Source organism: Rhea pennata, chromosome 2 (assembly GCF_028389875.1).
Source record: "Rhea pennata isolate bPtePen1 chromosome 2, bPtePen1.pri, whole genome shotgun sequence".
NCBI lineage: Eukaryota > Metazoa > Chordata > Aves > Rheiformes > Rheidae > Rhea > Rhea pennata.
The window spans coordinates 46,770,533-46,842,345 of NC_084664.1; the positions used below are offsets into that span (position 1 = coordinate 46,770,533).

Consider the following 71,813-nt stretch of genomic DNA (forward strand, 5'->3'; position numbering starts at 1 on the left):
GAGGGTGGCCCTGCACCTCAGCCACCTCCCCGGAGAGTAAAGGGGCAGCACGGGGCCATCCCGCTCTCCCTGGAGGGATGCTCTTTGAAAGCTGCCAAAGTACACAGCAAGCCAGCCAAACCAAACACGTGCATGCTCTGACACTAGAGTGGGAAAAAGCAAGACATCCCGGAGGATAGCATTTCAAAGGCACAAACAGGAACCAGGCTCCCAGTGCTCACTGACTGCCCGTGGGAGCTCAATGCCTGCCTTCCCTTTGGGTCTTGGCAAATTTCTCCTTAGATGATTAAAAAGCTGCAGGGAGTTCACAAAATAGCATTACTATTTTGAATACACTCCTTGATTTTACACTGTAGACCTCTGCACGACCAGAAAACCTCACACCAGGCTGGTGAAATAGCTAAGGGCTTTGCACCCCTCTTGAATCCGGGAAGTTTGGGGTGTAACCACCACATGGATTTAGTTCAAGCATGACACGGTGTTTCTCATGCCCCTTCAGTGGACAAATAGGGGGCTGCTGTCCTCTGCATCCATCCTCCCAAGTTCAGCACTGAGCAAAAAGAGATGCCTTTGCAGCAAAACAGATGCTCTTCCAACAACGCCAAGCAGTGCTGCAGGGGACCGCAGGGCTTCTGCATCACATTGCGAATGCAAAACGTAGCCTGGATCACTTGGAGGGTCAGAGGGAGCAACAACCACTAGCCACCGCCCCAGGCTTTCCTGAATATTTCACTCATACTTTTCTCTCTCTATATGTGTTTTTTTCCTGTGGGGGGATGAGTCTTTTCCCTTTCCCTCATAACTCTCTCCAACTTTCCTTGGCCATTCATCCCAGCCTGCGCCATCTCCTACTCATGGTTTTGTCCGGTTTTCTACCTCACACTCTTCGTTTCCCACAGCCCACTTTTCCTGAGAAGCAGAAGGAAGTACCTCACTCTCTTGTCTCCCAGGAGCCAGTTTTCCCAAGGGCAGATTTTCAGTGGACCAGCTAACTCTGGGCTAACTCTCCATGGGGATGCGCAGGGTATTGCCCAGGCAGGTTCAGGGAGGAAGAAGCAGGGGCAGCACAAGGAAGCAGGTGCCACCTTCTGCTGCACACAGGAGGGAAGAACAGGGGCCCATGTGCCAGCTGGGGCCGGTCCTTCGATCTGGCTGATGTCAAAAAGCAGGGAGCAGGGAAATGAGCTGCCCCCAGCATACAGGGAAAACCAGGTCTCAGCTAGGATGACTTGCAATTCCCGATGTCAAGATTTCCTGAGCTTGTTCCTTTGCATCCTCTGTTTGCACAAGAGAAAATGCTGTTTCATCTCCCTCTTTGGGATTGTGTAAATAGCTGTACAAGGTACAGGGCGTCACAAAACGGGGCTTTCCCGAGTCTTACCACTGGGCTCCATAGGTATTTTGGCAATTTGCTGGTATCACTGTGCAGATCCAGTTTAGCCAGAAACAAGTACTTCTGGCTAGGAGAGCTGAGACCTTTTCCTGAAGAAAAAGCAGTAGCAGACCAGAGACCAAGGACGATGGAGAGTAAAGTGCAACAAAAGGACGTGGACGCTGCTACAACTGCAACAGCACAAGGACATCTGTGCTCCTAGAAACATGGCCCGTTTCTGGAATAAAACCTACCACCGTTTCGTAGACTGACTTATTTTGCCTCTGGCTTATCCTCACAAGAAATAGCTGTTAAAAAGGAACAGAAGAGAGCAGACTGATTGTCTTCCAGAAATCTCTTTTTTTAATCTTTCTGTCCCGATGCGCCATTATGCATTTTTTCCTTTGGGAGCTGAAGACAGTCAGCAGGGAGGAGACAGATTTCAAAAGAGCCTGCAAGGAACAGAAAGCTGTTCTGTCTCTAAAAAAGTAAAGTTAAAGGGTTTGGGTTTTTTTCTCCCCCATTTAGAAATGTGTGAGGCTCTAATGGGTTTGAGGGACTGTGAATACAGCTGTCTACATATGCCAAGATAATTATAAGCTTGAATGGATTTCTGAGACCCAAACCCTATCCAGATAAATCACTGCCTATCAAGCACTGATTACAAATGAGCTGCTCAAAAAGCCTTTGAATTTTTTTTAGGTTATCTCTTATATCTGTTGGTAATGGGCCTTGACACTTTACTAAGGAATAGGCTTTAAGGCAACCCTGATACTTCAGCAGCTGTGAAAAAAGATGGCAAATTAAGGCTATAAGGATCATCAGGGAAAAAATAGAACAGGAGGACAGGTGGGCTTTGGCTCAAACGTGCGGTTCTGGGTCTAATATCAGGTTTGCATATATTCAGACCTGGAAGATGGACTACTGCCGAGAAGCAAATTCATTGTGAAACTGAGCTCGGGATCTGGTGTCCAATTGTGAAACCATTGCCATGCTCCACTTCTCCAGCCACCAACCTCAAGGTGGACAAGACCTGAGTCCCTAAGGGAAAAAAACAGAAGCAGGATGTGGATGATTTCTTTAAACTTATGTATGGGAATAGTCTCTTCTCTCACAGGTTTTCTTTAATGTTCACATGGAAATGAGTCCGCCGAGGTCACTTACAGAGCACATTGCATTTTCATAAATATATCTGAATGGGACTGTGCAAGTTCTTCAGCAATTAGTGCAAATTAATGCTCCAGGATGCTTTTGTCGTGGTTTGCCTGGCTCAGGACAGAGGGCAGGGGGTCATATCCTGAAGGGAAAGAATTCCTTTATAAACAACATTTAAACTGCCAGGGAAAGCAGTAACATCTGCAGAGAAACCACACGCTCTCTGAATGCGCCTGCTATATGCCTCCCATAAATATCTATTGTATCCTACTTGCTGTCATGACTCAAATGCAAGTATATGGAGAAAGGATCAAAGAGTTAAAAGTCCTTCAGAGGTGCTTACTCATTCCTCTGGCTTATGTTTTCAATAAGTGCTAGAAACTCTGCATTGCTTTTCGGAGGGTAATATTGTTTTTGCAGGATATGAACTGTGATGATTCAAATGAGTTAAATCCCTTTTTGCCAGGGCAGGTTTGGCAGCAGAGCAAGCAGCCAGGCAGGCAGGTGAGCAAAGATCTGTCCCCAGGCCAGGTTACAGCCCTTTATCAATCTGCTTTGCTAACACCTCCATCACTGCAAAGGCTCCCTGTATCTCAATACTCTCCACAAAAAAAAGCAGCAAAACCCGAGATGTATCTGTATCTGTCCTTGGACTACTGAAGCCACAGCAGGGCGAGGGCTCTCCAGCACCTCACCTCGTTCCTCCTCTGTCCCCGTCGAGCACAAGAGGAGCAGCGATGTTGAATCAGGTGCATGAAGAACAAGGCCAAAATTGCAGCTACTGGCAAACACCTCCCCAGGGGTAAAGGAAGCCTTGGGATGACCTTGCCTGGATCTTTTCTGATTTAATGGGTATGGCTTGAATGGATTTCTGAGACCCAAACCCTATCCAGATAAATCACTGCCTATCAAGCACTGATTACAAATGAGTACAGAAGGGTGAAATTCAGGTGTGCTGAAAGCTGCTACCCGCCGTTCATGCACACTTTGAGGACGCCCAGTTCACACCTGCTTCGGCTCGGTGTCGTGGTCCGCTAGATTTTGGGGCTGCCCTTCAGCTGGGCACCCGCTCTCTAGTTTCCTGCAAGCCCTTGTCAAAGGCACTGAAGAGCTTGAGGACCGTTGCACCACGGCAAGATAAGGCAGGGCTGGGGCAGAGGAGCCGTCACCTCCCCGAGGCTCTGCCTGGGGACGCTGCCCGTGGGAGTCCCAAGTCTCTTACCTGTGCTTGTGTTTACAGCTGGGTTTTGTGATAAAGCCTCACCATCTCACCGCTTTCCCATCTGCGGGTACAGACTGAAGGCAGTTGCTTTTCAGACTTCCCAAAGCCGTTCACCATGCACAACGGGAGCAGCTCTTCTCCGCAGCTGAGAGCCTGGAGGTCGCCTCTGTGCCCTCCCACACCCCATCTGTCAGCAGCGGCATTCATCCCTCATAACTCTAGTTATCTATAGGGTAGGGATATCTATAGGGTAGAAACAAATGCATGAACTATTCATGCTCCACTTACAGCCAAGGGAGAAATAAGCCCTTCCAAGGGATGTTTCTACCTTATAGCTCCCTGCATTTGGACAGATGACTCCCACCCCAAGTGCTATATGCACTGATGAAGAGCACCTGCTCATACCTTCCCTGGGGTATACAGAAATTTTTCAGAGAGAGGGTGAAAATGCTAGAATATTAGCTTTGGACTTCACTGGCTGATTTCCAGGCCTAGAGACTTAGGTTTACAGCTTCTGAAGTCAGAAAGGGCCATTCCAATCCTCCTCGACTGTCCTCTTACACAGAGAGCAGCAGCTGCATCTTGAAACAGGTTTAAATCTCCTTCTGATTAGGTATTTTCAGATCTCTGCAGCCAAAAACATCACACAATGATTTTAGCACCAAACAGGTTTTGCTGCATATGCCAGCACTACAATTTTTATTTTGGAACTTAAGCTCAGAAAATGAATTTTTGCTTGTGCCTCATATCTAGGCACCAATGTCCCTTTCAGAGCCCCCTCTCCGAGGGGCTCTAATTCCCTAAATAGTACCTATACCCTTCCTTCCTCATTTTCTCCTTTCTAGATATAAAACCCAGCACACGGATGAATCAGAACACTGTTTTCTTGGATTGTGACCATTTAAATCAAGGGATTCAAATCACTCTAATATTTACTATCCCACTAATCCCACACCATCTGCAAACTTTCCTAGCAAATATTATGTGACTGTGTGTGTACCCTTGACTTGCTCATTGTTTAAAAATATTGGATGATGTTGGATGAAGAACAACCTCCTTCCCCACTCTGGAAAAAGCCCTGATCACTGGTATCTCCCTAGTAACATCCTGAGATCAGTTTTTTAGCCAGTTTCTAATCGAATATGTAAAGCAGTTGCTCTAAATGATACAACTTAAAATCCAAATGACATACGGTACTAAGTCAGTTGCCTTGGAGACATCCAAATGTACACTGCCAACACAGATGCCTTGGTCTTGTCAGAAAGATAACAAATGTCCGACCTGCCCTCTCTTCTATGAAACCGTGTTAATTGGCAATAGTTACACATTTGGCTCCTAATTCCTTCATCCATCCATTCTATCAGGTTCACAAAAGGCGGCTGTGAAAAGCCACACACAAGCCTGGGAAATATTTTTAAAAGGCTCTGAAATTGAACTGGAAACTGTGCATAGCTCCACATTAAAAAAAATATATATATTAACAGTTGAAAATTGCTGCTCAAATTCTTTCGGTTCTACAATTAATATTAGTGGTTCAGAGAGCTCCTCAGCTAATTCCCCTGGATTCTTGAACACGAGTCACGCAAGCTTATCTTATTCACCACATACTTTGGGAGAGGCAATGAGCCAAGGCAGGGCTCTATGGGGAACAGCCAAACGGATCTGCTGCTGCTCTCGCACCCCTCAGGTGAGGCCACTGCTACAGCAGGACTTTTTCATGCACCATCCACGACCGTGTACGATTGCTCTGTTACCAGCTGGCTTAAAACAATTGCAGGCAGATGACTTTTAGGAAGCCAGTGCCTAAAAGAGAGTGCGGATGGTAGCAGCAGCGCGGTGGTGCTTGCGATTCTTGCTCTGGATGGTGGAGGCACAGGGCTGCAGCGCAGGTTTGAATAGGAGGCACGGGGGCTTTCTCGGGCTTTTGTCCCGGTTCTCTCAAAACCTTTTCAGAGATAGAAAACTCACTTCTCACCTGTGCAAAAGGCTAGGCTAGAAGCCGTGAGCAGCGCCTGCCCTCCTGGAGTGCACGGGGATGTGGCGGTCCCCCATGCCCACAGGGCATCCCAGTAAGATACAACTTCCTTCTCATTCAAAACCTCTCAGCAAATCCCCAGCTCTAGTTCATGGGATTAGACAGAATCGAGCAAAGAATGAACATACATTGATGCACAGAACATTTCCTCCCCAAAAAAAAAGAGAGAGAGAAAGGACAAGATAGAAACAATTTGTCTCATCTCCTAGGAGGAAGTTATTGGCATATGTTTGAATTGGGTCCACAAAGATTGTATTTGCTGCTTATATACCTTTGCATTAGGCAAAGTGCTTTGTCACGGTAACAGTATAACAGAAAAAAATGTATGCACTAACACGTGGAGTGATCAGGTACCGCAGCAGTATTGAATCCAAAAACTTTGACTTATGGCTGCTGAAAATAAGGCCTGACCAACAACATATGGGCTCATGAATCTTTCCTGACAGCCCTGCTGTTAGAGAAGCTAGGAGTAGAGCCTGCTGGTTATAAATTGGTCATGAACAAATTCAGGCTAGCAATTAAAAAGTTTCTAATAGCCAAAGGAATCAAGTTCCAAAAACTTCCAAAAAAGGAGAGAGAGTAGCCTGGGAACTCCTACTACACCCTGACAGAGCCGCGTAGCACAGGATGGGGGGGATATCTTGGAGATAAGAGCCAGGTGCTGCAATATGCAGCTCGGGATGTTTGTTTTGTTGGTATCCCCAAGGAAGGGGATGGGAGCAGACTTGGCTGAAGTTTGTCCATAGGACTTCCTGCACCATATTTCTATCAGGTTTGTCCTGCATTGCAGGGCTAGTTGTCACTGAAGTCTAGGGGGAAATAGTCATTCCCCCACCCCAGGAAAAAAAAAAAAAAAAAAAAAGAAAAAGAAAAAAAAAAAGAAAGAAAGAAGAAGAAAGAAAAAGAGAGATGGTCTCTCTTTCCTTAGTCATCAAGAACTTCACTCCTAATGGTAGGAGGCAATAGCCCTGGAACCCAGCTGCTCACAAGCTTGGAGTAGAAACAACCCCAGTCAGTCAGAAAGAAAGGTCAGACTGTCAGGAAATACCGACGATATTTTACCTCCATCTGGAGATCCCCTTCCCCTGGCCATTTTTCACTGAAGTCTCCCACCTGAGCAATGCCCATGACCTCCAGCGCCCTCTTCCAGTTGCACAGTGTTAGGGTTTTCTCACTCCACAATCTGAAGTTTGCTAAAAGTTGCCAGAAAGCATTTTGCACCATGCCATACATGGATGCTCTTCGCTGGAGTAAGGGCCCTATTACACAGTTGCCCACACTTACATTTAATAGCAACTTCAATGGTCCTTCAAAAACCAGGTGAGGACCAGGCACTCTGAACAAGGACTCCTCATTTCTATTTCCCAGTAACTCACCTCTTTTCCATCTAATCAATGTAAGCCTCCATGGACTCCTCTATGAAATAGCATTTTCTCACCATTAGTCATTTCTAAGCTCATTTCTGCCTAGGAAGTGTGCCCACAGTGTGATGGGGCTGATTAGCAGTTTCTGTCTGAAACACCAGGCAATCCTCATAGCAGGAGATTGTTTTAAAACACTAAATAGAGCACTTTCCTACACAACAGGCAGCGAGCTTCCGGAATACGTTACCACAAGATTGTGAAAGCTGGTAATATGAGCAGACTCAAAAGATTAGACACACTCATGGGCTGGAGGTCCAAAGGAGCTACCAAAGGGAACAGACAGTGGTGCATGCTGTAACATCCCTAATCCTGCTATTGCAGGTGCTGGGGAACTGCAAAGAAAGGGACCACAAATAATGATCAAGTTCATATCTTCTCCCTGCAGAACATTCCCCCCGGCCCTGTTAGAGACGCTGGATAGGGTTAGATGGGTTTGACCCAGGAGAGCACTGCTTACGTTAACGGTGCTGCTGCCAGAACCTAGCACAGTTCAGCGGCAATGACAAAAGGGCAGCACAGCCGCAGTCAAGTTGTCATTCCCACCTGTCAAATGATTTGCAACTTCTTTGTCTTCTGAAGAGCAACCTGACACTGCCTGATTAGCACACAGGACTCAGGAGAGCAAGGAGACAGCAAAACCGTGCCACAGCACTGTGAGCAGGAGCATGTCCCACTCAGCAAAGCTCGGGGTTGGAGAACCACGAATCCCCACCGTAATCCCCTGCTTTCTATCCCTTGTTTCCCACTATCTGCCTCCCAGTAGAACAAAACCGTGGCCTTATCAGCACAGGTCAGACAGACCCAGTGAGTGAACATCTTCCAAGGTCATGGTCAGGTGGTTGGGAGCTGAGGCAGCTTGTTCACATTTGGGATGCAGGCTGGATGCATGGCGAAGAGCAGCAGCTTGCCAGCCTCCCCCTGGACCCTGAAAAATGCTTCAAGCAGCCAGAACAAAAGTGATGCCACTTTCAGCTAGTCAGAGTTCATTTACTTCATTATGCCATAAACCCTCTGATTTTTTCCATTATCTACAGACACTTCCTGAGTGAGCTAAGACTCACATGTGCAATGTGAATGAGACAAGCAGGAGATAAAGAAAAAAAAAAGAACAAAGTCCTTTTAAAGCTACTCTGGGGCTCTGGAGAGGAAAAGGTGTGAGGAAAGGGAAAAAACCCTACAAGCCTATTTCCCATTCTTTCTTTAGATCACCTTTATGCAGCATCTGACTACATTAATACAGCTGGCAACAGCTGATTTTGTTTGATGGCTTTTGTAAATAGATGCTCAAATAGTGACTCTAAAAAGTCAACTGTTGAGGTACTTTGAGAAGTATTCAAATATTGTGCTCTCCCCCTAGCTGTCTTTAGGTAAAGCTCCAACTGATCTCAAAAGTAGGGTTCTTTTAAGCTATTTAAATATGAACACTATTACTTTTTCAAAGCATCTGTCATTTTCAAAGCACAGTTTCCTGTTGAGAGCCTGCCACATAAGCCTTTATCAATTGGTGCACCAAAACACCAGCTCTCTGCTTGCACTCTGCAAGCAGCCCAACACAGACAAGTGCTCAGCTCTGCTGAGCACAAGGGCCATGATGAGCAGGCCAGCTTCTCTTCTCACCAAGCGCAAGACCCGATTCTCCCAAATACAGCAACTAACAAAAAGTATTCTGAAAAAATACCTTTGTACCAGAAGGCCACTGGGAAAGTGCTAAATAGCACTTCCTTTACATGAGAACTGAGTCAATGCATCTTACGGAGGAGAAAATGGGTCTGTGTTGGTTCAAAGTCATAATTTTTAGGCTGCTAATCAGCAGAAATAGCTGACTGCAGAGAGAAGGCTTCTCTGATGCACGTAATGACCTGAAAGCTTTGTGGGGCAAGAGGTGTGGGGGGAGGAGTTTGCTACACAGACCTAAGTGGACGCTTGCAAGTTTTATTTGCAGTGCCCAGAACAGCTTATGAATGCCGAAATTCAGTGGGGAAAACGACTAATAGACATTTTTTAGTAGGAAAAAAATAGTATCACAGGAATTGGACGCACAGGATGCAGATTGCACCAAATTCCCACTGATGACACTGACCTGAAGGCTGCAGTAGGTGCAGGGGAAAAAGGGCACAAGTACATTTACAGTATCCACAGTGGTGCTGCTTGCATCAAGGCAGGGATAAGGACTGCAGTTCTTCAGCGTAACTAGGGATGCAGTGCATCATCAGTAGAAGCAGGTCTTTTGGCTTCAGAGAAGCCATTACCACTATAAGCTCTAAATACCTGAGAAAGCGCAACAGCAGCATATGTCAATTCAAGCTGAAAACATGAAAAGCCATCTTTGGAGACAAAAAAAAAAAAAAACAGCAATTTTACAGAGAAAGGAGAATTAAAAGCTGAAGACTGAAACCAGTAGAGCCAAACCACACAGCCATTCCCTTAATTTGTTTCATTTACCATTTCTTGCTCTTAAGCCTTATTTAACTTGCACGCTCAGTGTGCTCAAAATAGGATTTAGCACTTTTTCATCTTAATGAAAGGCAAGTTGAACTTTTAGGGACACCTTATCACTGTGGGCAAGGGGAATGAGAAAAACATGCAAAGCTGGAAGTGGTCAGCAGGCACTACACGTGGAAGCAGACAAAATAAAGGTAGACTGTGTGCTTCATCTGCACAGTAGGAAACTTGAAGGTGCATAAGAGTTGCTGAAACAAGTCAGGCAAGGTGACACCTGTCCCAGGAGTCTTGTTCAGAGCTCTGTATTTCATATTAACTCTTGCATCTTATAGGAAGCTTCACACCATCTAGGTGTTCAGAGGTGTTTTTGGACCTAGGGAATTCAGCTGTAAAATAGAACAGATGTGCCACAAGAGAAGCCCAAAGTCAGCAGCAATGGCACAGGAATAGTTCAGCAAGAGAAGCCACCACCTCCTTTGTGGCTGAGCTGCAATTGCCACATTTGATGTCCAAAGTAACATTACAGTCATCTTTGACTCTTCAAACAATGAGGAAGCAAGTTTTCTCATTCCTCCAGAGCAAACTTCCCATTTACTTAAGGTGACGGCTAGAGTCTTCAACAGGATGACTCCAGCTTCTCCAGACAAAGATAGGAAGCTACAAGGCCAAATGATTTGAAAATGTCATGGTGATCACCCAAGCAAACCTTGACTGAAGGATAATGGCACGCATTACTTTTATTCAGCATAATTTGAATACTAGTATTTGAAAAACAGGAGGTGTAGTAAACTCAGATATTCCTCTTCCAGGTCTACTTCATCTCAAGTAAAACTGAAACATTCAGATACCAAATACAGGAACAATAGAGACATTTAAACAAGAACCAAGAACTTTAAAACAGCTTTTTGTTGAAGACTTGCATCACCAGCAAATCACTCGGTCCCAAACCGTAGCTGGCTCCCATCAACAGCAGACTGACAAGGTTTTACACTCTTCAGCTGCAGAGTGTGTCAGCAGACCCAAACAGAACTGTTCACTTCTGAATGTTGCAGTCCAGGGATTACCAGTGGGTTTGCCTGTTGACGGTATCAGTTTAGGAAGTACTCCCAAGACCAGCAGGTATTGCTGTAAACTGGGATAAGGTCTGCCATCCCCTCCCACTCCAGAAGTGCCCTAGATGTTCTTATGGAATATGGCAAGAAAACACACACTGCCACTCCCCCTTAGAAAGCTGTTTCTAAAGAGCAGTTCTGATTTCTTTCCACTCAGCTCCACACAGTAAATGAGAAGTATTTTCTGACTTTGTCCAACAAAATCTCTCTTAGTCAACTATAAGGACAAAATAAAGATTCATAAAGATATCTGTTCTCAAATATTTGTGTCATTGCCTTTGTTTGACACTGCTACTTTACACAGAAATGCAGTACAGTTGTCTGTCTTGAGTAAATTTTAAGAACTTAAAGAGATAACATTGCCATCATGTGGAAAGCTACAGAAATGAAATTGTTTGTGCTTCTAAATTGATTTCTATATCCCTGCACATTTAGAAAACTAGCGCCTACCGCATCACAAAACCAGGTAGATGAAAAGGAAATAACAGCTTCAGCTGTGATTAACACACAGTTACTCTGAAATCAGGAATCTGTTTCCTTGTTACTGAGTTTATTCTCTACGTCTTCAGCAAGAGCTAATTATAAAATGTTGTTTCCAATCCTTCCAGTACAGACAGCACAACACAGTATTTAAAACAAATGTGGGCAACTGACATGACAAAGCTGCAACAGCTGCAAAAGCTTCAGAGAGGTTTCTTGTGCTGGAAGAAAAGAGCACCAGATGCTACTCATGTGGAGCACACTGTCAAAAAGACAGGCTGCAGTTACCAAAGATACTAAAAACGATTATTTTTGTCTAATGCATGTAAGGCCTTCTTTCCATAAAAGTGCCTTAAACTTTCCTGCCACTATCTCCCAACGCATCTCTTCCCCTAATACAGTGTTAAGACAGAGCCACAGTCAAACTACAGCTACGCAGCTTTCCCTGTGGACATGTTTTGCATTAACTTGCACAAAAACTAAACAAAGTATTTCAGACTACAGCTCCCTCTGCTGAATCATACCGCCTGCTCATGTCTCACCTATTGTCTAGCAGTGAATCAAAGTCTTCGAAAACCTGCAAGATGAATAAGCATGTTATACGCTCATTCATATTCTAGCAAAAAAAAAATCACAAAAAAATTTAGGCCAATATCCTGAATTCAATACATACAAAATTCAGCCTTACATCAAGTATAGCTGTCCCTGAACATATTAAAGCTCCTGTTCAGAACAGTAACAGCTGCTCAGTAAGTTTATAGGTTGTAGAACACGTATCTGGAAAAACATTTCAGAGTACCTCAGCAGCTGCAAGGTGGTATTAGGGGAGGGAAAATACTGAATAAATTGCTGTATTTATAGATAAAATTTTTCTTCAGAATCAAGTATCTTTAAAAATTTACAGACAATACAGATAAAGCATTTGTGAACTTATAATAATCTACTATTATCTATAGGGCACATCTGTTTTCTCTATAGGTGCCATTATCATTTTCCCCCCCGTAACTGAGCTATGAGAACAGTAGTACGTAAAAAACCCCGATCCCCCCCATGCCAAGGGGATTCACCTTAAAGGGTCTTTACCACACCGGTGAAATTAGTAACAGTATTTCAGTTTCAAAGTAGCTGGATTTAGCCATTTTAAAATCCAATTTAAAGCAAGTTCCTGATGCTTGTAATTACATTTTAATCTTAAGTTGCATTACTTCCAAGTTTTTTCCTTTGCTGCTACAGCCATTCATAGCATGGCCTATAGCCATGCACTAAAACTCAATGTCCAAAGGCTTATAAATAGCTCAAGGTAACAGCTAGCATAGTTTAAGCAAACAAATGTCTAATTGGCTGAAGCAGGCAACATTACACACATACCTACTTAGAAACACTGATTTTAAAAATCATTTTAAATCTTAAAAAAATAACTTTAAAATGTTCATTCATGTATTTGATAATATATATTGAAAATATGTATTTGGCAATATACCTGAAGGTCTTAAAACTTTCTCTTTATAGATATGTATCCTCCCTTCTCAATTTTATACTTGGTCATGAAAATTTGCTTCTTGGTTATAAAAGAGATAGAAATCATGCAAGTCTTCAGCCATTATAAAGAAAATATATCCCTGGCAATAAAATACCCAGGAGAAAACATACAGAAGACATGAATGCTTGTATTGAGAGATGTAAATACTATTTTATAATGCAAAGACTAAATGCATCACATCAGTATTTCGATTAATTTTTTTAGGTCAAGCCCCCTTCTACTTAATGGTTTTGATCAAAAAGCAGTAATTATATGCTGCATAGTTTAAAGAACTGATTAGGCTCAGGTCCTGATATAGGCTATTAAATTTCAAATATTCTTAAAAGAAAGCTTGTTTAAATACAAGTTACCAATTTTAATCTTGTTATTGTCATTTGTGACTATAATTACACTTACAGAACAACTGTATGTCATTAGACATCTAGAATACTGAAGCTCTCAAAGTCACTTGTTACGGAAAAACAGAAGTTTAAAAAACAGCTGTTTAGAGTAACTTTGACCAGCAGTGTCAGTCTCTCACAGACATACTCGTATTCTAAATTCAAACTAGAAGTCATGTTTCAGTTGATGCCTGAATTCATACAGAAAAATGAATTTAGCTGACCATTTCTTACATTTCACAAAGACTGCAAGTAACTTTGTTCATCCCACACTTCTATAATAGACTGCTTTAAGATGTCTGAGGATCTGAACTGCTCCTTTTAATCAAGTGGGTATACAAATACTTCCAGGAGTATTGGGGATCAGTACTAAGCATTTGGGCAACTTAACAAAAAGCGAAATAGTGACAAAAACGCATTTGTTTGTGTTCCATAGAAACAACTGGGAACCCAACACTGACATTAATAAATGAAATGGACAACAGTTCTTGGTCAGAAGCAAAATTGAACTTACATTACCCTTGTGGTAACAATTTAAATCAGATATTTACACTTTTTTTTAAAAAAATCACAACACAGGCACAAGAGTGAAACACATAACTAGAAGTTTATTCTACTTCTGTGCCTTCTGCAACTTCTTGCCTTTTTTAGAAGCCTGCTTCTGGAGCTTCTTCATTTCATGCTTGATGATCCTGTTTCTCTGTTAAAAAAATATATTAATCAGAATGAAAACAACTCTTCATAAATATTATTTCTTAACTTCATTTCCAAGCTTTCAGGTTCTGCACTTTTGGGTAATCATCCTTTGATAACCAGATTACATTTTACTAAGTCAGAGATTTACCATATATTTATTACACAAAACCCACCAAATTCTACCTAAAACTGTTCTGATGGTCTACCAGGTCACCAGCATCATACTGGCTGGTAACCTGAGCACATCATATATTACATATAGCTGAGTTTAATACAGAATGACATACTAACAGCAACTCATCAATAAGGTCTGATTTCAGCAGCAGGTAAGTCCCTCCTCAGCTATAACTTGGAAGACTAACACACAAACGTGTTTAACTGATACTTTGATCAACTGCCTAAGAAAAATGGCTGGCCAAAGAATCAAAAATTCAAGGCATTCACACACTTTGGGTCACTCCATAATCCAAGTCAGATATTTTTAAAAAAGGCTTTTAAAATAAGTATTTGACAGTGAAAACTACAGGCGTTAACTACAAACACTTACCATTTTCTTTGCTTTCATGACCTTGTAGCGATCAAAGTCGGTCATTTTGGCTTTCTGTTTGAAAAGAACCAATCATGAAACTCTGATATATACACATACAAGAAGTATTTAAATCTCAAAACATTTCACAAGTAACTCTGAACATCTCCAAATTAAGGCTAGCTATGTATCTGGAACTGCTTTAACTGTTTTAAGGCTTTTCCTGAGAAGCAATGGTGCAGGGAACAAAGTAGGTTATAGAAACTGCTGAACTAAACAAACCTTTGCTGTAAAAGCATAAAAAGGCTGAAAGCTGATAGGTACAACTTAGCACAAAAAAAAGCTAGTAACGGCTTCAAATGTTCTGTGCCTTAATCTACAAAAGAAGCTGCATACTGTTTTAGACTGCACCTGATTTTAATGAGTAGAAGTGGTACTATGGGTATTACTCAGAGTCAAAATTTGTACCTTTTCTCTGGCTTCAATCTTCTTTGCCCATCTTGTGGCTGCCCATTTTTTATTAATATCTTCCTTCTCCCAGGCAACTCGCACATGTTTCTGACGAGCACTGCATTTGAACAGTCAGACAATTATATTCACACTGTCTGCAGAAAAAAGCTTTTCACTGACAGCAGCTCAAAGTTTCATAGAAGAGATGATTATCCTTTCACATCATGTGTAGACTCCTTTAATGGCTGAATTTCACCACATGCTAAGTCAACACCAACTTCTACAGACTAACCTAACATTTTATTGTGTAAATACTTCGCTAGGACTGAAAAGCTGAACAACCTCAAAGGGTTTTCTCACACAATACTGTAAGCATGGTTCTAGAATCAGAAAAGTAAAAATGTTTGGTTCTAAATTACAGAAACTCATACTAAGAAAGCTAAGGAAAAAAGAATGAGTTCAGTTTCCTACAATTCCAGCACAGTTCTATAGGTAGGGAATATATCTAATGTCTGAGGATGATCTAAGCAGTATCTTAAGACTCCACCTACAAAAAAGCAAAGTTACATAGCGTTACTGCTATTGTAAGTTGCCTAGGGCAGTCTGGTGTTCCCTTTCCTTCCACTTTCCTGAACAGTAGTTATCAGTCAATATTCTGAGCGAAAACTTTACTGTATTCTACTGGTAACTTGGTCTGCCAAGTTTTTAGTACACACACATTTACAAACTTAATTAACATTATATGAACTTTCCACATGTAGAAAGCACCAAATCACATAATTCAGGCATCAAGTGACAGCATGCCTTATACAGGCCAAAAAGATGGAGAACCCACCTGTGTGGGAACTTGAGGACAAAGTCAGTGAGCTGCATGCACTTGAAAGGCATAGCTTGTCTTCTGACACCGCTACAGGGGCCATCAACTAGTGCCTGAAACAAAAAAACAAACGTTTACTAAGAGCTATCCCAGTGTGCTTGATTTAGACAGTAGCTACCCAACAATTTCTGAATTTTAACTTGACAACAGTAGTCTGAAATAGAAACAAGTTTTGTGCAGTCAGAACAAGAGATCAGTCTCACATACACACCCCAAGCTTCACAACAAGACTTCTGATGGCCCTTGTCTTTGGAAAAAGAAGCTGAACTACAAAAAGCACAGAGATATGATCATATACTTCACCTTTCTCTTCTTTTTTTTTTTCAAGAATATTAATTGAAAAGAATCTCCTAGCCCAAGTACTCACCTTAAACTTATAAGGGTACCATTCCATCCATAAGTTTCAGACACCAGCTAAATTGTACTTGACCACCACTACTCCCACAAGAGTTCCAAGACCTCACACCTCTAGTTGTAACAGATATGTAAAAAAATAGTGTATTTTATTTCCCAAGAATTCACCACAGCTAGCTTTTAAGGCACTTACAAGAGTAAGAAAACTAAGAGAAGAGATAACAGAGAAGTGATTGTATCGCCTGTCAAGGAAAAAAACTTACTACTTAAGAATTTCAAACAGTAATGCCTGTTAAACTGCTCCTTTCTAAGTATTTCATCGAAAATCTGTTCACGAAGTGTTTTAGTACACAAGCTTCTTAAAAATAGAGGAGGAGGAGGAGCCTGGGCTGCTCACGGCTTACCCTGTTTTGGTCAATGACATCCACAATTGCCACCAGCTTGCCAGCATGCGGCCCGAAGGAAACGAAGGCAACCCTGCCGATCTCGACGAAGCGCTTGAACACCTAGAGCCGACGGGAGGCGACACGGGTCAGGCCGGACCCCACCCCAGGCCGCGGCGACACCCGCAGCGCCCCAGGCCGCTGCCCAAACACTCACGCCCCCTCCCCCCCGCCTGAGCGACGGGCTCGGGGTAGCAGCCCCCGCCCGGCAGAGACTGCGGCCCGGCGCAGACCCTCGGGCACCGCAGGGCCCAACGGCCGCCGGCGCGCGCGGCCAGCCCCGCGCCGGTGAGGCAGCCGGCGGGCTGTCCCCTGCCCTGCCTCCCTCCCAGCCCGCTCCCCGCCACGGGGAGGAAGCCGCCCGGCGCCCCAGGCAGGCGGGCGGCAGGGAGACGCCGCCGCCGGCGGGCCCGGCCGCCGCGGAGGCCCCAGCCACACGCACGTACCATGATGGCCGCCCGCGAGCAGAAAGGGAGGGGCGGCTTCCGCGGCGCCCGGAAACCGCCCCCGGGCCGCCACTGCGCAGGCGCGGGAGGCGGGGCCGGAGTGCCGCCGCCGCAAGCGCGCGTGCGCAGAACACCTCCCCCGGACCACCACGGGGAGTGCGGAACGGAGGCTCCTCTCAGTGCGCATGCGCCCTACGGGAAAAAAAAAGGCGCCCAGGTGGCCGGCCCGCGTTTCTATGCGCACGCGCGCCCTCGGCGGAGGGAAGGTGCGGGCTGGGCGCAGCGGCGTCGCGCGTGCGCGGTGCGGTGCGGTGCGTGGGGCGTCCGCGACCCGCGTGCCCTGGGGGCTTCGCCCGCTCTCACGTTGTAAAGCTTCTGTGCTTAAAAAAAAGCGTTTGCTGGTGCCCGCAGCTGCTCCAGGGTGTCGGCGCAGCTCGGAAGGAGCCTAGGTGGGTCGGGAGGAAAAGCAGCAGCTGCCCCAGGCCGGCGTGGCCGTCTTGGACCAGCAGGCCCGGGAGAAATGCACCGAAATTGTACATGGTGTTTCACATTGCAGCGCGAAACTGAGCCTCGTTTGAAGGAACACCTTAATAACGCACAAAACAGTAGCCTAGGCACTTTGGAACAAATGCAAAATTAACTTGTAAAGCTGGTAGGAATACACATTTAGAACAAACAGAAAAAATATTTCAGCTTGCTAGTTCATGCCACCAGTGCTTTTACGAGGAAAGAAAACATCGCGTTGACTTTATGTTACGCCCACCGAAGTACAGAGCAACAAGCAGAGCTCTGAAGATCTGGTTGGTTTTGTAGGTATTTCTGATGAAACAAAATCTTACAGAGCTTTTCATAGAAAAATTGCCTACTTGGGGATTGCATTAGGAGCTCTTAAGGGTCTACAGTTGTAACGTGGTAAGGAACTTGTATGATCAAAATGTCTGATACCTTTCCAGAAGCCATTTACTCATTTACTCCTCTGACAGGACAGATGTCGAACACCGTGATTTTTCTTGGCTGTGGAAGGCAACAAGTGACCAACTTGTGAAACACAATCTCAGAAATCATCACGATGCTTAAGTGTCCTGCAGAATGTACAGAACTGCAGGAACTCAAAGATTTAGTAGACCAGCCCTGGGAGACAGAGAAGGACCAAATTAGGATGTGAATGTAGCATGTAAAAAGCAAGGGATAAGCTAAATGGATGCACTTAGCAGCTCCAGAACAAAGTACATTGTTATTCTTGGAACTTTAAGCAAAAGAGCTGACTGTGATATGAATGCTGGAAGATTGCTGTATTCTGACACTAAATTTGCATGCTTGGTTGCACCAGTGTGCATTGAACATAGTGTGTCTCATTAAAAAAAAAAAAAAAAAAAAAAAAAAACTTCATGCATACAGGCAACAGGCAACCAGAGACTTAAATCATAATGGCTGATGAAGAAAACTATTTTTTGTATCCTGAGGAGAATGAAGGAGGAGAGTGACATTTTCTTCACTTTATGCTGAAGTCCAATGTTTGGCCTGTGCTGTTAATGCTGAAGAATCACTTCCATCTGTTTATGGCCGAAAAAGGCATCAAAGCAATGCTGGTGTCACGGATGCACAAGCACACTACCAGAAGAACATGTTAATTCTGTTCTTGGACCGTGTTATCTCAGAGCTTCGGAGGCAAGTGTTACACCGCTCTTCTTACTTTATTGCTCAGCACCCGTTGCCACATAAATTACATTTGCCAGACAACAAAGATAGTGAGAGCTATGTACTATGCATACAGAATGGACCATTCCAACCTTGCTGAAGTCAAAGTGGAGCTGACACTCTGCTTTGATGGTGGAGTGGGCAAAGTGAAGAGACATTCAACCAGCCAAGGAGCTGAGCATGGCTTATTACCCTGAGCTCACTGCTGGTCTTATTTTTCTGGCCGCTATGCCAATCACCATTGCTACTAAGGGAATGTGGACCATCAGGACATGGCAAAACAGCTTTGTGGGTGAAAGTCAGCTCACCTGGCTGGCTTTGATGTACATGCATCAAGATACAGACATTGTTGTGGGTCACATTTTTCAGGATTATTACTCGCATAAACATGAGGCAAAACACTTGCTATGAGAAAGAAGAGTTTGTGATAAGCAAAGAAATGTAAGCAAAAAGCATGCAGAGGGCTAGAAAATAGATCTGGCCTTCTTTCCTCTGGGTTTTCTGTCAACACTGGAGTGAAATATCCCAATTTAGCTGTTTAAAACCTCGTGTTTATGACTGTTTATAGGGTTTTGTTTTTATAATAACACAGTGCAAATATAAAATGCACTTAAGCAATTTTAATTGATGTGGATATTTTATGTAAGTCCTCATGGAACTGATCATTAAAACATTAATGAGCACTTAACTCCATAAGGTATTTTTGAAAATCCCTTCCAGAATGCCATTATAATATTTTACTGTGTACTTTAAAATAATTTTATATCAATGCATGTATTTATACAGTTACCTTTAAACAACTGGTTCTAGGCTGTATCTGTAGCAGATGATGAATTTTGAATCTTTCCATTTTGCATTGGTCTGGAAAGATAATACTTTTCATTTTCTTCATTTGATGTAACATAACTCTGTAGTATTTACAGAGAGGAAGGAAAGAGAGAACCTAAAAAATACTGATGTTTTAATGACCTTTCTGTCTTTATGTCAGAGTTACTCAAATATCAACAATAACTACACTACTGTCTTGGTGAATACCTGAGAGCTACATCTATTCTACATAACTGTAACTTATGTATGCATATTACTTCTCTTAATCTCATAAACAACTGGGAGAGGCATCATAAATAAATATGAAACTTCAGCTGTGGCTTAACATTAAACATTGAAAACAGTTCTAGAGCAAAAACAGAGTGGTATAAAAATCACAAAGTACTAAAGCTCCCTCAGAATTGATATGAACATCTGAATATATCACGTTGGACTGTTACCACTAAATGAAAGCAGTGCTTCATGTATATAAAAATGAAGCATAAAAACATTTTCTTCCATGAATGCACTTTAAAAAGATACACCAGACCTAAGTACTATCTTCCTGTTACTACAAACAAGAAAAAAAGTACAAGTGAGCATTACTTGTGTTACAGAAATGTCATATATCATCTTCACTGCCATTCAAGTGAGCATGAACTATTCCTGAAGTAATAAAAAACAAACTGAAAAGCTGAATAAAAATTATTGCTAGGCCACTCTCAATCATCTTTGTAAGGACATGGAAATCAGGATTGGTGCTTGAGGACTAGATGAAAGCTAATGTCATGCCAGTCTTCAAAAAAGGCAAGAAAAGGTCCCAGGGAACTACAGGCTGGTCAGTCTCATCTCAGACCTTGGAAAAGTGATGGAGCTGCTCATCCTGGATACCTAAATTGCTAAGCATTTGAGGATAAAAAAGTGATCAGCAGTTATCAGCATGGATTCACCAAGGGGAGATCATGCTTAGTGAACCTGGAGGTTTTCTACAATGGGGTGACTGGTAGGTGAGGGGAGAGCAGTGGATGTTGCCTACCGTGACTTCAGCAAGGCTTTGGATGCTGTCTCCCAGAACATCCTCATAGGCAAGCTCGGGAGGTGTGGGATAGGTGAGTGGACAGTGAGGTGGATTAAGAACTGGCTGAATAGCAGACCTCAGGGGGTCGTCATCAGTGGTGCAGAGCCTAGTTGGAGGCTGTAGCTAGCAGCATCCCCCAGGGCTCAGTTCTGGATCCAGTCTTGTTCAACTTATTCATCAGTGCCCCAGATGAAGGGACAGTGTGCACCCTCAGCAAGTTGGCTGATGATACAAAACTGAGAGGTGTGGCTGAGACACCAGAGGGCTGTGCTGCCATTCAGAGAGACCTGGACAGGCTGGAGAGTTGGGCAGAGAGGAACCTCATGAGGTTCAACGAAGGGAAGTGCAAAGTCCTTCACCTAGGAAGGAATAATTCCGTTCACCAGTACAGGCTGGGGGCTGACTGGTTGGAAAGCAGCTCTGTGGAGAAGGACCTGGGGTCGTGGTGGACTGCAGGCTGACCATGAGCCAGCAATGTGCCCCTGTGGCCAAGAAGGTCAAGGGTATCCAGCTGGCCAAGAGAGGTGATCTTACACCTCCACTCAGCCCTGGTGAGGCCTCATCTCGAGTACTGCATCCAGTTCTGGGTCCGCAGTACAAGAAAGACACAGAGCTACTGGAGCAAGTCCAGCATAGGGCTACAAAGATGGTTAAGGTACTGGAGTATCTCTGTTATGAGGAAAGGCTGTGAGAGCTGAGCCTGTTCAGCCTGGAGAAGACTAAGGGAGGATCTTACCAATGTGTGTAAGTATCTGAAGGGAAGGTGTCAAGAGGATGAGGCCAGACCCTCCTCAGTGGTGCCCAGCAATAGGACAAGAGGCAACGGGCATGAAGTGAAACAGGAAATTCCATCAGAATGTGAGGAAAAACTTCTTCACTGCGAGTGTAACAGAGCACTGAAACAGGTTGCCCAGAGAGGTTGTGGAGCCTCCTTCTTTGGAGATAATCAAAACCTGCTGAGATGCAATCCTGTGCAACATCTTCTTGGTGACCCTGCTTGAGCAGGGGGTTGGACTAGATGATCTCTGGGGATCCTTTCCATCCTCACCCACTCTGTGATTCTGTGATTCCCCTAATTGGGATATGATTCACTCTAACAGTCAGTATTGTTATATTTTCCTTTTTTTCTCATCTTAATTGATCATTGTCCCCTCTCTCATCCATGTTGAATTATGCTGTGCAGTACTTCTGCTAAGTGTGCAGATTGCTTTATGGGAAGTTTATGTCATCTTCAAAAATGTCCATATGCATTTAATTTCTCATGTTTCTTCTGCTTTTGCTGCTTCTCCATAGCCGAGGTTTTTCTTCCTATTACATAGTCCTGTTCCTATACCCCCTACTCAACAACTCTTTTTCAAACCAATCTGTCTCTCTCTCCTGTACTTGGTGCCTGGAAATTTATTCTCTCTGGCACATAACTACATTATGGTGATGAAACTGAAGGAAACCCTAAAAAGCATCAGAATCTCTGAAAGAAATATTAGCAGTCTTTAAAAGCAGAAGCAGTGTTAAAACTATGAACACTCCCTGACTTTATGTGGATTCTATTATAAAGTAAAATAGAGGCTTGGTTTTAATCACCAGGGTTTCTTCATGGAAAATATGGATTCTGGATGTAATGCGCATTCTCTACTCTGAAATCTCCCAGGATTGGTTTTGCAGTTTGCAGATTTCCACCCCCAAAATAGCATTTCAGAGATTTCTACCCTCTAACAGGAATAACTTGACGACCAGGATGAAAATACCAGTATTGGACAAATGATTAAAAAAAATACACATTTTACACAATTTTTTAAATTTGTTTTCATAAGCAGGCAGTAAAAAGTATAAAAAGATAAATAAGCTACAGCTTATATGTATTCCCAAATCCTCTATCCTTTATTGATTTCCCAACAGAATTGTTCAGTTCTAGACTACAGGACAATATTAGACGTGTTAACGAGGTTCTGACTTACGCTCATAGGAGGACTTAGCTAAGGTGTCTGAAGCAATTAACATCTCCAGTGCCCCACCTCTCCTCCAAAAGTAACCGCAGTACAAGCGAGGACAGTCAAGCAGGCTGCGTGTCTGAGGCATGCTTTTTACCTTAACTCTAAACTGTAATCACAGTGCTGGCTCGGGCAGAAGCAGGAAGCTGAGGTAGTGCAGCTGGCTGGCAGAAGTTGAACAGCTTCAGCTTTCCTGGTTGAAACTGACAGGAGATAAAAGCCTGAGCTCTAAATCAGGATGGGCATCATAGTAATACAGCACAAGGAGATTATAGGAATAGGAAACTAGTGAAAAAGGAAAACAGGAGGTGATGCACAGGAACAAAGCTTTATTTGAACAGATGTTGGCTCTATCCCAACATATTTGTAAGTCCAAATTTTGAACAAATTTACTTGTTCTTTAGCTGCCAACTCAGACAAGTCTAAGAAGGCTGTCTTCGAGGCATAAACTGATTCTTTTATTTTTGTAAAACCACACATCTGAACAGCATTGCCATTTTTCAAACAAAACAAAACAAAGGTTTTGTAGCACAGGTAAATATCCCAGAATATTGTTATCAGCAGATACCGGCAGTTGAAGAAAACATTTTAGTGCTCACATCCACTTCTTCCTATAACTTCGCATTAGCTCTCCTTTTCCTCCTTAACTGCAGTTCCAGATTTAGCACACAACTTTTATTTTATACCAACCTCTAATATCCAGTACACTCTGAACTAATTTTTTTAATCAAAAATATTTTATCAAATATTAAAACTAAATGTTTTATCAGATGTAACCTGGGCGTCACAGAGTACTTCAGCACCTTGTAATACCTTCTGCCTTGCTTTAAGTACTGGTACTCCATTGAGAGTGGCAGGTTGTAGTAGTGTACTGACAGAAGGAACAAAGGCCTCACTGCCAATCCGCTGTAAAGTCCATTTAGTTCCTTTTAAATCATTTAACAGCTTGTGAAAATAAAATGGAAGGAATAACATAACATAGAAAGAAAAGATACAAATTGAAAATATTATTCACAGGTAAAAATAATAGCCTCTCTTCTCCAATCTTAACCTAATCAATATGGGGAATAGGTGAAGCAGAGAGAAAAAACACATATGAAGTATGAATTCATAATCCAAGGTTAGCTTGAATTTTGAGTGTATGCATGAGCAAGTAGATCCCTTAATGCAACAAACCTGTATGGAAACTACTATGCCTGAGGCCTCACAAGCTTTAGGTAGTTGGCAGTATCCTGAATATGGCAATATCCCTTTTAGTTTATACTTTCTCATATTGAAAAGCTCAGTGAAACATCAGAGAGCAGCTCAGAGAGCAATGATGCAAACAAGGGGACTGGCACAGGGAGAGAGGCAAGGATAGAGAGGGAGAAATGTATTTAAGTGATTTCCAGAAGCTGTTTGGAGGAGATTTGGGGAAATACATTGGATGAGAAAGCAGGTTCTACAGATCTGTGTAGGTACTGAATCAGAGCAACAGGAGATGGTAGAAGGTGGTAAGCAAAGCAGGGATACTCATTTCTCCTCTTGCAGGTCTTGAACAATACAATCATCACTTCTTTCTGCTAACTCCAAAGACATGTTCCTTTCACAGCCTTTCAGACTATATCAAGGCAATAGTAAGAGAAATTAATAGAAGCACTGTACACGAGGCAGAGACAGTAGATGACAAGGCAGGAGGCTTTTTCAATGTTTAGTTCAGAAGCTGTACAGAACACGTGCGGGTAAAAGGGGTACCGATCTTGAAGGGCTCCTTAGGCAGCAGGCAAAATTGTAGTCTTATGATTTAAAGAAATAAGAATCAAAGTTTTGGTGCAGAATGCCTAAGCTTTGACAGACACAGCTGTTCGGGGCATAAAAGCAGCAGTACTCTCAAGGAAAGCTTTGGAGTTTGTTCTTGACAGAAGCATCAGCCTGGTAGACCCCAGTAATGCTGAAGGAACGCTGAGGCTGGGGCAGTAGAAAGGCTGGTTGAGGCACTACAGGTTAGGACAGTGTCTGTGATTCTAGTGGATCTGTGTGGTGGATTCCTAAACCCACTACACAGAGCGCTCTGCTGGCCCCACCTCTGTCTGCAGTCTGGCTCCAGATCCTCTTGACCTTGATTGAAGTGCTTAATTTAACTTTTGGGACACTCACGTTAATGCTTCAGAAAGTCCCATGTCCAAGACTCTATGCAGACAGTCAAAATAACATGTACAAGACATCTGTATTGACTGTGACTGTCTTGAGATCAACAAAACATAGGGAATACAGGTCAATGTTTCAGTATGAGAAATTACAAAAAAAAAAGTTTCTGTGAAAGTTAATTTAAAAAAGACACAAAAAATGTTGCATTCTGGAGGTAGCTATGACATCTTTACAATTAGGTTCAGCTACTGAAGCGTGAAAGGATTTTGTTCCAACTTCAAAATAAATCTTAGGTACCATAAACAGAGGCTCTCCAAGATCTCTCGTGTACTAAAAAATTATATCTCAGTTTCGAGATGGACTTGAAGGTCCTGAGGGGTATCAGAAGCTTATTACACCTTTATGTAGTGGGCCTCAATCCATTTGGAACAGCAATAATTCTTTCCCAGCTGTTTCCCATTTCAGTTTTTTTTTTTAGTGTCAGCACTACAAATGGGAACAGCTACCACATTCCTTTCTCCCACAATTCCTACTGATCTTTTCTTTAATTTTATTTTTGAACAACAGCCACCTTTGCCCAAATCCATCACTACTAGATTTGGCTAGTTAACACAGAGTTCATAGACAGAAAACACCTACCTGTCAGGAGAAGAAAAATCATCCTTTATTGAGCAAAGTAGAGTATCTGTCCACATTTTCTCTGCTGAACTTTGGAAAAACTAGTTTTACAGCAACAATAGCCACAATCTTTCAAAAGCACTCCAATTCATCATATCAGAGATGCCTTCATGTCTGTTGTCTCCTGTATTTATATTTCTGGTCCCCAAGTTTTTTTTTTTTCGTCTTTATTTTTGAAACTTGAGGGAGACAAAGTGCTACATAACTTTTAACAGCATTTGAAGATTTTTTTTTTGGTCTTCAAAAAGTTCCTTCATTCTGGAATAAATACTTGTTCGACATGACTGATGGTCTTCTGGTTACATGATACAGTACACAAGTAAACAAGGAAGATGAGACATAACAATGCCATAGTTGTGAAGAAGAGGAGGAGCCCAGTGAACAAAGAAGGTTTCAGAGGTAACTGGATCAGCTTGCTTTCTGCTGGAATCATGTTGGTGAGGCTTAGCATGTAACCAAGTGACCATGCTATACTGCTGTTATCAACCTGAAATACAGATAAAAGTCTCCAACTCCCATGAAGTTTAGAGTCAAAGACAATAGGTTCTAAAAGCCGATCAGCTGACATTGACAACTCTCTTTTAAATAACTGCAGTTCCTGAGGAACTTCTTGTCCCCAAGCAACCAGGTATCCCAAACTCATTTGACTTTCCACCTTTATTATAAGTCATCCCACTCTTCTGATTTCCTAGATCTGGCCCAGATCTTGGCATTTGTTTAAGGTTCTTTTCATAGGTTTGCATTCACTAACTAAAAAGAAATAAATGGCATAGGCCAACAAAGCCCCAAAACAATACAAAAACCTTATATCGATACATATTCTTCAAGGCAATTGTGCTTTTATATCTGGGGTAGCTTAACTGACCAGCTATGTTGGATCTTATTACTTTTAGTTCTTAGAGGCAAATCTAATTACAAAGATGTGGCCTCATCTGTCAGAAGTTTCATTTTATCTCAACGCAAAATTTATGTAATGAACATTTTAATAAGTCTTTTTTATTTTGCTGAATATTTTTGTAGTCTTGGCTAAATACAGAAAAATGTTGCTGTATTTGGCTGCTCCTATCTGCTGGGATTAACACAAGATTTATGTAAAAAACAAGGCAAATCCACTCCCCACTAAATTCAGATTAAGGTCTCAAAGTAAACCATATGCTGATGTTCTAGTTGTTCTTAAACGCGAGCACTGAAGCACTTCCAAACTCTGTATGGAGCTTACAGTCTGTGACAGTGTTTTACAATAAGACTTTGTACAGTAGCAGAGAGGAAAGGATAGCCTCATAGAGCACGGTATGGCATTTTCTAATGTAACAGCCAAGGTCACATACTGGTTGTGCCCTCTGACTTGGAAGCAAAAACTTCTTAGCAACAGTTTTAGAATTGACATATAACCTCATCCCAAAGTACTCCAGTTTTCAGGAGCAAAATCAGAAGAGGAGCAGAGAGAAATGTAGTCATTACACAGAAATATTGTTGTAAGCCTCCTGGGTCTGCCAACTGAAAGGCAGTACCCCACCAGTACAGATTCTTATTCCAGAGTACCAGATTTCAATGCAGATGATATGCTGGCTAAGAATAATACTGCCCCATGTCCTTATCACCACTCTCAAACTACAAACCAACTCTGCTTATTCTCCCAATGCTCCCCCAGGAGACAGAAAAGTGAGAGTTCTTCTGTACCTGTTTATCCTGTCCAGCTCAGCAGAGTTAGCTCAAACTGACCTTGTCTGAAGAGGTGTCCGAGTAGATCACAGCCCAGAGCAAGCCAGTACTTCAATGGACTGGGACAAGGTTTAAAACAGTATTATTTCACCCTTTCTTAAAGTTCCTTAAAAGGATCTATCATCACCAAATATTGGGGCAACCCCTGGTACCAGCCTGGAATTGGTACTGAAACCTGAAAAATGCCTTTGTTTTATGCTAGGTATTTGAAAATCATTTACAAAGGCTTTCTACAACCATTATGTTTTTGTAGGCTGCTGCATCTTCTGTCTCCTTCTACATGTCTTTAGATTAAAGTAATAATAGTAAGAGGAAATAATTATTACTCACCTCTTTTTGGAAATGTATCTGGGGCCAAGTTTCCGCATCAAATTTATAGCCATGTACAAGCAAGTAATAAATGAAGTTTGCTGAAAAACAGTAGGATCTAGCATATGTTTCTTCAGATTTAGGCAGCATAAACTGGAGCTAAAACAAAAGGGTTTTGTAGAACATGTAAATTATGGCAAACAACTCCTTCCTTTTATAAGTAAGAATACTTTGTATTCTAATTAAAATTTATCAGCATTAACACCAAGTAAAATTATAGAAAACTAGACACGAAGATTTACAGTGAAAAGACTCTGACAGTGATATAGTTCCTGTGGTAAAAGCGATAATAAACAAAGCTGCACATAAAATGTAGGAACCATAACATTCCCAACATTTTCTATGTCATCTTTATAGCATAGTTAAAACTGTGGTAGTAAACTGCAGCCACAAATCTCTTTAAGAGGATCACAGAGTCAGCCTTGCAAGTGGCAAAGAGCTATCAAACTCTGATGATGGTAAATTACATTAGGAAACGTACTAGCAATAAATGAATACAACAAGGAACCGGTCTCGTGATCTGAGGTATCTCCCTGCAAATTTAAAATAGGTCTGTCAATTTACTTAAGGTTCACACTAACACAGCTGATATCAGAACGAGGCATGAGGAATATTGCAGAAGTAAAAAAATACAGTGTTAAGAAACGTCCATTAAATAAAGATGCCTGCAAATTACATAGCATATATTACAGTAGAAATTCTTCATAGCCAAGGTTCACTCCCAATTAAGTCAATGAAAATACTGGCATCAAGTCTCCCCCTGAATGGAATCAGGTCACTACTTAGTACAATGAAAAGTCTAAGTACTCCTAGTCTAACTTCAACAAAACCAACATGATTTTTCCAAGACAATCTTTTCCCTTTAAAAGAAGAGTCTCGACCATTAAAGTTGTCTCGCAGGTCTTAAGCAGAACTGTAATGACAATAAGCAGTCCCCTCTCACTACTGCTTTAAATGCACAAGGAACATCCCACACAGTGGCCTAACACAAGCCTCTCATTCTATCCAGTAATTACATGAGACTGGATCCCACCTTAATCTGTGTAACAGCTGCACAAAGCAGATACATACTTTGAACAACACAGACAGCCCTGAAAACAGTCTCTATTCCGAATATAACACATACAGTATTTTAGCAAGTCTTTAAGAGATGGTAGCGATTTCTGATAGTACCAGGAAGCAGTGAGAATTAGAAACCTCCAGCCCTCTGATCATCTTCGTAGCTCTATGCTGGACTCTCTCCAGTAGCTGCATGTTTCTCTTGCACTGGAGAGTACTCAAGATGAGGCCTCACCAGGGCTGAGTAGAGGGGCAGGATCACCTCCCTCCACCTGCTGGCCACACCCTTCCCAACACACCCCAGGATACCTTTGGCTCCCTTGGCCACAAGGACACATTGCTGGCTCTTGGTCAACTTGTCTACCTGCACTCCCAGGTCCTTTTTTTGCAGAGCTTCTTTCCGGCAGGTCAGCCCCCAGCCTGGTATCATCAGCAGACTTGCTGAGGAGGCACTCTGTCCCCTCATCCAGGTCATTGATGAAAATGCTGAACAGGATGGGTCCCAGTACTGAGCCCTGGGGGATGCCACTAGCCACAGGCCTCCAACTGGACTCCACACTGCTGATGATGACCCTCTGAACTCTGCCATTCAGCCAGTTCTCAATCCACCTCACTGTCTACTCATCTATGCCTTTTCCTAACTGTGCCATGTGCTAACTGGGTAAGACCTCTGTCATGGTCTGGAAGCCTCTTCAGCAGCTTGTGTGAACTTGTGAAAACTAGAGCTTGGTACCAGGTGTCTCTTGTGATGTACAGCTTAAATATCAGATAACAGCAAAGACCTTGAACATGCAGGCACTGGTTGAAAACAGAGGAACTGTAAATAACTCACTAGTGCTCACTTACTGGTCCCTGCAGCAGCCTAACCCTGACAGCTGTGAACGGACTGCTCTGGCTTCAAGAAGAAAGCAACCATGAAGCAAGGAAAATACAACAGAGAACCAGGATAAAGCACCTGCTAAGGCCTGTGGAACTACACCCCCACATCTGCAGCAGTGTGTAATACAGAAGGAGACCAAGAGCTGTGAACTGTCTAAAAACACAGCTGTTTTATAAAAGGATGAGATCCCAAATTTTGGGGGTGGGAAAGACGCTCATTTCAGTTCCTGCTTCCCTCCTAGATGATAACATCAGCAACTAAGTTTACTGAGGACCTCAGGCATCAACTACACAGCATCAGCTCCAGGGTACAGTATACTCACAGCTAATACAGGATACAATTGTTAAGTACTAACTCCTTTCAATACATAGTGATAATGTTGATAATGATGACTGATGTGTGTTGTTAATGAATGTCAGTCTAACAAAGTTTGTTTTAAAGTTGGCCTAATTTATCAGTCTTCTAAACACTTCTGTCACAGTAATCTGCTATTCCCCAAGATACATAAATGTACACCTACATATATTCAGTTGCAACACCCCTTAATTCCTCTATGACATTTCAGCTGTACAAAGGTCAGAACCCAAAGGAGGGAAATGCACACACTGCTTGGCCACATTTCACTACAGGCTAGAAACCTGGATTAGTATTGTAGGTAATGTTTTTTCAAACCTAGTCCAAGTGTTAAGTATCCCAGAAATACTGTATGGCTTGAAACATAGTGCAAAAGCAAATGTTAAGGTTGATACAGACCTTCTAAAAATGTTTTGAATACTTCTTCATGTCATGGTCTTTTCATATCTCCCTTTTACAGAGGGGAGGGGAGGGGAAGGGAGGGAAAGCGGGTAGCAAGAGGGAAGAAAAAAGAACTCACCTGGACCCAGCTCTGTGAACAGAAAAACCACATGCTTGAATTGAAGTCGGGTAGGGAAAAGTGCCCAGATAAATTCAAAGCATTAATCGTATAGTAAAATCCTGAGAAAGCCTATAGAAGAGGAGAGGATGAAACTTTCAGAATTACAGAAATCAAAAACAAAAAAGATATGCCCAGAAAGAAATACTGTGTTCACAAACCTACCACAAAATTCCCTTTAACTTTTGGCTGCTGGATTCCATTGAATGGGCACTCCCCTCTGTCTCTGCAAGCAGTGAAGTTAAATAGTAAAGACACCATCTCCTGGCACAGACCTGGGTCTCCTGTTCCATGGAATTTCACAAGCCAGTTTGGGTAATAATTTGCTGGTCTCAGAGACTGTGTGCAAAGGCTGCCACAAAAGTACTTCATTGTGAACGCAGTTTCATAATTCTGGGGGTAACATGGATTATCCACGTGGGAACTGCCTCTTGACTTCTGAGGACAAGTAATAAAGGGTACTTAGAGTTAATCTGACATTTACTACAGGGATTTTTTTAAACCACATATGCATGTATTCTTGTTCTCTGCCATAGTCTATCATTATAACATTGCTGATCACTGTAATTCACAGACACTCCTTTCACAAAAAAATTGCTAGCAAGATCAGCAAAATACTCACAGGGCTAGCTGAACCATTCCATCAAACCACAGAAAACTCAACTAAGACCCCAACATTTTTTTTTTAGCAAAGATGAAGATATTTATTTGAAACCCATGCGTGCTTGTCTACAACTATGCACAACAAAGTTCTCACTGGGTTCTCTGAACTCCACCAAAGGGAAGAGAATACAATCCCAAAAACCTTCTCAGAGAGTTAGTGAACACCTTCAAGAGCAGCATAGAAAAGGTTCTTAAAATTACCTGGAGCAGCAATGCTAATAATCTTTTCTCAGCTTCATCTCTCCCATAACACTGGAAGCTGTGAGTGTAGACATTGTATTTGTAACCATACAACTTCACCTGCAAGGTGCTATTGGAGTTATCCTGAAAGTCCTCTGGAATAAATGAAATTTGAGTGGAAGCTCCTCCAAGATCTAGTGCACCCACGGTCTCTTTTCTGTAAGGACGGACCCATGTCCTCCAAAGGTTTCTCTACATATAAAAGTGAAAAAAAAAAAAAAGACTAAGAAATGTCATCTGCTTGTTCTTCCTTCAAGCTTTCCTACTTTTTACTTAATTTTAAAAATATCTTTTCCCCTCTTTCTCATTCACCCTCTCCAAAAAAATCCTCACTCTGAGGAAAATATGGAGAAGTTTCTTAAGATAAGGTGGATGTATTTTTACAGAGTAAAATGAGCTTGAAAGATGGAGGAAGAAATGCGGCATAGCTTTAAACTCAGAGAAAAAGGACAGCACAGTGATCAAAGCACTGAACTAGCCAGATCAAAATCTGCATTAGAATGCAGGGAACTGAAGTCTAGGTACCTGAGAGATCTTGAACAGATCTTTTATCTTCTCCATCCACAAAATAGAGATAGCAGTCACTTATCCCCTGGGCCAAATTAGTATGAACATTTGCTAGTTTCAAGGCAAGCAGAATTATTAAAGGAATAGAATATTAAGAGATCACACAGGATAAAGAATAAGAAAAGAACTAAAAGTCAAATAAAAGCTCCATCGAAGTCAAAGGCATTCTACCAATTTCTACCAGCAAAAGTCTGTCCAAAGCCTCCATGAAGGGTTTTATATTTGGAAGTAAATGGACAACAATAACCTCAAACCACTTACAGTTCTAATACAGAACAAAGACCACTGTTCTGTACATTTCCTTCACTGAAACCTCAACAGCAATAATCCTGGTCCATTTAGCTAGCATTCTTCCCTATTACCCCAAAACATCCCCAGAAATCTGTATTTGATCTGCATGATCACAGTGTAGAGCATATTTTTTGTATGATTATCCATCTCCATATTCACTGTAACATTATTTACTGAGGATGACAATATGAATATATACATGTGGCAGAAGAAGAGACTTTATGGGCTAGCAAACATACTTGTGAGAAAAACCTGCAAAGGAAGATTCCCAAGAACAGTGGCAAAATTTCTCTCTCAGCCCACTGTCACAAGAATGGTTAAAAGATTCTCTCTCTCTCTTGTAATATTCAATACTCAGTTCTTTATACAATTCTGCATACTAAACTGACTTTACAACATCTTGCAGTCCCTTCAGAAGTCCTTATAAATCCACCAGAGGGAATTTGAGATTTTGATCATTAAAATTCATATGGTAGAAGACTGTTTGACATTGCTTTGAAGTTCACGAATTTGTCTTTGTTGCATGAAATGCATATAATGTGAAAAGCTCTCCCAGACTGTGCAGCCATTTTTCTTAACTTTGTGAGTATCAACAACACATTCACCATGAGCTATCAGATCACCAGCATCTAATTCCTGCTTATAAATTGCCATAATCTAGCAGGAACTGCTCAGCCAGGACAGCTTATTATACTCAACTGTCTGGTGAATTTTCTTTCAACCTAGCAGGACTATCTGGAAGAAATGCAGTAAACACTAAAGGCAGCATACAACTACCATGAATGCAAATGAGTAGTTGCTGATGTCCTATTTTTACTTGCAAATGAAGTTGTACTGAACATGTATGCATAAAAAAGGGATTATTTTTCCAACATATTTTATTCCCTCTACTACGAAGCACTTGTGTGATGCTATTCTGTGTTCATGGAGCAGCATATCTTTATGTTGGTATAGTTTTGTCCACACAAAACTATGTACCCATTAACCAACATCCATTAACCAACATCCTCTCTCAAGTCTAGACAAGACAATAAATATCACAATACACTGCTCATAACCTGCAGTTTTTCCAGCAATACTGGAACAGATTACATGAGTGATTTCTGGTTCAGCTGAGGCACTTTTGGCCACACCAACTCAACCACCTTCACTGTCTGCTTAAGCCAACTTTGTCTAACAGCTTGGAGACCCCTAAGCAATACAGTCCCTTCACCAGTAGGGCTACAGAAATAGCAACCTGCATAAGTATCAAAAAAAGTGGTAAGAACATCTTTAACTGGCATCACCGTAAACAAAGTCAACAGTTGTCATACTTTACCAATACACCAATACATTTAAGAACAATACAACTTCTGTTTCTCTAGAAGGTATTGGATTTGTCATTTAGGGAAGACAATGATAAACAGTTCTGTGGATGAACAGTTTTACCTTTGTCACATCACATTCCTGCCACATTGTACTCTTTGATCTGCTTGCTTTGTTCCAGTACTATCAAAAATATATACTATATAGTATATTCTATACTTCAATGGGAAATGCAAGTTACAGCTATGATGTTTTAACAGGCATCTCCTCTAAAACTTTTCATTTATAACAAAAATTAGAAAAGAAAAGCATGCAGGTTTTTCCACACACCTCTAAGAAATTGCCCATTAAATAGTTGGTTGTAATCCATCCATACACCCCTTCCTCTGGCCCAGTTATGATTTGTGCACCCCTAAATTCAAAGGGCTGTGCTCTGAAGTAGTTTTGAATGCTTGCAAGGACTTCATTGGCTGCCGTTTCATTTTGCAACCTAAGCAATTCACAAAACATGAGACACTGAGCATCTGGAAAGGCAATGTCATGTTTATTTCTCACCAACTAGCAAGTCAAGAAAGTTCTCTGAATCACTTAAAAATTTAACGTTGTTTTAACAAAAAAAGAGAAGCTTACTATAGGGAACAGCCCAAGCAAGTATCCTGCATCATTTCACCAAGCAACTCTCTCACTACATATAAACTTCACTCTTTAGCATGCAAATTCTTGGGTATTTTGTTTCTCATATATACATTTATTTTTAGTGGACTGAGTGCTTACATGAGAACTCCTGGCTAAGACAGTCCTGGAGCCTTCCTTCCCCCTCTGTTTAGCCGCAGAACAAACAAAAACACTCAGTTTGTGCCAGGCCTAAAGCCACAGATAGGCCTCAAAAGCCACATTACACCACATTTGCACTCAGAAAACTCTGTGGTGTCTAGCTTTAATCTGCTTTTGTTGCCCTCAGATATGCACAAATATTGCGTATTTACATAATACTGGATTTAAACACAGATGTAGAAGGGAGAACTCTTGCTAGCAAAAATCTACAGAGAAGAACCGTACAGTGTAAAGCAAGTACTTTTTCTCAGTATAGCATAAGAGAGGAGTTTTATACAGCCCTGCTTTTCCTACCAAAAAGCTCATTACATTAAGTGAGCTGCACTCCATTCTCTTTTGAGATGACCAATTCCTGATTAACAGAAATATGTCCAATATATTTTTCACATTCTAGTTTCACAAGCTGCTATTCTAGTATGTATACACTGGAGTTCAGTGAGTTTCCACTATACCTCAGTAGTCGCATGCCAGCTGTAGCCCCCAGATAAGCAGAAGTATTTTTATGCAGGTGAATTGGGATTCTCTCCTTGACTTTATTCAGGCAGTCATCAAAAGGTTTGGCAAGGGCTCCAGGGTTATTCCCGTAGCTAGATATGCCAGGGCCTAAAAGAGGACAAGCAGACTGATTTCACTGTGTTTTGCTAGCTACAAATTAGTCCAAACTAGCAAACAGGTGTTAAGAGAAAGCACTTCCCTCTTTCCTCGTGCAACTGCAAACAAGGACAGAATGGTTCAAAAGTATGAGCACTTAAGGCATAAACTATGTAATGACACAGCTGTGCAAGTTCTTGAGAAGATACTTCCAAACTTCTTTCCTGCATTTGAATGTGTGTATACATATATACCTATAGCGCCTACATAGAGTAACATACATACATAGTATAACCATATAACACACTGACAGCAGTGCTGCGTTCATGAGGAAAATAGGTTTGCTCCTAGCAGGTACTATAGAAAATTAAATGTCTAATAGATGTAAAATTTCTCTGACCTGCAAAAGTATAGAGAATCCCTCCTTCTACAACCTAAGCCAAAGGTTCCTGGTTTGTTTTACCACCACTGATGTGGGTATCATGGCACCTCCACAGCTCACTCTCTTCAGCTGAAGATATAATAATCTTTTGCAAAGAATTGCTGGTGAAATTCTAAGATGCACAAGGATGCCTTCTGAAGTCACAGAGGTCCAGGTTGACATTGGTGTGAGAAATACTAAGAATATCAAAGGTTTCCTTGCTTCCAAATATCACACATGGAGTCACACCTCGCTGCACAAGGTGTATTTTAACAATTAACATCAATGTCTTTCCTCTCTTGCTCTCTTCCTCATCCAAACACCAGCAGAAGTTAAACAAACAAAATATTTCTCTGGCATTTTTAGAGGAGAATAAGTTAGCTTCTCTGCATTTTTCTCACACCAGAAGCCCTAAGGGCAACACTTCTTTTGAGTCAAGACATGAGCAAGCAGAGTACTCCCTCTGCTTCAGCAGGCAGGCTGCCATTTCTGCAGCCTGTAAGGATACACCATGAGGCACATGTCAGTGTATTTCTGCCATGCACATGTAAGTTTGTACTTCTTTCCTTATTGTTCTAAAATTACTAAGAAAATCCACAGGTATATTTAATGATGATGATAAGATATCTTTGCACTGTTAAGAAACTGCTACCTTCTACTCATCTGCTAGTCACTTATAGACATTTACATCTCCAATAACCATTTTCAGATACAAACTGGGACTTAAGGTTTTGCATGATCATAACCAAGAGAGAAGGAAATTCTCCCTGAATGCCAGAGTTCTTTTCAGAGGTTAACAAAATCTACACGGAGATTTCCTGGGTGAAATCATGCTTTACCAAACTGATAGCTTTCTATGATGGAATGACCGCCTGGGTAGATGAGGGAAGAACAGTGGATGTTGTCTACCTTGACTTCAGCAAGGCTTTGGATGCTGTCTCCCAGACCATCCTCATAGGTAAGCTCAGGAAGCACAGGCTAGATGTGTGGACAGTGAGGTGGATTGAGAACTGGCTGAATGGCAGAGCTCAGAGGGTTGTGATCAGCAGTGGTGCAGAGTCTAGCTGGAGGCCTGTGGCTAGTGGAGTCTCCCAGGGCTCAGTACTGGGGCCAATCCTGTTCAGTTTACTCATCAGTGGCATGGATGAGGGGACAGAGTGCCTCCTCAGCAAGTCTGCTGATGATACCAAGCTGGGAGGAGTGGCTGAGACACCAGAGGGCTGTGTTGCCATACAGAGAGACCTGGACAGGCTGGAGAGTTGGGCGGAGAGGAACCTCCTGAGGTTCAACAAGGGCAAGTGCAGGGTCCTTCACCTCGGGAGGAATAACCCCATGCACCAGGACAGGCTGGGGGCTGACCTGCCGGAAAGAAGCTCTGCAAAAAAAGGACCTGGGAGTGCAGGTAGACAAGTTGACCAAGAGCCAGCAATGTGTCCTTGTGGCCAAGGGAGCCTGGGGTGTGTTGGGAAGGGTGTTGCCAGCAGGTCGAGGGAGGTGATCCTGCCCCTCTACTCAGCCCTGGTGAGGCCTCATCTCGAGTACTGTGTCCAGTTCTGGGCTTCCCAGTACGAGAGAGACATGCAGCTACTGGAGAGAGTCCAGCATTGGGCTACAAGGATGATCAGAGGGCTGGAGCATCTGCCCTAGGAGGAACGGCTGCAAGAGCTGGGCCTCTTCAGCCTGGAGAAGAGAAGGCTGAGGGGGGATCTTACCAATGCGTATAAGTACCTGAAGGGAGGGTGTCAGGGGGACAGGGACAAACTCTTTTCAGTTGTTCCCTGTGACAAGACAAGAGGCAATGGGCAAAAACAGAACCACAGGAAGTTCTGCCTGAGTGTGAGGGGGAATTTCTTCCCTGTGAGAGTGACGGAGCACTGGCACATGTTGCCCAGAGAGGTTGTGGAGCCTCCTTCTTTGGCAGTAATCAAAACCTGCTGAGATGCAATCCTGTGCAACATGCTCTAGGTGACCATGCTTGAGCGGGGGAGGGGAGTGGCCTAGGTATCTCCAGAGGTCTTTCCAACCTCAACCATTCTGTGATTCCTAAGCTGCACACTCTGCCCCTCCCCTGGCACCTAACCTTGCAAACCCAAACCAGTATACTAAAACATCTCTCTGTACAGTTCTGCAGCATCCAAGCATTTTTCACATCAGTTTCTTTCTTTTGTTTTTTTTCCAAACAAGACTTTCTACTTTTTATAGACCACTGCTAAAACTTGGAGCATCGCATAGCTCAGAAGTGGCTTACTAACACTGTAATGTGACCTTTTCCTAACCACTGGGCTAGATGGTGACAGTTACAATTTTACGCACTTAGTTAAACAAGCAGCACTGCTGAAGTCAGTATCTTCAAGGATGATCTAAAGCTCATTTTAATCAGAGTAGCAGAACTTATGAAGCTTGGCTTTCTATTGAAATCCCTTATGGTGTAGCTACTGTTTAATTACGTGAATTTCTCTTCCCTTCCTGGCCACCTGTCTTCATGAAATGTGTGAGGTTCTGGTAACACTGAAAGCTTAGTCAAATGTCACTGAATCTGACTAAGAGATTCAGAAGTTATTATAGAGGAATCCACAACATACTATTAGAACATATAATCAATCACATCAGAGTCTGAGCAAAAGTCCTTCTAGTCTAGCATCCTCTCTCCAAGAGGAATCAATACAAAACCTGAGAGAAATGAATAAGGCAAGTAGCCAGCGGTACTTCTCCTGGGACATCCTCTAGCAGTGCATAACTACAGGTCTTCCTGAGTCAAGGCCAGAACTGCATATTCATATTTAATACAACTATCATCTAGACATTAGTCCGCTTATGCTTTTTTTTTTTTCCACATCTACGGCATCCTATCAGAAAGTTCTGCAATTTAGCTTTTTTTAAGTGATGATTTTATTAGACAGTCCCTAGTTCTGCAGCCTGGAGAAACTCTTCCTGTTCACTTTCTGAAGATCTTTCATAATTTGAGGTCTGCCTCCATATTCCCCTCAGTTGCATCTTTTGAAGTGATTGCAGAACGATTTCAAATCAACCACGTAAACCTTGTTTCTCTATGTAACCTGACTAAAACTGCAAAGACTTTTTAAAATATCACTAGCACTTCCATAAAATAAAAACTAATTTGTCAAGCCACTATAGTAGAGCTAACACCCATTTTTGCCCCCATAAAAAATAATAGTGAACATCTCACAGGGGCTGAATCCCCACTCCTCTCAAAGCCTTTTTATTCAAAGCTATTTTTACATGTATTTTACACCTGTCTTTTAAAAGAAATTAATTCAAGGCACAAGAACTAAGCATTTACAGAGCCTGATTCTCTGTAGATCAAATTCTCTCTGCACCAGTTGTGCACTGCAGTAGAGTAAACCAAGTTTAGCTATAATTTCCTCTCTCCAGTGGAGATTAGGGGAGCGTGCTGTATCAGTAGGAGGAGAGCTGATCCTGAATAATACAGCTGTAGATACAGTCTTAATTCTTGCTCCCTAGCACTGAAAGGGGAACATGGTGGAAAACAAAACAAAACAGGAAAACATTATAAGCTTTAAGATATATTTTCTTAATGGCTAGAAATAAGGAACTGCCAGCTGAGCTCACCTTTCACACTACACTTGAAGATTTGGCTTACTACTCCTGTGTCATTTTCTTTTTCTGCTGGCCACTCATACACATAGACTGTAGTCTGAGACGATCCAGCATCGAGCACTATTCCATACTGTGGAGAAAAAAATAATACATTATATAAAGAAGAATGACAACTTACAGGTCCATATGCAGCTGTATTTCTTTGCTCTTCTTCCTTTAGAAAGGAAATGCATAGTACATTCATAAGAGACATTAATCCTAGTGTTAGGTGCTTAGACATGAATCCCACATCAGAGCACAAAATGAATCTGGGTGCAAAACAAAGAATATACTATGTATCTTCAGTCATGGATTAAGTGGGAATGAAGATCACTCATCTCCTTTCAGCATCAGGCTAAAAACCCACACTGATAGATAAGTAACACCACGTTAGGACCTTGTTTTGGAGCAAGCTGCATTCTCATTATTCCCGGTACACTCACTGGACACTGAAGGGTTGGATACTTAAGCACTGGCGTTAGATTCAAGGGTGCACAGGAGTTCTGAAAGCCACAAGCAAAGAGGTAAAATATACAATAGTCTGCAAGTAGAATCATGAAACAAGTCTGATTTCTTTCTAATTTCCTCATAAACTCTCCATCTGAGTGACTTAGGCAGTCCATCTGTGAGCCTGCCACTGAAATTAGTCTGTACCAGAGTGAAAGATAACACTGAGAGAAAGAGAATAAGTACTATCCCAAGTTTTATTGATCGGATAAATAAGAAATATTTAAGTGATCTGCCCAGGGTCACAGAGTTCTTTGTGGGATTAAAACACACATTTCTCCATCTCAGTTTACTGCCCACCAGATCAGTCTTCCCCACCTTCTGTCTTTTACAGCAGCAGAATACTCAGACAACTGAGAAGGCAAACTGTCTGAAGGAAAGTATTTTGAAAGCAGTAATTTTGCATATCCTCTTTGCATTCCTTGAAAGTAAATTTAGCTGCCCCCCTCCTCACAACTCATCCTACTGGTACAAAATACTTAAAAGACAGATGCCCAGAAAAAGCATCAGCCTGACAATGCTGAAAAATGACAGTCTCCACCTGGCTGTAAGAGCAGCTGTAGCAGGCCTACAAATTTCATCATACCACCTCCCTGCAGAGCCTTAAATCTGACTGAGAAAGATCATTGCTTCAGCCTCCACACCTCATTCATTCCCAGCTTCCCGCTGTAATCCCCTGAAGTCCTGCCCCCTTAAGAATTACCAGCAATACCAGTCTCTAATCTATTTCTCAGAGGACTGTTACATAATGAAAATTTCACTCACACTTATGTAGAATGTATCTAACCTGATCAACTAAAAGGTGAAGGGCTTCACAGGTACTATCAATCCACTAAGCCATCAGGTTCCATTCAAGGCACTGTTTTAGCAAAGATACTTTAAGTGTATTTCCCCTCCTGGGAAGGTATTGTGTCACATTGACTTTAGACAGATGAGCACTCTGGAGATACATAATACAGTAATAGAATATCTGCTCAAAGGCTATTAATTATATCTAGTCTCAGTCAGCTCGAAATGCCAAACATAAGCTTTTAACTTTGCTATTTCTAGTGCTAAGTATCGTCCCTATGTAGACCTGGAAGATAATGGAAATACGCCACCAAAATATTTCCCTCAGCTAAATTGTGGGGCTTTTTGACCCATTTCCATCTTCCCTCTTCAATATGTTTCTGCATTTCTCGAGCTACTGCGTGAAAGTAACAGATTCCCAACCCAAAGAGTAGTTGTATGCTTAATTGAACCAATGTGTAACTAAGAACTTTAGTTCCCAACTCCTTCTCTCATTTTTCCTATAGTCTCTTGTTCCCTTTAAAAAAAGATGTTCTCTTTAAAAGGCGTCTCAGGCCAATTTCAAGCTAACTCTAGAGCTGAGGAGCTTCATCTCTCACCTCTGTGTGAATTGGTCCATGCAGCCTCATGAGGCAGTGATTAATGAGGAGTGTGCTTAATACTGAAACTGAGTCTTTAATAAAAAATAACAGAAATGATAGAGGATGCAGCATTTCAAGAGGTGGGGGCAGGAGGAGAATTCTACATGTCTTGTCTTAGGCTGCTACCTCATAAAAACTGTTTGAACTAAAATGCTCTAGTGATGCTACATGTCAGTCCAAACTGCAAGACAGGATTACCTTTGGCTGCCCTTCAAGGACAACCAATGCTCTCCTGTTTTAAAAGGCACTGGGCGGGATAGAGAGCAGAGGAAAACATTTATCGTGGGCCCACAGCTATTAAAGAATAAAATAACTTTTTCTCCCTCCTTTCCCCTCTATTTCAGTTTTTCCACCACAAATCTCCATCTTCTCTAGTGAATCACCATTATGGAGAGAGATAAAGGCCTGAGGATTTCCCAATTCTACATTGCATCATCTATTCAACAGACTAGTCAGAGAAGACAGGGAGGCAACATTAACCCAGAAAAGCTTCAGAGTTCTATTTTCTTGATCAGTAAAAACAAGAAGGATGAAGAAAGTGACTTGAAGGAAAATGCTGCATTTTTCTCTAAGTCATTGGATGGCTTTTACTGTTGCTCAGGGGTTCTCCAACACTGAAGTGCCCATATTGCCTATGGCACAAAGTAAGGGTACCACTTTACTTCTTGGCAGAATAATAGGATCACTGCACACACTTATCATAAGCTAAATAAAGAGCAAGACAATGATAAACCAGACTCTATGTCTCTGAAGGTACATTCACACATCATTTCCTGGCTGCAGCCTGGCTGACTACAGAAACAGCTATACCCCACCATGTCAACTACTTGTCCTTCCCCTGCAAGAGCGTACCCTCCCATCCACTACCACAACTGCTTGTGTAAACACCTCTGAACTCTTTCAGAGAAAGATTTAGGCTGTTCAACTCAACTCATTTGTGTGGCCAAAATGCATAAGAGATATTCATAGGGAAGGCTTTGTAAGTATATCTTGAGTAGTAGTAATCCCAAAAGGGAAGTAGGAACAAGCCTTGGGGGTAAACACCTCTTCAGCTTGAATACCAAAGTCATAGGAAGACCTACACCTGCAAACTCTTAAAGCAGGCACAGTCAGGACAGCTCATTTGCCTGCCAATCACCTTGGAAAACTGCCAGAGGAAGCTAACAAGCTAAACCAGTTACAGCAAGGATGGAGCCAGCAAAAGCGCATCCATGCTAGAAGCACACTTCAGTTCAATTATATAGGGCTTAACTGCTTTTAACCAAGCCATAACATCCACAAGCAAGGCAAAAACTTCCCAAGAGCAAAACAAAACATGGTCTTTTGCACATGCTAAATTTAGGTGTAGAAGACTGTGGCACCTGGAAAGACAGATTAAAGAAATACAAAGAGAGGTATTTTTTCTTTAGGGCTCACAAAGCTTCTGTAGACAAGTTCTGTCAACCGCTATGAAGGCTCATTACATTCAGAGATAGTATCACTTACAATTCTGGACTTCTTCACAAGCCTTGTCACTAAAGGATGTTTGTGCTTCGTTCATCACTCTTCTCACTTTCTAGTGTTTCAGTGAGTTGCAAGCTCTTTCAGTGCCTCAGCCTCATGCACATGGATAGGTCCTTCCTTCACAAATTACTAGCTGAATCTTCAGGTATCCCAACCACCCAGGAACCAAAATACTTAATTTAGCAAGAAGACATACGAACATCAGTGGCATAGCAGAAAATGCATCTCTTGTGCCACAGCAGAATGAATCTGGATGTTCTCAACCTGTATCTTGGAAAGAGCTATTATGCCACAGTTAACACAAACCCTACAATTTTGGTTTCATGGGGAATAGCGAGAAGCAAAAGAATAAGGCCAACTGAGAAGAGAAAGTCTGTTTTCATCATGTTATTGCCATTTTTATTTTATTTTAACCAAACACAAACTTTGTGACACGGGCATTTCCAAGCTCCATCACATCAGCTAAGTACTGAGCGGTTTGCAACTGGCATACAAAGATCCTCCTCTACTCCTAAAGGATTACTTCTTGCAAATGGTAACCATTCACTGAAGACTATTCAGCCTCTCAGGAATCAAATACACAACCCTATATATCAGTTAGGAATTTCAGAGTTGACAGGCTCACAGCCCTGAAGAAATCCAAACCTAAGGCATCTAGCAAAGAAAAGGACAATCCTCCTCCAGAACCAGTCAGTCATGGAACTGTTGTGATTCAGGAAGCTTACCCATCTAAACCTGCTCCAGATGGTCAAGGTTGGCCCAATGTCTGTTCAAAGTGCAAGGTAGGCAATTTTGTCATTCTGAATATGAAACTAAACTAGTGCCCAACACCACAAACAGTGTCTAAGCTGTCCTTGAGACAGTGGCTGTAGTCTCATATCAGTCCAATCTTGCTTTGCACGAAAACTGGTGGGATGTAAGGCTGCTGTAAGCAGAGATTTGGGGTACAACAGGGAGTAAACTTGAGTCACTGTGTCCCCATACAAGGTCCCAGCACACACACCCTGCCACACCACATGAACACATAGAATGATTATCAGAATACAGTTTTTAGCCTATTGTCTAACTCGTGCACAAACAAATAATCTAGACAAAGCCAAAGATGTTCATAATCCCATGAAGTGTAATAGGACATCAGCCTATTACTGTTAACCTGCGAACTATCCAGTTAAATACATACAGGGAGAGAAAGGTAGAAATGACTTCGAAGAAGAATCTGACAAGATTTATATGCTGGTAGCTATAGTGGACAAAACACAGTACTTGGAATGCCAGACTGCACAGCTCCCCTGGAAGGCTAATTTCTATAGCCTTATCTTCAGTTATATACACATATTCTAGCAGCATAAAACAAAATCTGAACCTATTTTCCAAAGAACTTTAGTTTATCTTTTTCAGTTTGTTCTGTCCCTCCTCATGAAGCTCCTCTCCTTCCTCTAACACAGAGCAAGTCTAAACATGCAGTAAATCAGAAAGTGCACATTTACAGCCCAAATGCTTTATGATCCACACGGGCAATTTGCAAAGATTTCAGCATAAACCTCTTAGCTGTGTTTGGTAATAAAATTTCAACCTGAGACATTCACAGAGAATCATAGAGTGAGTGGTAAGGTTGGAAGGGACCTCTGGAGATCATCTAGTCCAACCCTCAGCGCAGCCCATACAGGGACTGAACCCATGACACTGGCATTAGCAGCACCACGCTCTAACCAGCTGAGCTAAACCTGTATTGCCTGCTTCAAAATTATTTTAAAATTACTTCCAATCCCTGGCAAAAAAAAAAAAAAAAAAAAAAGTGACATTTTCTTCTTGTTTGGCCTTTCAGTCTTGGAGAAGACAGTGTCTAAAAGCTATCATAGACAGGGAAGCAAGGAATGCTTTTCCACTTTTGCCACTGACTTACTCTGTGATTTTGGCCAATGTTCTTTTTCTCTCAGCCTCAGTTTTCCCATGACAAAGATATGATGAGACATCAATTCGTGGCTGTTAACTCATTTGAATCATCACATAAAACATAGTTCAGAAAGGATTATTGTTAAATATCAATTCAAAACACTGTTCTCCTTCCTTACGCATTTTAAGATTTACCTTAAGTCCTGGGGAGAGGCTCTTTTGCTGGTTTATCTGAATCACAGCAATAGCGATGACAAGAACTATGCTTAGAAGAAGGAATGCCTGGGCAACAACACTTGGAGTTTTGGTGAGCATCCTGAAACAACAAAGGAAATGTTTAAGGAGTGTGGAAGGATTCAGTGATTCTATCTCAAAAGGCTAAGGCCTTAAGCCCTGAGTCAGCTAAGACTTCTCATAAAATCTCAAGTTTCATCAACCAAATAATGCTACAAGAAAATTCTATGTTCTCTTCAAGAACTGCCTGGTGTTTTGCCATCACTAACTTGTCCTTATCCAGAAGGTGTGTGCCTACGTTGTCATGCTAATGAACACTAGATTTCACCCTCAGGTGCCAGTCTGCTCATTTCCTACAGTGCCTGCATGTAGATGCATGCTTACAATCCCCCATTGCCTCAGGAAACAAGAGAGAGGGGCAGACTGGGCCTTGTGCATACTCAACCATCCTATGCACACATATAACATGTCCAAAGCCACAGCCCTGTAGAAACAATGCTGGCAGCTGCTTAACACAGCTGAATATTCCTGCCAGAGATGTAAGATCAGTGTGCATAATGAATATAGACTGCTTTAAAAAGGAACAAAAGATGTTTTAAAAACTACAGAGTAGGCATTTTTATTCTAATTTCTAAAGTGTTCATGGAATAGGTTTATGTATATATACACATGTGCACATACTAATATAGAATCTATTATTATCACCGTGCACTACTCAAAAGGTATAACATATACAGTTTAACCCACAGATCTTGCCATGAACAATACTAAATCTAAATAAACCTGAACTGTAGTTATGCTAGACAAACCTAAAGGTGACATGGAATGTTCACATTTAATATAAGGCTATCTATATGCTCTTCTGGAAAGATTTTCTAGAATTCAAGTGTGGTTTAGGTTTCTTGTAATTTCTATTAATCTTTTACTTTTGCATGTCCCTGGCCAGACATCTCTTCATCCCAAAAGTAACATTTCAGTACCTCTGAGTCAGAAAATTCCCATATCAAAAATTCTTACGCTCCACAGGGATTCAGGAGGGAAGAAGTGGCTGGTGGGAGATGGGAAGCTCAGAAGTTTCAGAGACACGTCTCACTTGCAGATAACAGTTATTTTGACATCGAAATATCAGGATAGATCATGCCAGGCTAACTTAATTCCCATCTTCTAATTCTTCAGTCCTGATGATGGTGAGTATACAGGTGGTTGTTCTGGTCAATTGTTGCTCCAGCAATTGCTAATGCCAATCCCTCCTAAGCACAGGAAGTAAAAAGCCATCTACTCTCTACAGCTGTATCACACTGAGTCAGCCCTGTTTTACCTGCAACAAACACATGGTCAGCCTCCTTAGGCTCCAACCTGAGCTGGAAAGCTGAGGAAGATGGGCAGAACAAATGTTTCTAAACACAATTTCCATATTGTAAACCCCATGAGTACTTCAGCCTTTGCAACTCTGTGTCTATGCTCACATTCAAAAGCACCAAGTTCTTTGTTTTGCTCTGGGTCTGCCTTCACTCTGAGTGAGCTCTGCCCACTGCTGCTGTTCTCCTTCTCTGTTTTCTAATTTCCATTGTGAAGTCTAGCTCAGACTGGCTTTCAAAAACTCACTTCAGCCTGACACGTCTCACTTCCAGAATGATTTTTAATGCTAATTAACCCCCTTTCCCAATCCATATGGACTCCCTGTTTATTGCCAATCTACTCTTCCATCACTGCCTTCTCCAAGCTTGGTATTAACTTCATTATCTTAATCGTCAGACATCTGTGAGATAATTATCAGGTTGCTGCCCAGCTACATTGATGATTAATTTACTGCTCTCCATCTCTTTACTATCCTGAGGCATTCAAGCATAATGTACATAATAGTTGAAAGACAGTAAAAATAAATCTCATTCTATTATAAAATCTATAAGGATTCTCACTGGAATCTGAGAATGATGTCAGAGCACATTAATCAAAAGCATTCATACAGATCAATTAATTTGCAAAAAGAAACAGCAGATTTTAACTATACATCTAAGAATAACCATCCTGATAAAATACTTGTCTCTGCAGGACTTTTTTTTTTTTTTTTTTTTTTTTAGCTTGCAAAACTCTACAAACTTTCCATGATCACAGGATTATCTGTAACTGAGAAGCAACTGAAAAAGTATCTATACACAACCTAACACATACCATTCACTCCTGGATCAAAGCACTGACTTTCAGGGCAGGAGAAGGTAAGTAAGCAAGTCGTTATCAAAGAGTAAAAGCTCAGGACAAATGAGCCCTTGAAGAACGAAAGCCTTACTAAAGAGCAAAGCAATAATCATTATTACACTATTAACACCTAAAAACACCATCATGACCGCTGAAATGTTTTCTGTTATATCCTTTTATTAAGAAAAAATGAGAACTTGGTTTTTTGAAGTTCTTCTTCCCTGGTACTGAGATTTGGCTTCATCAGTGAGTGATATTTCTCTTTTCAAAAATCTTTTTGACAGGGCAGATATTCATCATACAATCTTGGCAAACAAAAAAATTTCAACGGAGAGTAAGCCGTAAATCCTGATTTAAGCAGCTGTCTTTGTGTCAGGACACTTTACACTCCATGTCCTCCTGAAGTCACAACTGACATCCAGCCTGTCTGCATCGTGTGAGATGCTCTAAGATTTCACGTAACTGGATCAGAAGCACAGGGCTGTACTTTACCTTCAGCTACACTCACCTAAGTGTCACACATATACTAGGGAACATGGGTAATAGAAAAAACGAGTAACAGGAAAAATAAGTAATACTTACCCATTCACTGAAATCTGTAGAAATATAGAGAAGTTTACCCAATTCATGATTTAAAGAGTGGCAGGACTGTAAGTCCTCACTCTGCGTCGCTGCATTTGTTGGCAAAAAGCCAACAAAGACACTTTAAAAGAATTTTTTAATGAATAAAAAAGCAGCGGCATTACATTATTAAAACATCATCATCGTGAAGCAAGAAACAGCATAAATACATATAGTTTTCACACCCAATTAAACCAAACACAGTGAACTACACAGGAATGTACTGGAGGTTCATTTTCTACACATTCAAGTAAAAGAAATGCCTATCTGCAAAAGAAAACTGAAAACCGAAGGAAAAATGTCTTCACGCCATCAGCATTTTGAATTTAGCTAAGTTAAATATACATCTGTATCAATACGAGTGCAAAATATATGCTGAGATTCCTTTTTCCAAGTTACTTCAAACATCAAACCCACTGGTTTTAGGTACTAACCTGTTTGTTCATATGGCAGATGGGGAAGCACCATAGACACCTTCCTTCAAACTATAACTGGAGAGCTATAAATACATTAATATTTATTTAGTACTGGTATGTAGTTGAATGCTTTTCAAGTGTTGCCAAAAAAAAGGGAAAACTGGATTTTAAAACCCTCAATAAAAACCTGTGACAAAGTTTCACAGGGCACAAACTTCGAGAGCAGCCGGCCAAAAAGAAGGGGACTTTTCCCTCGGAGGAGTAAAAGAAACAAAATATACACCTTCCCCACACGATACTAAAATTAACGGCTGAATCGCAGAACTTTCCTCCTCCTTCACCGTCCCGGGTGGCGAGAGCTTCGCACCTGGCTTGCGACTTGCGAAAAAGGCAAAGCCCCTGCGCACGGGCAGGCAGCAGCGCTGCCAGCCACAAACCTCTCCCCAACGGCGGCCGCCGCCGCGCCGCGCGCTCGCCCCCCGCCGTTGGGCGGCCGTTGGGCGGCCGTTGGGCGGGAGGGCGCCGCGCCCCGCCCCGCCCCGCCCCGCCCCGCCCCGCCCCGCCGCGCGCGCCGCTCAGCGCGGCAGCCGTTGGGCGGGCAGCTGCTGCGCTGCGCGCAGCGGCCGCGTTTCTCTCCCCGCCGCCCGCCAGCCCTACGCGGCATTCAGCCGGCCTCCCAACCTGGCCCCGCAAGCCACGGCTCCCCCTGCACCGCGGGCTGGGGAGGGAGCAGAGGGCTCAAGCCGGTAGTGGCAGTGGGGACCCCTCGGGTCGGGGAGATGGCAGCTGCGAGCTCCTCTCGTGCTGGATCGAGGGGAGCCCTTCGCTCTATCTAGATAAAAGCCTCTCAAAACCCTAATGGAAGTAAAAAATGCTAAAGATGAGGGTGAGTTGATTCAGTGGGAGAAGACTGTGGGCAGGGGACGCAATGGAAGTGTTAAAGCAATTAGAGATGTAGAGGGTACCCAAGGGGAGTTGGTAGGGTGCAGCAGTGCCTGGCGGGGTGACATGGGCTGTGGGGGACCAGCTCACGGAGGCCCGGCTCCACAAGGCACTGGCAAGGGGGAGCCCTGAGGTGCAGTGCAGTGTCATCCTGGCTGGGGTATTGCCGTCGCTGGACAGGCCTCCAACATTGATGGCAAGTCATACTCGGACGCAGCCACATCTCCCCTCTGCCTTCTGCTCTCTAGTCTTTTGGGGAATTAAGATCTGGCTTTCTCTACAACTGATACAGCAAGTCTCTGGCTGTCCCTAAATCATATCCTTCAGTTCACTCCCAAAGCAAAGGCAGAGACAGAAGTCATTTTTGCCTAGAGGTGATCCTATGGATGAAGGAATAGTACATCTCTGCCTCTTCAAAGGGAACAAGTACTTTCTCAGGTAGATACCCTCACGAATTGGCAGCCCTTCAATCCCAAGGGTTACCTCTTTATTCAGATTCAAAGCTATTAGTACCACCTGCTTTGTAGTCCCTGCCAAACTAGGCAGCTCAATGGGACTAGGCTATCTCCAGAAGCATAGCTAAGAGCAATAGCGCTAACATCCAGCTGCCACCACGTGTCCAACCTGGGTGATCAGCTACAGCAAAGGATCATCCTACAGCCTGTAGGATGGGTTTGCCAGAGACTTGTGCTCACAATTGCAGTGACACTTCAAGCACATGAATGCTAATTTATCTTTGGTTTTCTCAACGTCAAATTAAAGGAGACAGCACTAACATTAAATATATTAAGCTATTAAAAGATTTTGATAGAAAAATACTCATTATATCTGAATAAGTTGCTCAGTTGATCTAAGTCAATTCAACACAACTTTTTTGGGCAGATGAAACTTGTAAGCTTATAAATTATGAGGTCATGGTAAGTACTTCAAAATGCCAGTACTTGGAAATGAAGAATTTGACAGGTAGTTGTGTAAATAGCATAGTTTGTAGTAGACAAAATATTGTCTTCAATCAGGAAAAAAATGTACTTTGATCTGGCATTAAAAAAAAACACTCTGGATGATGATTTGCAACAGATAGGTCTTAATTTTTGTTAGAGGAACACCCCAAGTCTTGCTGAGATAGGATTAATCAGACACCTGAATCTGTGCAAAAACTCCAGAGAAAGTTTTTTATTTTAGAAATAGCATGGAAGCACACAATAAGGTGAAACCAAAAATGAATGAGTGCTGAAGAGGTATTCCTAATTAAGGATGAGACTGTAGTAGCAAGTAGGGAAGAGTGGGACACATTGTAGGCTTCCAGTCTCAAGAGATGTTAAACCTGTTTAATGACAGATTTTGTGGAAGCTGTAATGATCGTAATTGTTTTCTTCTCTGGCTCCTGGGTTTGTGTTTCAGAGATAGGCTGTTCTGAGGATAGAGGAGGGAGCTTTTAAGCAGTGAGAGGAAAATGTGTTCCTCTGGGTAATGCAGCAATTCAACAGCCTAGGCATTAATATTTCCCCAGTGATCTTTTCTGTCTTTATCTTCCCCCAAAGGGCTTTTTTCCACACTGTTTTTTTTTTAATCAAAAAAAAAAAAAAAAAAAAAAAAGTTTTATTCATGGGAGGCCTGTATTTTTGTTTCCTGAGTTTGCCTGTCTCCATGGATCATTTTTTTGCCAGTAACATTTTTTACTTGGTTTGTCTCCCATAATCATTATTTGTTCCAGCTGTGCTGCTGTTCTTGTAGCCTGCAGAGCTGTCTGGAAATAGGTATTTTCATTGAAGGAATGACTAGGGTCCAAGTGAAGTATTGCCACATAAAGTTGGTTGTGCACAAAGGCTGAGAGTTGCCCAACCTCTTGCACAAGGTGACTCCTACCTCAATTTTGTCTCGGCGGATACAGAGTTATTTTTGCTTTTGTGAGCTAATTATCTCAGCACAAATCTTCCATTTGCTCTCCTGGAAAATTAAGTTGTTATTGAGTGGGTGGGAAAGTATGAAGAGATGAGAAGAGATTAAATGAGAATGGGGAACCGTAGCAGGAAGTGAAAATGCTGACAAGTACTGACTGCTCAGTTGTCTAGTACAGGATCTGAAGTGCTCAAGGGAATATGTCTCTTGTTTTGTAGTATCCTTTTTCTTCATCCTTTCACCTGCTGTCCTTGTTATCCTTTCCAACCATGATTTTGTTATTTACTCTTTTTATGAGTTATGCTACATGGCAGCCTGTTGCTCTAGTATGATCAATCCCTGTTGAACTTAAAGCCTCATGTCTTAGAGGACCTCCAAACTGTCATTGTGTGTTAGTCAGTGGAATCCAGGTTACTTGCTGTGTGAATATGTTTGACTTAAATCCTTGCATTGTAAACTACGTAAGAAGAGCTATCTAGAAAAGACACAGGTAAAAGGCAAGCTGTGGTGAAAGATGATGCAGGCAAGAGCTGAGCCTGAGCTGGACTAGAAATGAGCAGGTCAGTCACCCTTCCCCTTGTCACTAGTCATCACCACCATCAAGCCATCAGAGGCTCCTACACTGCCTTTCGTGGGCTGCCAGCCTCTTGGGAAATGGTAGCGACCTGCGTTCCCACCTCTGTCCTGGCCTGGAGGGAAATAATGTTACTGGTGCTTGTGGAGGTGTAGCAGGAGATGCAGGCGTGGGGATCCTGTGCCTAGGCAGCTCCCCGCCTGGCTCTGATTCTGGCTCTTACACAGTGAAAACGGGTACTGGTAAGTGCTCAGTGCTGTTCCCAAGGGGGCTATGTCCTGCCAAAACCCTCTCTGTCCATGCCTGGAACAGGCTATCTGCCCACCCTCTGCTCTCCAGGGCAGGTGGCTCTGGGCCTGAGGTCCCTGCCCCAGGGCAGAGTGTCACATCTTCCCCAGGATGGACGTGTTGTGCACAGGGACACAGGGCAAACAGACTTCCTTCTTTTAGTAGGGAGAGCCTGAAAGAGAAATTTAATCTCTTCTTTTCTTTTTCTCCCTTTTCCTGAAAGAGAGACAAACCTGAATCTCTGTGTTTCAGAAGAGAGAAAGCTGGGAAGGAGGGCTAAAGTGGGGGAGCAGTAAATAGATACAGTAGGTAGATGAACCTACCTCAGGCAGGCATGTAGAGAGGAGTCAGAGAAGTAGTTAGATGGGTGGATAGGCAGAGAAGTGTAAAGCTGTGGGAGGGAAATCATGCAGTGCCTCCCTTTAAATATGACATTCGCATCTCTCTACCAGTGAAAATACATCTTTCACCAAATATGATACACAGGATTGGGGGAGGCTTTCTGTAGTTTATGAAAAACATAAACATTAAAAATAGGTAAATGGATGTCTGAATGAGAGTTTTTGTAGACTCTTTAACATTTCTGATAAGAATGAGTGAGAGTACGTCCATGCTGGGCTTAGGATGTTAACAGACTGGCGGGGAGAACAGCTGTGTAGTGCTTATGCACTGGTTTGAACTTGTATGAGTACCATTAGTGCAAGGTTTACAGCAATCTGAGCTCTGAACAGCTTTTGAGGGGATAGTTTGGAAACTGCCAATTTCTTTATTTCTTTCCTTGTGGGTTAGTGGTTTGTTAACTGCCACCTGGCCCAGGGTTTTGCCTTGAAAGAGCCATGGTGTTTCTGCTCCTGTCCTGCACCTCTGAGCAGGGAGTGGGACTCCTCCTGAGACTGCGGGCCTGACATCCAGCCTGGCAGCAAGGACCGACATCTGAACAAAGATGCAAAAAAGAAATCTTACCCAAGTCAGCCTTTCATGGTATTAATTAATTGCTGATCCCAGGATTTCATTCGCTCTCTGTAGGCCTGATTAGAAAGCCCAGCCACTGCTAATTAGTGCTGGGCTCCTGAGCTAGGCTCTGTTTCTCTCTTCAAAGAGCCTGGATAGCTCAGTTGGTAGAGCATCAGACTTTTAATCTGAGGGTCCAGGGTTCAAGCCCCTGTTCAGGCAAGTGCTTTCATATTATATTCAATGGCTTCTCATTTGCAGAAGAGATAGCACTGATAAAAGCAGAGGAGTGCTTAAATCCACAAAGCTCTTTGCTTAAAAGAGGAAGTCTTTCTCTTTGCTCCCTCCTGATATTACCTGACAGAGAACATATTCTTCATCCTTTGTCACTCTGCCCTAGTAGGCTGCAGGGGAGTAGGGACTCCTCTATGCAACCTAGGTGATGGGAAAAATCATGAGGCAGCAGAGAGCCAGGCACCTTTGCAGGATACCTTTTTCATACCTTTTTCATTAGATGTTCTGCTCAAATCAGCTCTGGGCCTCTGTTTCTGAGAACAGCCTGCTTTGGCAGCAATGATGCCCTGAGGGAGCCAGCACCAGGCTCCTAGTGGCCCAGCCCATACCAGGTAGTGCTGAGGCTGGTAGGAAAGGCAGAAATATATAGCCTTCATTTCAACACTGAACACAAGCATCCATCAATAACATCATTCTAGTCACAGAGCAGCTGGCTTTGTGCTCTCAGAAAACACTTCCTAGGAAGTGAGTACATCTTTGTGTGCCCACTGCACTCACCATGCCCTTAATCCCACTCCTGATTCCTGCAAAGGGAGAGCAGCTGCTGCAAAATGTATGGGCAGTCACAGAATCATAGTATCATACTTCAGGCTGGAAATCACCTAGTCTACCCCACTGTCCAAAAGCAGGTCCAATTAGATGGGGTTGGTCTAGAGCCATGTCCAGTTAAGCATTTACCACCTCCAAGAGCAGAGATCCAAATACCTCTCTGAGCAACACACTCCAGCATGTGATTATCCTCATGCTATTTTTTTTTTCCTTTTATCTAACTGGAATTTCCCAGCTTGTGTCTGTTGTACCTCCAAGAAGAGTCTGGCTCCTTCTTCTCTGTATCCTGCGATCAGGGAGTTGTGGACAACAATAAGGTCACCCCAAGCTTTATCTTCTCTGGTATGAAAGGCACAGCTCTCTTGGCCTCTCCTTGTACGCTTTGGGCTCCAGCCTCCTGACTAGCCTAGTGGCCTCCATTGAATTCCCTCCAGCATGTCCATGCTTGTCTTGTTATGGGAAGTCCAAAACTGGACACAGTACTCCAGATGTGGTCTTACCAGTGCCAAAAAAGAAGAAAAGGATCACTTCCCTGGACTTACTGGCTGCATCTTTGCTAATGCCACCTCAGATATGATTGGCCTTCTTTGCTGCAAGGGTACATTGCTGGCTCATGTTCTGCTTATTGTCCACCGGGACCTCCAGGTCTATTTCTGAAGAACTGCTTCCCAAGCAGTCAGCCCCCAGTCAACATCCACTGATCTCCCACTGTCCATAGCACCTTGTTATAGAAAGCACTGAGGCTGGTCATGCATGTTATAGAAAGCACTGAGGCTGGCTGAGGATGATTTGCCCTTGGCAAACTCATGTTGGCTGCTCCCAATCACCGCATGGTCTTTTCTCTTTTTAAAGATGGCTTCTGAGAGAATTTATTCCGTCACCTTCCCAGGAGCAGAGGTAAAGAGGATGCTGGAGTCTCCTTCTTGCCCTTCTTAGAGACAATGCAACCTTTGCCTTTCCTCAGTCATCAGGAACTGATCCTGTTTGTCGTGACCATTCAATGATGTTAGAATACAAACTTGCAGTGGCTTTCTGCCTTGCCTGCTCAGCCACCTGCATATCAGGATGGACAATTTTTGTGCTCCAGACCAGCTCTCCTAGGCCCTCTTTACCCTTAGGGAAGGGCCAAAAGCATGCCAACTAGGTCCCTGAACAAGCCCAAATCTGTTATTCTGAATGCCAGTTTTAATTATTCTGCTTATCTTTCTTGCTTCTCTCACGATCATGAAGTCCACAGTCTCATGTTTATTGCAGCCAGGGCTGTATATCTTGCACCAGTTCTTCCATGCTTGCTAATAGCATGTCTAACCTAGGCATCTCCCCTAGTCTCCCCTGCATCAAGACATTGTCTTCAATGTGTTTCAGAAATCTCCTAGATTGCTTGCACCCTGTTATGTTGTCCTTCAAGCAGATACCAGGGTGGTTAAAGTCACCCATGAGTACCAGGGTGTATGACTGTGAGGCTTTCTCCAACTGCCTACAGAAGGCTTCATCTGCCTGCTGAACTTGCCCAGGAGATCCATAGCAGACCCCAGCTACAAAATCACCTGTGCAAGTCTGTCCTCTAACCCTTGCTCACATGGTTTCTGCTGGTTCATGATATGTCTGAAGGCAAAGCTCCATGCATGCAAGCTACTCCTTTATAGCTTCCTTGATGGTGCCTGGCCAAGCCCATGGGGCCACTCTACTCCCCCACCTGCTTGGAGGGAGGAGCTCCAGGGAGCTCTCTATGGGCCTAGACTTGCACAAGTTCACCTTTTCACTCATTGTGGCATGTGCAAACCACAAAGAAGGTGTTTGTCCTTTCCTGCATCCATACAGTAACACAGATGGAAACTGGTTTCTGTTGAGCTATTGAGATCCACCTTCATGCATCCATTTTCAAGGACAGCTACATTTTTTCAAGATGAGAATCAGGCATTTAAAAGGGAATGGAGTCATACTTTAAACTAGCATTCTGGCAAAAAGATACCAACCTCCTTTTCAGGGGTTCTAGCTCATGCAGCCTTCCAAGGAACCCAGATGTCTTGTTGCCCAAAACCCTGCCTGCAACACCTCGGCTCCAACCCCTACCCACACTGCTCTCCCAGGAAAGCCAGGTTTCCAGCTCCCACCTCTCCCAGCTCAAGCATCTCAGCCTCATTGCCTTCACATTACCATACCTGTTTTAAACCCTAGACCCTACTGCTATCCTTGTGCTTGAGGCATTCTGGTGTGTGAGACCTCCCCTCTGTGGGGTTGGAGGAGCCAGATGACAGTGTATGGGGAGGGAGTGTCTCCCTGGGCTTCACCCCAACAGTTTTCTCTGGGATTTGAGGTTGCCTGGGGAAAGGCTGGGAGCAGGCTAATGTGCCAGACCCCCATCATAATCCACCAAAGCAGCTGTGGCAGGATAGCCCAGGCTTCATGGTCCTCCATCCACAGCCCCTCACAAGGCAGAGGATATAGGGGTGGGAAAGGCCTCAGGGCCATGGGAATTGTCAGCATTAAACCCAAACTTCTCCTCTCTGTCAGATGAGACTTCTCAGAAGATGCCTCTGCCTCTGCCCTTTCCTAGACTAATTACCAAGCCTGAGGCCACTACTACAGTATGCAGCCCTGCTCCTCACCCAGATGCCAGACCCATGTGCAGCTGCCCAGGCACCAGCGATCTGTGCTCCTCTGGTCAAAAGGTAAATCCAAGGCTCTCCTAGCTTCAGCTCCCATGATGCGCTTCCCCCTCCTCCCATCTCAGCCCATGCAGCCTCCCTAGTGCCAGCAAGGCCAGAGGGATGCAAGGCAAGCAACTCACCAAGGCCTGGCCTTAGTTAGAAAGCGGTCTGAAAAGTCTTGGCAACTTCTGGAGAGAGCACAAGCCTGCTGCTCCCACCCCCAAAACCAGATCCCAGAGAAGGGCTAGGGAGGAAACAACTGAATGTCAGATAATAGGTCAATCAGCATTTTTGAGTTTAGCTGCTGATGTTATAACCCTACTGGAGATCCCCTTGGATGAACCTGGAGGAGGTTCTGGGAGTCTCCAAGTCTCTCCTTGCCAGCACAGGGAGTCTCTCCTTCCCTGTCACTGGGAAGATAGCCTGTCACTGCCTTCTGGGGCAGCCAGCAGAGCAGGGCTGTGCACGCAAGCCAGGCTGAAATCTGCTTTCTGAAGAGTGCCAGACATGGTCCTCCTCAGAGTTCAAGACTGTACTTTTTGTTTTTAACACACAGTTGCAAATCAGCTTTAAAAGCATCTGTTGCCCCACAGTTTGCTGTCACCATGAACAAGAAAACTGTTAAAGTAAGTTCACTGCTAAGCAATGCAAAATTGATTTTGTTTTTCTTTGTTTTAAATAATGGCTGGATATAGGCATTGCATTTTCTGTTTCAGAGTTTCATTGGCAGCTCCTTCAAAACACATTATATGACTGCTCATTGGTTTATATGCTTATTACCTTTACTGTGTCTCTAAAGCTACTGGTGTGTCCCAGATTCATTTTCTTTGAATTGTCTCTCTTGTACACATAACTCTGTGGTAACTACAGTTTTCAGGTCCACATCTTCTTGTGGGGTCTTGAAATTGGTAAGAATCTAATTCCAAGATGAGCCAAAAAACTCTTTGTAATCTATTTGTTTTCCTTTGTGAGACTTAAAGCTTTATACCTTGCATCTCTTGTCCAAAGAATTAAGAGCTATTTTAATTGCTTTAAAACCCTCAGGAATAGCCTTGATCACGTGGTTATGAGCCAGGACAAGTTCTAGGCACAGGCAGAATAAGCACATAATTAGGGCAGCAGATTGCTGGGGCAGCAGAAAAACAAAGCCTTTTGTCTATTTTGCTTATGCCCTAGTTTTAGACAGCCAAACTAGCTGCTGCCATAGGAGAGGGTATGGGACAGCCATGCTGCTGGAAGGAGAGGAGGTCTCCAGGAGTAACAGTGACTGCTTCTATCCTCCTTGTTCTGTGCTCTCAGCAGCAAGCCAAGCTTGTAGAGCTCTTTTCCCTCTTCTTCCTTCCCTCATCCACAGCTTGACAAAGCTCAGCTTTGCTTGTCCTGGTAGACTTACCTCACTGCTTTGCAGTTCAGACCTAGAGAACAAGCTAGCTCATTGCAAAGATGAGTAGGCACTTAAATACAACTAAAATACAACACTTTGCTGCATCCAGTAGCATTTATCCTCATTAAGCTTAAGGAACAGATTTACCAAAGTAATCTACACAGCAAACTTGTTCAATATTTTTAGCCATGCCTGCAAATATATGACATAAATATTGCATTGTACAACTGGCCACAGAAATCTGATAATGAAATACCATACTCTTATAAGAAATTCACAGTTATACTCAAAGAAATCTACCATCCCCTCTTCTCCAGCAAACGTGGATAAATTCTAGAAACTACTCATTGGAACTTAATCCTTTACAAACTGCTTTATAAAAAACTGCTGACCGTGGAATACATCTGCAAGGCTGACCACTCTACTGAATCGTGTTTTACTTTTCTTGGTTCAGAAATAATTGCAGACAAAATATTGTCTCATCTCAGGAGAACAGATTTGCTTCTATGTTTCCAAATAAGTTTGAAAAAGCCCTTGAGTAGCATTTCTATCATCTTTTCTGTGCTTTTCAAGGAGTGGATCAAATTGACAGAATAACTCCAGAAATATCCCAGATAAAGTCCACTGCATAGTAATTCCATGTACAGATTATCTCCTTGAGTGCAAGATCTTTGAATGAAGAGAATTATATCACAATTCTCTCCAAGTCCACCTGCCAGTACTGTTATTTACTATTGCATTGTTTCACTGACTGAGTCAATATAACAAGATCTTTTTGTTGCATTCTATACCACTAACATTAAACAGCAATTGTTTGAGATCATTCATAGGCTCAGAAATGCAATTACAATCATTAAAGTCAGTTGCATAGGACAAGAAGCCTGTGGATGAAAACAATCAGCACACAAAAGAGTTGAATGATCCCTGACAGGGTGATTAAAACAACCATTCCTAATTTGCAAACTCACCAATATGTAGTTCCTGCTTGAAAACATCCTGCACTAAATAGTTTGTTTTTCACCAACTGAATAAACAGAGAGAAACTTACTGAAATCACAATTTTGATTCTGACAGGTTGAAAAGTCCTTTCTTACACAGTAGGGAGAGAACTCTTGCTAATTGGAATATAAAGCTGGGTCTCCTGGAGAGCATGAGGTGCATACTGATGCTGACAATATTCACTGTCTCATTTTCTTCACTCACCTTTGAAGTCACAAGTACAATATCGTCTCTCCAATTAATGATAGTGCTGGCAATAATATGCCTGATTTGACAAATGGATTTGGTTTTGGTATATCTGTGGTCTTTTCCTTTTCTTCACCTTTTTAATCTTCTTGCTGTTCTATCTGCGTGTATGTACTTCATCGTATGCAAGGCCTGGACATATGCTAAATGAAGTGGCAACAAGCTACTGTCTTTTTACAACCAGCTGTACATATGCTCTTTTAAAAACAAATAATGCCAGGGGATAGGTGCCTATGTACAGCCTGTCAGCTACACCATTAATGTGATTATATCATCAATAGGTGGCAGCTGTTGTGATAATACTGTTTGAGTCAACATGGGTGTGTTTGGTGTTTTATGTAATTGCATATTTATTCCTTAATACATCCACGTACCCATTCTTTGGGTCTATCTTCATTTGGTCCCCTGAATATTTATGATCTGCATAAGGGCACCTCACAAACAGCATTTTAGCATTGGCTGATAGATTTGTGAACCCTCTCAAGGCAGGACCTCTGGCTTATGTCATGCAGGTTTGTGCCTAAAGTCAGCCCTGGGTGTAAGTATGAGTGCCAAAGACAATGTAAAATACAAGTGGCAGAGACGCTGCCTGCAGCTTGAGGCTGTTATGTCAGCTGTAAGCAATAGGCCCTGTCAGCCACAGGACTAATTGTACATGTGCATTAAAGGCAGCCAATGTATGGACCAGTCACGCCCAAGAGTGCTGTCTCTCCCACACACAACACTGCAGTTGTTTGCTTGGCTATATCAACAATATGAGAACAGAATTAGAAGAGTCCTAATTTCATATGAATACACTGAAAACTAGTGTCAGTCTACCAAGATAATCATATCTTCCTCTATCTCTTGAAGTCAGGCCTAATGCTAATCCCTCATGCCTTTCCTCCTTCAATGCTAAATCCACCTTTTAGTCTCTCAGACTCTCAGGTGGTCTCTCAGGTGAAGTCATCCTGCTCCCAAAACTCTTGTGAAGCAGCAAAATCTAGAGAAGTCTAGAGTTGTTCTTACCAGTCTTGTTTTGCTCCTTGCTCTGTCTTTTTCACTTTCCACTGGTCCTGCAGTTTGAGTGAAATGATTTTCCTCCTCTCATGACTCACACACAGAAAGCCTGTCTCCCAGATGTTTGCATCCTCCAGCTATGGAGGATTCCTTTGAATAAATTCAGGACACCCTCTCCTTAAAAAGTCTACTGTGGATGTCTAAACAGAGATGAATGGATATCTTGTACATCAGCATGGTGAGAAAAAACATTTTTTGTTGTGTCCTGGCTAAGTACGATGAGATCAGAGTCCTTGCAGCCATGATGGGCTGAGGACATGAACAGGACAAGTCTGAGATGGAAGCAGTATCTTGTACTAGACCTTGTATTAAAATGTGGCAGTTGGAGAAATTAGACAAGCTTTTGGATCCACCAGATCTTCTTTAGGCCTGAAATATCGGCAGTAAACTTCATAGCCAAAAACAAGTTGAGAACTATTGCTTGGATTTTAATTAGATGGGTACCAGGTAGACTGTTGCTGAAAGCATATCTAGTCCATTCTTTGGAGTAAAGCACGCAGTAGGAGGAGGAAGACAGTGCGGTGCAGTGTTCATTATGATCCCAGTAAGAAAGGCACTCATCCTCTGTGAGGATTAAAATACTATTTATTGGAGCTAATACAGTAAGAAAAAAGAGGATAGTACAGATAATCTTAGGGCCCTTCAGATGCTGGGAAACCTGAGTTATGCAGCACTGGACACTGATCAAGGCATGGCCTGAGGTGGAGATCCTGTCCATGTTCACCAGCATTTTGATCTTTAGAACTTTTATAGGATTTTCTTAGAAGAAAACAATTCTATTCATCATTTCTACTGTCAAACACAAAGATGTTCATGTGAGAACATACTGCTTTACTTTTAAGATAAATACAATGACGCACAAGGAAAGGTGGAAGGAAGCTACAGTGTGCCATGAACCCAACGTTTCTACTTAGTACCTAATTTTAAAAGTTTTTAGTTCACTGACTCAGTAGCAGGTGAGCTAAAGGACCCGAGTTATTGATTCATTATAATCATGGGAGCCATGGTTATTAGTGGTCTACAGCCTTTGGCAGCACAGGCTAATGGACAGGGATGCAATGCACTGGTTCTAATCCCCAGTCAGCTACTCTGAGACAACAGACAAGGTACTTTCTCGCAGGATCATTTCCAGTCGTCATCTGTCCATGAGCTCTCTGAGGAAGGAATTATCTCTGAGGTGGAAGAGGCATGTTGTCAAGATCAGTGGGGCCAGGGGACTGGACAGATTTGTGACAAAAAACATGATTCATAATAAACCTGATACGTGAAGTAGCACATGCTCTCAGTCCAACTGACTTTGATTAAGATCCGTGAGCACAAAAGTTGGCCTCTCTGGGGCTGCTTCAGGATTTTGTTTGCATCAGAGCAAAAGATTATCACTCACATAAAAACAAATCACTTATTTACAGTTTACAATCTATTTTATTTGCCAAGAACAAATTAGCTTCTTACTGTACTGTACTGTATATATATAGGTTTTTATATTACCCACAATATACAAAATATTAAGATCTAGAGACTGCTAGGGAGTCATTTCATTCTGATCTCTATCTGTGAGCAAAGAAAATGAACTGTATCTCAGGAGCATGCATATGCATACTTTAATACTGTGTTTTTCACTTTGCTTCTCTTTCTTCATCTCAGTAATACAATCCTGTGCCCCTGATAGTAATACAAAAAAATTTAGCAGACATACTGAATCAGACAGGAGGCTGATATAGCTTGGTATCGTATCTCTAAGCATTGATAGGAAAAGGCTATCAGAACTGGGCTACCACACAGTGGTAATTCCTCCGAAATACCCGCTCAGTTGCGGCCATCTCAGGCCTTAGAGGCTTCTCAAACCAGATGTCATATATGCTTTAAGAGCTCTTGACGGACCTTCCTGTCTCTGAATGTATTTGATCCCTTTCTGAGCATGTGAGCAGATCCACAAGGCATCCATCTGTTTCTTAAAAGTTCATCGGCAACTTGAATGCTAAAAGCAGTCTGGTTTAATTGGCTTGGCTCTCTCTGTAAGTTCCAGACTTGCACAGAGAAATCTTGTCCAAAAAATATGCCTTTTTGTTCCATAAGATGTTGCTTAATTCCTTTAAAACCTGAATTATAGTTCTCCAGTGTTGTAAGCGTAGCTTGTTTACAGAATATTTATGCTCTCCTGCTTCTTAAGATTAGATTATTAAATTTAGTATAATAATGAAAAAATAAAATATAAAATGCTTTAATGTTGCTACTTCAAATTCCTGTCTGTATGTGTAAACCCAAATAAGACTGGAAAAGCCTAGGCAGTAATAGCAGTAGTGATAGCAATAGTTACATGTACCCAGCCTTTCATCCTAGAGGATGACTCAGAGCAGCGTTTGGCACTCATGAAATGCAGCCATCTCAGAGACAAAGGGTAGCATCTCTGCTCTGCTGTGGCACAACAGGAGAGAAGATAGAGGAAAAGCAAGATAAATCTCTGTTCTTGCCAAGACATCCTTTCTCTTGATGCATCATAAACAAAAGCTCAGCATGCATATAAGGTCTTTGCTGTGAGTGAAATGCCTTTCTACTGAGTGTATACAGCAGTCAAAAAAAGAGCTTAATGAGAGTAATGTGGTACAGAGGCTTTGTGCTGGCTCCCTGCACAAGCTGAATTCCATTAATACTAAACTGTCTGCTAATCAGTTTATTTACGTGCATCACTTTTATGGCCTGACCTTGGCAGAGCTTTCCAACCCAGACTTGGATGTGAAATCTCATGTGTTTTTAGGTATCTGGCTGTCAACATTTGCCTTGGACCTGATCTGTGACCCGTGGATCACCTCCTGCAGACCCTACTGGCCACTTTTGCATATTTCTATCAGAGCATTAATGTACACTGGATATAGCTTTGCAAGGCTTTTGGACAATCAAGCACATGAGAAAGGTATGTGAACTAGGAGCTTTCAGGGTCAGAATTTAACAACTAACAAGAGTTAAAGACCAGCCTATAAACTCTGAGAAACATAAGGCTCACTTTCGCATTGATTTATACATATTTGCATGACTCTGCACAGACACAGTCACCAGACCCTATGAAGGAATTCCATCCATTCATGCGTAAAGTCATAAGAAAATTCTAGCAGAACAAGCTTACCTTAATTACAAGCCCCCCAAAAAATATCCAGAGAAAATCCAGACATTCAGGCAGAAACACAGTGATTCCATTTTGGTGTCTTTCAAAAAGGGGATTGCTGCTGTAACCTGGAAAGGATGAAGAATTAACATACATTACACCTACTGCTTTTATGTCTTCCTGCAGGGGTTGCCCACAGCCCTGCCACTAACCACCAAAAGTTATACGCTGGAAAGTAAGAGACCACTGAAATGCACTCTCAGTTATATTTCTGCAAGCCCTCTGAACTCCATAAGAGATGAAAAATAATTTTAAATTACAAGTTGGTATATTTTCAGAGTGAATTTCAAACCTGAATAGGATTCACAAAGAAAGCCGAAAGGCAAAGACCCTCAGAGATCATAAGAGAAAGACTTTTGCTCAGAACTCTGTCTTTCAAAAAGTTTGAAGAATCTTCATTTAAATCTTTTACAGCTTAAAATAAGTCACAGAGGAGAGGATGATGCTAAACCACCATGGCAGTAGAGCTATTCCTTACTACATATTGCTGTCTAGCTCCATCTGAGCTCTGGCTCATGGTCTGACCATGGCTGGAAGTTTCCTTGTAGACTCCTTGAGCAGCTCTGGAGGGCACATTGGTTTCTGAAGTGAGGACAAAATTAATTACAGTCCCAACACTTTAGATCACATTAGCAGCCTTGCAAACTGATCAGTATGTGTGGAAGTGGAGAGAGGAGCTCACAACAGATCCTCTGCCCCCAAAACATGTATTGGGATGGCTAGGTGAACATCATATCCTTACACAGGGTTAGCTTTGGTGTCCTATTTGTAAACAGTTTTTCAATCTGCATCATGGGCCTTCAAGAGAAATATTGGGATTGGTTTGTGATCAAGGGTTGCTGTAAGAGTAATCGTTTGAGTTTCAGCTATTTTTTTCACTTTTGCCTAAGAAAAAACAACAGAAGGAATTAATTCTGCATGCATTTAAGTCAACTCATAAGTAGTCAAAGGTACTGTGTATCTAGTTAGTTCTTCTAATTTGGCTCAGTTTCCCATGCTAAATTTTAAAAGAATATGTTACATTTGCATTTCCAGGGTTCTCAGGCTGAAAGGAAGGAATATGCTTCAGTAATCTGCTACTTTTAAATAGCATAAAAGTAGTCACAGCATATAAAATGATCAGACTGGAGTAATTCTGCATGACTGACCTCATCTTTGTATTTGACCCCCTCTTTTTCCATGAACCTCTATATTAAAAGTTCTGAAGCTGTTGTTTTTAGCTAATTAGTCTTACATACAGGAGAAAGAACAAGTTAAATATACAAGTTTTGCCTAGAGAACTGATGTGACCTAATTGCTGAATCGCTAATTCCGTGCAAAATTGCCAGATCTTTAATGATAGCACTTTCTTTGTCAAGCAGATTGGAGCAACAGACCTCCTAAAGAATGAAGGGCTGATTTGATCCTGCTAAGAACAGACCTGTGGTCCCAGCAGGTCTAGATATTGTAGATTTGGACCTTATGGCTCTGAATGAGCAGAGTAGTTACACACACATCTGAATCTGAGAATATCCACTGAGGTGGCTGTAAGATCCAAAAATACATGCCTAATGGCCTTGCTGAACTGGGGTGTCCAGACCTCTGAGTGGATGTGGATGCATGAGAGAATGTAAATCTTACCCATTTCTGTTTCCTGGTTTTTTACCCATACTAGAGGAGAGCATGAGCTGTTCACTTCTCTAGCAAACAGGCATCCTCCTCCTGTGTGTTCATCATAAATATGATGGATCTAAACAGTCATGATATTCCTGCTAACTACGTCATGAAGTCCTCTTAAACTCTTGCCTCCATAAAACTGGAGGGCAAGACATGGGTTCAGAGGACACCTCCTTAAAAGAGATGAGGAAGAATCACCTCTGTTTGTACAGTCTGGCTTGAAAATAGATTTATGCAGGCTAACCCTTGAGAAGAGCGAGCTCATGGGTCTCACTAGAGCTTGTGCTTAAATCAGACTCAGAAGAATGAGGTGCACATGCTGATGAAGGGGGCTCTGCTCCCTGAGTTCTGTTGTTGGCCAGTCCATCCAGACCAGCATGAAAAGGAGCACTAAGACACTGAGCTGCTCCCCATTTTAGACAGCTTCACAATCTGAACCTGAAAATGGGCTCACATTCGTGACAGTGCTGGTATGTTTGAAGCTGGAAATCGTTGCGCTGAACTGCAGCTTTCTAAAAGTTTGACAAGTAGTCTAAATTAATTCCATTTAGACTCCCTCTGTAAGCAATGGAGAGAGACAGCAATCTCCTAAAGGACATTTATCCCATCTTAACATCAGTATCTAAGACAGGTGGGATGTTCCTCCTTAAAAATGTCTGTCTGGGTATCGAGGAATCTAGACAACTTCAGCTAGGCGCATACTCTTGGATGACACAGGTTCAGTCAGATAAATAGCACTTCATATGACAACACTGATTCCTAACAACTAACAAATTCACCCTCATCGGGTACACCAAATTAATTTAAAAATCTAAAGACAGGTTTGATGAAAATGGCTGGCTTGAATAGCCGGGCTCCTCAGTGAGATCTATTTGAGGCAGGCACAGAGGCATCTTTCCGAAATGAGGCCAGTGGTTATTTTTTACAGCTGACACAATATGTATGTTTATTGAAGAAATATGTTAAGTGGGAATAAAAGAAATACCACTTGCCCAGGGCAAAGAAAAGTGTGTTTGTGCTCAGCACATCAGAGAGGTCACTGAAAAATAGTTCTGTGTGGAAATATGACCTCAGTACTGCTGCCAAGGGCATGGAAGCATGGTAATATGAGGAGCAGTGTTCATTAGGCACCTAATATTTCAAAGAGAAAAATGATGGAGGAAATGCATCAAACTTGTTGCAGTCAGTTATTTCATCCCTTTTCCCTCCACCACCAGGGGTTTATCTCCTCCCTTTTACCTAGAGACATCCCAATACACCTCCCAAACTTCAATGAGGAGAGCAATTTTGCCTAATTCAGAGGTAGGTAGTTTTTACATTCATCCCATAATTAAACACAAAATCCATATGTCAAAGAAATCAATATTTAAAAAAGCTTCTCCTACAGGTATTTGCAATTATTTCTTCATTTTTTTCTGGAGCAAATTCTAGGAACTGACAGCCCACTAACAAATTTATCTATTGAAATCTTTGCGAAAAGATCATGCAATATACTTTTTATTTTGAGGTCAAATTCTGTATTTGCTCAAACTCATTGATTAAATTACATAGCCATAAAGTTTACAAAATTAAACTTTGATATAATTCTCATTCATTCATTCTTTGCAGAATTTTCTCATAATTTGAAGCTAACAGTTTGAATTGATTAGTTCTTATAATAAATTCATATATTTATTTTTCTTTAGTGATAGCTACCATTGCTGCAAGATACATTCTTTCCTAAGGCCATACATGAGACATAAAGTAAAAGTCTCATGCATTCTTATCATCTTCATATCACCCACAACAAATGTAAATAACACACTAGGTCTCCATAATTTGAAAATTGGGATCTGCTTTCTGTGGAGTCTTCTGAAAACTTCCCCACATAAAAGTGTTTTTAAAAACAAATCTGCTGATAGAAGATGAAAATCTGGCAATGCAATGGATATTTTTGATCAAAACTGGAAGTTTACATACCAAACTAAAATACTCAGTTTCAGCTTATCTCAATGCTGAATGACATTAAATCACTCCGCAGACACAATATTGGAAATGGGAAAATGAGGACAGGTGAGACTGAAAATACCTCCCAGCCCTCTCCTCACAATAGCCTGTTGATCCCATCTTTTTCATGTTAGATTGAGGGTATGTATTTGAAACCCTGCAAAGGGTGGAAGGAACTACATCTAGATGTCTCATACCTTGGGTGAATGTTTTTAATTCATCTGACTATTGGCAAAAGGATAAAATACCTGCATCTGCTGAGCTTTAAAGGGTAATTTTCCTCTTCTGGTTCCCAAAAAAGAGCTTGACACCCACCTTCAGGAAGGCTCTGCAAGCTACACATCCTGCGTGGAACAGGATGCTTCTCTAACACTAAGCAAGGCACTTCCATCCCAGAGACAAATGGGAATTAAGAGCTACTCCTCAGCATTTTCTTCTCCACTATCTGTGGCAGGCATTCCCGAGGAGGCCATCATGAATCCGTTTTGGTGGCATTTCTCTGCCTCTGTGCACAATCTAGAGGGCCACAAGGACTAACTAATAGCTGCACATTTCACCAGGAGGCAGGATGGGTGGCAGACACCTACATTCTTTTCTGGGTCTGGACTTCTATGATTGACTGCTGGCTAAGCAGGGACAGCCAAGGCTGACACCACAGTACATTCGCTCTGGTTCCAGGTGGTAAGGAAATAGTTATGGCAAAACCTCATTTCCTTCCCAGGGCTTGTGGTCTAGACTCTTGGGTTAGGCTGGTTTTGCCAGCTAGTCCCACCCTGAAAGGCAATCTAAGATGGTGTGAGCAAAGAGGAAAGAATACCTATTTTTAAATGAATGAACAGGATTCTGTCTCTTAACAAATATTTGCCTTGCAAACATTTATTTAGAGGCTTTTTGAGCATGCATTAGTTCTTATTTCCAGCACTTCAACAGAAGATAACTTGCAGCCTGGACACAGCTGTGTCTCTGTGAACACAGTTCCGACCTGGAGACCAGTTATTTCATAGACTTTGGAAAGCAGCAGAAGAGACTTAAAGTTGTAATTTTGGGCTCTAGCTCTGCTTCAAAAGCTATCCACAACACTGCCAACATTGTGACTTACCAGACCAAGGACTGAAATGGGGGAAGAAAGAAAGTTAACATTTGAAGCAAGAGCTGGGAAAAGCAAACACAGATAGCGAAGTGAGCCAATCTAAGAAACACAAAGGTTTTGCTTCTTTGCAAGTAGTTTCCTTGTTAGTTTTGGAACATTATCTAGACCAAAGTGTTGGGGCCAATTTGAATAAAACATTTCTTTGATATGCTCCCAACATGAAGGATGTGCTGCATGTTCTACACTGAACCATTGGTGGTCTCTAACTCCCCCGGTGAAGCGTGCTCTCAACTGCACGCATTCCGAGAAATACAGGGAAACTCCCATTCACTTCGGGGGCAGAATTTTAAGGGAGAGTATAATGGGCCCCTCTTAGTGTGTGTCTCTGTACATTTCCCATTTCTTTCCTGAGCAGAGGAAAGGAGAAGCGTCCCATGCTTTTTACCCATGTTAGTTCTCCTTCAATGCGCTCTTTAGACCCCAGTCACCATATCTGTGTGTCTCAGCACATGCGTCTGGCAGTTCTTTGTGGGGTCCTTTCTCCAATGTGCCAGCTCACTCATGAGATTTAACTTGCACTCCTGTTGCAGACAAACTGAGGGAGCATTGCCCCTGACATATGCCAGCAGGCACCAAGCAGACCAGGAACAGTATATGCAAATTCTAGAAAAAGGAAGAAGGCCTTACTTCGTGCAAGTCAATTAGCACAACAGAGGAACCAATGCTATTTAAAGACCCTTTTGCTTTTTAAATTTGCAGGGAAAGCAGGGCAAAGGAAGCTACAGAGGGCAAAGGGAAGAAGTTAGAAATCAAAACTGGAAGAGAGAAAGAAGGAACAGAAAGAAATAATCTTACAACAAGAGGGCTGAACAGAGAATTGCAGGCATTAGCAATCACAGAGTTCCTCACAGCCCCTCCTGGAAATAAATTCTGGAATGGGCTTGTAGGCAAAATTCTCAACTGATATTAACCAAGAGAGCTCTTAGCCAGTTTGGGTCAGCACAAGATCTGCCCCCTCACAATATAGAGGTTGATTTTGAGGAAACTTGCATCCTCTCCAGCTAAAAAGTACTTTTCCCTTGCATCAGTTCAATACTTCATCTAGAACCATGCTGCTCATATCTCAGATGAGCTCCCTGCTATCTGCCAAAATGTAAGAGCAAAACAGCAATATTCAGTTTCAGCAAAGAACAGTGGTTCTTTAGCTCTGGCAAAGGCCTCTTTGCCTATTTTTATTTTTGTAATATCTCATCTGTACAGCACTGGATTTGCATACTCATATCAGTGCTGTGACCTTCTCTTAGCGCCAGACCATATTTAGATAAAAAAGCATCACAAGAACATTTTCCTACCAGTTCTTTGGAGCCTCTGCTAACCTCATGCCAATGATACCTTAAATATAAAACCTACCCCTTCCAGGAAGAAAAAGGATATTTAAATCAGAGCAGATGCTGTGAGGGCATGGGAGGCAATGTTGCATTAGTACTGAGACAACTACTTAAGGTTTGGCAGCTTCTGATTAACATCAGACTTAATCCACAGCCCAGAAAAGATATTTTCCAATTGATTTCCATGGGGTTTGGCTAAGACCTACACTGCACTTGCTGTGGATTTTTCCTTTCATTCTAAGCTCTCAAAAGTACTAAACAAACACAAGTGAACTCAAAAGCAGTGAAGAAAAGCCCCAGTTTTGCAATTCTTTTGCATGGAAAAAGTCAATGGTAGTAGATCAAGGTCTGATGCCTTTTAATCTGATGTCTTTTTTACAATTTAGAGAAGAGTTTCATTCTTTATTTGCAGCATCTGATGTGTCATGCCTCATTAGCTCAGTAATCATGAGTAATAAAATTGTTCCATTCAGAAGTATTAAGCATGTAGAAGGGCTACATTTTCTCTGATGATATTCCCTTAATGTTAAAATACTGAGAACATCCAAGTATCTTACAGAAAAAAAAAAACTTATTTTTCTATATTGCTGCTGCTCTCTGAATTTTCCCTCTTCTGACAACAGTTCGATAGTAATAGAATTGAGAAATGTGCTCCACAGGAAAAGATAACAAAGAATCAATGTCTAAGCAATTTCAGGATCATCTCTGAATCTGATGTCCATCTGATCAGTTTATATCGTAATGGTTTCTCAGTCCTATTTTAAGCATCTTAGAGGAGAACACTTTGTAACCCAGTTAAAATGCTTCCTCACTGGACAGAAATCAATATCAAACAAAGCAGAAACAACCTCTCTCAAATTTTGTTATGCTCACCACAGGAGTACTTAAAATATTAATCCCAGGGAATGTTCTGCAGAATTGAACAGGTTTCAACTGAGCCAATGCAGAAAAAGGAGTGTCTAAAAATTCATCCAGAGAAGGGAAAATTATTTTTTCCAAGGGAAAAATAATTTTTTCAAGGATTGAGGAAGAATTGGTTAGTCCTGTGTTTAAAATTCCAGTTTTTATTAGCATATCCTGTCAAGAGTTCCACTCTCGCTTGATCACCCAGATTGTCCATCCTGTTTGACTGTGACTACCTGACTCAGTTTTGATACAAGGCAGCTCTCAACACCTGTGTGCACGTGGGTGTTGGTGTGTGTGTGGTGAAAGGAGGCAAGGCAAACCACTCCTGAGAGCATATTCCCTGTATGTCATTAGTACATAGCTTGGGATGGAAGGGCTGAGGGAGTTCATTGCTCTGTTGTCTCCAGTTCTCCATATCCCCTATGACTAAAACTTCAGGCAATCTCTGTTCTTGGAAATATCAAGAGTCGGCCATATATATATTTAAATGTATATATGTGTGTATATATATATATTTCTGTGTGCATTGATCTACTCATGCATGTTTCTGGAGTAGGGCTTATGAGAGACGGTGTTGCACTAGTTGCTAGGCTAGACTAGGTGCTGCAATTTATGTAGGCTTGAAAGAACAATCTTCTCTGTACTCATCAGACATATTATTAATCCAGTTACAATTATACTAACATATTTAAGTTACCCAAGTTAATGCAACACATACAGTCCAAATTATTCAATTATTGCTCAAATCCATTAATTCTGAGGTAAAAATTGTTATATATAGACTTCCTGGTATTCAGTTCTGTCTCTGATATTAATGCTCACCCTTCCCAGGTCATTCTGCCTCCTAAGGTCAATGGTGTCAGTCTTCCTATAGAAGAGGGGAGGTTTAAAGTGAGTCACCAGCCATTCCCAGGTTTTTGCTGGGAGGCATTAAATATGTGTATGAAGGTATCTGTTCCTCCTTGGTTTTGTGTCCTCTTAGCATTATTTTTATAGATTCTCGGATGGTCTGGGTCATTTATTTTTTGTGGTCATTTATTCTCTCCTTACTGTCCCACAAAATATTTACAATGACTACTTAGTTTTGTTAAAATTTTACCACAGATTGCCAAACCATGCCATTATAGAACCAGCATTAAACTAGAGCCAGACAAGTTAGGCAATAGCCCCCAGACTGTTTCTTGACTCTTGAGCAATTTTTGGCCATTACAGCTAAACAGATTCACAGCCATCCAGGGAACTCCCGCCAAGACGAGAGGCCTGAGCTGCGAAGTTAGTACTAGGCCTGTTGTCTGCTGCTAGCAATGGCAACCCTGTGCTTCAGAGAAAAGTCCTTTTTTCACCTCCCTAGCAGGGAGCCCACCCAAAGCAAGAGAAACTCTCAGCCTTAAGATATAAAATATGATTGTGAATGACATTAACAGTCTGTGCCATGCTTGTATTGTTGGAGGGGCTTCTTCCTTCTTCTGTATCTACTCCCTTGGAAAGGACAAACATGAAGAGTCAGAACCAGCTTTAGGCAGAGTGTGGCTATACAGCCATTTATACTGTAATATGAATGGCTACATCAGCACTTTAGAGAAAAAGAAAGCTTTTGCCAGAGGAAGAAACCACCTAGCCAGGAGACCTGCATGGAGGGCAGTCTTGGATAAGGTCTCAACACCAGAAACAAGACAAATATACCAATAAAGCAAGACATCCTGAAGCATAGCCAATAACCAAACATGGATACCAACTAGAAGCACAGCACACCCAGCCCACTCCAATTAGATCATCCTCAGCTTAATTTCATTCTTAATTATACTAATTTTTTGTAACACTTCTCTAATATCCGCTCTTTGCTTCTACATATAACTGTCTAGCCTTTACATTAATGTCTCACATTAATACATGTTTTTTTTTTTCAGTTCAAACTAGCCCTGATTGCCTCGATTACACTAAATGCATTTGCATTCTACCTTATATATACTCTCATGTCTCTGGCCCTCATTTTAAGCACTCCTAAGCTATCTAGCTATAGCTGGGTACATAGTGGCCCCCAATAAACAAAAGATAACTTCTAGTACAGTTGCACTCTTATCTTCCAGGATGTTGTTCATAATATTGCAAAACATAGTGTCTTCAACAATTCAGAAAATTATTTACTCTCCTTTTCTAATGCACCTGAGGAGTAGTGGGGCCTCAGCTG

General features: G+C 42.1%; 2 protein-coding genes, 1 long non-coding RNA gene and 1 other non-coding gene across 4 annotated transcripts; 1 reads left to right on the forward strand and 3 right to left on the reverse strand.

The window, feature by feature from the left end:
- Positions 1-1,712: 1,712 nt before the first annotated feature.
- LOC134136670 (uncharacterized) lies at positions 1,713-2,403 on the reverse strand. Its single transcript, XR_009957522.1, has 2 exons — positions 2,282-2,403; positions 1,713-1,824 (listed from the first exon to the last, which is right to left on the reverse strand). It is a non-coding gene; the product is annotated as an uncharacterized LOC134136670 (long non-coding RNA).
- Positions 2,404-13,750: 11,347 nt separating this feature from the next.
- On the reverse strand, positions 13,751-17,034 carry RPL14 (ribosomal protein L14). The gene is made up of 6 exons (XM_062569390.1): positions 16,955-17,034; positions 16,470-16,571; positions 15,670-15,764; positions 14,853-14,952; positions 14,406-14,459; positions 13,751-13,862 (listed from the first exon to the last, which is right to left on the reverse strand). The coding sequence occupies exons 1-6, from the start codon at positions 16,955-16,957 to the stop codon at positions 13,776-13,778; spliced, it is 441 nt and encodes a 146-aa protein (XP_062425374.1). The 5' UTR covers positions 16,958-17,034; the 3' UTR covers positions 13,751-13,775.
- Positions 17,035-25,583: 8,549 nt separating this feature from the next.
- On the reverse strand, positions 25,584-44,451 carry ENTPD3 (ectonucleoside triphosphate diphosphohydrolase 3). The gene is made up of 9 exons (XM_062567853.1): positions 44,332-44,451; positions 38,777-38,894; positions 34,626-34,776; positions 33,670-33,829; positions 31,138-31,368; positions 30,439-30,711; positions 30,235-30,345; positions 27,383-27,520; positions 25,584-25,817 (listed from the first exon to the last, which is right to left on the reverse strand). Exons 1-9 carry the CDS (start codon positions 44,449-44,451, stop codon positions 25,584-25,586), a joined length of 1,536 nt encoding a protein of 511 aa, XP_062423837.1.
- Positions 44,452-52,406: 7,955 nt separating this feature from the next.
- Positions 52,407-52,479, forward strand: TRNAK-UUU (transfer RNA lysine (anticodon UUU)). Its single transcript has one exon. It is a non-coding gene; the product is annotated as a tRNA-Lys (tRNA).
- Positions 52,480-71,813: the final 19,334 nt, after the last annotated feature.

What these genes read in the sequence shown, in the direction of transcription:
- RPL14 (XM_062569390.1), bottom strand. An exon ending in AGATTGAAGCCAGAGAAAAG is followed by an intron (nt 14,460 to 14,852) that starts GTACAAATTTTG and finishes CTTTTCAAACAG; the next exon opens with AAAGCCAAAATGACCGACTT. An exon ending in TCATGAAAGCAAAGAAAATG is followed by an intron (nt 13,863 to 14,405) that starts GTAAGTGTTTGT and finishes TTTTTTTAACAG; the next exon opens with AGAAACAGGATCATCAAGCA.
- ENTPD3 (XM_062567853.1), bottom strand. Translation starts at nt 44,451, where the DNA reads ATGCTCACCAAAACTCCAAGTGTTGTTGCCCAGGCATTCCTTCTTCTA. An exon ending in TAATGGGCAATTTCTTAGAG is followed by an intron (nt 31,369 to 33,669) that starts GTGTGTGGAAAA and finishes TTTTATATGTAG; the next exon opens with AGAAACCTTTGGAGGACATG. An exon ending in AAGTTAAAGGGAATTTTGTG is followed by an intron (nt 30,346 to 30,438) that starts GTAGGTTTGTGA and finishes CCTCTTCTATAG; the next exon opens with GCTTTCTCAGGATTTTACTA.